The following is a 72,089-nucleotide window of genomic DNA, read 5'->3' as shown; positions in this document are numbered from 1 at the left end:
ATTTTGTCTATTGTGTGTAAATTGATTAGAGAAAGTCAAGAGTGGATACAGGGATATAGTTAGGAATCTATTTGCAGTGGCTTCAGGTGAGAGATGATATGGCTTCAACTGGTGCAGTGACTGGAAAAGGTGAGAAAAGAATAAATCTGAGATAAACTTGGAAGGTGGAATTGACAAGAGCTGATGCTTGGCAATTAAAAAAAAAACAGATTGAGTTAGAGTGACTTTTATCTTCTGGCATGATCAACAGGGTGCCGTTAATCAAGAAAGGGAACACTAGTGGAGGGCTGAACCTTGATTTTGGATTCCTGGGAGACATGAAATTGCAGATGTTACCGAATAAGTTGAATAAATGATCTGGAGCTCAGATGAGGTGCTTGAGTTAGAAAGAGGAATTTGGGATTCATCAGCACTGACACTGATATATATATTTTAATATATACATATCAATATATCAAGACACTGATATATCTTTTAATATACCATGGCAGTAGATGAAATGGGGCATAGCTGAAATACCAGGAGAGGTAAAATGACTCAGAAAGGACAGGTAGAAGCAAGAAGCAGCGAATATATTAAAACTCTATGCATAAGGTACTGTGTTTGATGCTGGGGACACAAGGATGAATAAGATATGGACCCTACTTTACTGCCAAGTAGAGGAGATGGACACTTTAGCATATTACATCTATCTTACTTGGTAAATGACAGAGTAAAGATAAGTACAAGATGCTGTGGGAACTCAGAGAAGGGCAGTGAAGCCTGGAAAGTCCAGTAAGAATTATCCAGAAGAAGAAAGGTGGGAAATGCAATCCAGGCAGACATAATAAGACACAGAAGCACTGAGGCTTGAAAGAATATCATGTATGTACACGATTGCAAGCAGACCAGTATTATTAATGTACAGAGTTTGAAGGCTAAGTGACGGGACATCAGAGCAAAGAGGCAGAAAGACCCCAGTCATGGGCACCTTGGATGCCTTGCCAAAGAACTTAGGATTGAATCAGTAGGAATGCAAGTGACATGGTCATATTTGCATATTAGAAAGATTACTTAAACTGTGAATGAGGGGTGAGGGTAAACTGAACACAGCTGAACTGATTAGGAAAACAATAAGTGGCCGAATAGTGGGTGCTGATAGGGACATAGGAGAAATACATTTGATAAATATTTAGGACTGTTCTTTAACTCCAAGAGCCTTTCTGGAAGGTCATAAATGTTCATTTCTAGTTTGTCCCAGTTTTAAAAGCAGTTGACTGGTATTTGGGGGAGATGGCGGTGGCCCAAGTTGTCAATCTCTGAATTCCTACACACCACCCACCCACACACACACACACACACACACACACACACAGAGCAACTAGATAGCAAAGCCAAAATGCCTAAGCAACATTTACAATAAAGCTAGGGGACCTCGAAATACAAGCAGGTGGTGGTAACCCCCCAACAGTCACAGACTATCAGGGTCTGTGCGGGAGGAAGAAGGTAGCCATGAAGCTGAGGACCGAGATCGCTGCCAGCAGGGGAGAGCAGGTGCGAGCAGAAGCCTCGGCAGCCATGGGCTTGAGGGCCACTGCTCAGAGCAGCCAGATAGGAGAGAGCACATTGTCCTCTTGGCCAGGGTGGTGCTCCTGCTGGCGGACTGCAGGCACCGGAGCAGTCCAGCCTGCCTGTAACTCCAAAACCTGTGACTCACCGCTGCTCCCTCCCGTCTGGGACACAGCCCCACACTGAGAAGAATCTGCTGCAAACAATCCAAAGCAGCACTGGGACAAATGGGATAAAGAAAAGTAAAGGTCCAGTGGAGAGGGCTTAGGGTCAGGGAATCCCAGAAAGCAAGCCACTGACACTTTGACCACTATGCAAAAACAACAGAAGTGGGAGCTTCTTAAAGTCAGAAAAGATTTCCTCCATTCCATCCCATTGTAAAATTTTGGGAAAAATAGAACTGAACACCAGGAGAGTATGGAGAGAAAATCCCATATACAATTATTATTTAAAAAAAAAAAAAAAGAAGCAAATAAACATCTACAGACAAGGAATGTAGGCCAGGAAGATGTGCCCACAAAACAGTTCAAAATAGTAACTTCACATTTTATAACAAGTCTAAGAACATTAAGAAAATTATTCAAGATTTTGAATAATGGTGTTTTGTGGAAGAATGTGTTCACTGGGTAACTCATAAGTTGCAATCAGAAAAGCTCAGCATTGAGGTGACAAAACAACAAAGAATTAGAGATAAAAGGAAAAATATTTCCAACACAAAGATGAAATGAAAAGGAATACCAGAGAAAAGAAACACAAGAGATAATATACCTTAAAAGAAATAGGAAGTGGCCAGGCACGGTGGCTCACGCCTGTAATCCCAGCACTTTGGGAGGCTGAGACGGGCAGATCACTTGAGGTCAGGAGTTCAAAATCAGCCTGGCCAACATGGAGAAACTTTGTCTCTTCCGGAAAAATGTAAATTAGCTGGGCTTCCTGGCACACATCTGTAGTCCCAGCTACTCGGGAGGCTAAGGCAGGAGAACTGCTTGAGTCCAGGAGGTGGAGGTTGCAGTGAGCTGAGATTCCCCCACTGCACTGGGTGACACGGCAAGACTCCATCTAAAAAAAAAAAAGAAAAGAAAAGAAAGAAAGGAAGTAAAAAAGGAAATTTAAAAGTCATATTTTTAAAAATAAAAAAGAAATGAAGAGATAGAGACTATTCTTGAAGCTAGTAGTCTAGATAAACCTTTTCCAGCAGCTACAGACAGAGCTCTGCTTTGTATCTGCCACTGCCTTAAAATCATCCTCTTAGGCATCTTTGTATCTCTGTGACTTCACTTAATTCTTGTCACATGACAAGAAGGTGATGAGAAACTAGGGGAGCCATTCTACATAGGAAAGTCAGGGAAGACTTCTCTAACCGTATTCATAGTCTTACATTATCAGGTTAGTTTGATAATAATGTTAAAATATTCAAGCACCCATGAATCCCAGTTGTTCCCCTGTGAACTAACTACAGGCCTCCTTTCCTTTTTCTTTATTTCGTCCAAAAGGTACATGGGGGTATAGTTACAAATACACCTAATTCCAGACCTCGTAGAACTCATAGTTTAGTGGAAGGGACAGATGGGTAAACAGGTAAGTAAACACAACATGACAAAGGGCATACCACAACTTTGAACAGTATTACTGTTCTCGTTGTTAACTCTTCTGCCTTGGGCCTCTGAAGTCCCTGGAAAACCCTGTTTTCCTGTTTGAATTCCAGGCTGAATATGTGCCTGGCTCCCTACATCATCTCAATATTTAGTTTCTATTTTTTGGCTAGATCAGTAACTTGACTTGCATGCAATACTAGCTTAATTCCCTCATAGTCAGTTGATTACAGCATTGGCTTGAGATACATGACTTAATGTAACAAGACAATTTTATTTTAAAATTACTTTCTTAAAGAGCCTGTATTTTTTGCATCAAATATTTTAAATAAATGCTAAATAAGATTTTGGCCAGATAATTTAAACTGGCTATTAGCCAAGAGAATGCATTCACTGGGTAACTGTCATTATTAGAAATCTATGCTGCATTTCAGTATCACTGTATTTCTATCATTAAACACAATCACGAACCACTTGGTCTGGTAATCAGGCAGGGAGTGTTTATCTGTACTGCAGGCATTTTTAAAGACAGATAACACAGACAGAATATTCTATAAGAGACACACAAAATTAGAAGTATTTAAACAAATACATACGTATTTAAATTACGTTCTGAACTGGCTAGTGGTTTATATTAGCTTGTCAACTCTTCTAGCTTTACCACAGTTCTTTTAGATTCCTCTGAGATACTCCCAATTACTGGAAATTGCTACCTTCCCACAAAGAATGGGGTAGCCACATTCCAGGGTCTAGTGTTAGGGACAGATGAGAAAGAACAGTGACGGTTCCCCTTTCCCAATATCCTTCACTTCACATATTACGAGGCCTCAGAACTAGAGTAAAATTGACTGTCAATCCTAGCTTTATATGAGGTGGTAAGTGAAGAAAGAAGGGGATTAAAGTTCTCCAAAGGCATCTTCTCTCCAAGTGATTCTTTAATAAGGATGACAGCAGGATTGAGGCTTCTGGAAATTCTCACACAAGCATTAGGTGTAATCATAGGAAGTTCCAGTAAGGTCCCTAAAGAGCAAGAGAATAAGGTCAGGAAAAAGTCATCTTCTGAAGATACATACTTTAAGAAACAATAATTATTTTACAAAAAGACACAGAAAACACTTAGATGTAAGATACGTATATATTTTAATCTAATTAAACTACTCCATTAATACTTCATAACGCATCTCTATGGTCACACTTACCACACTGCAGCAGAATTCTAAGTTTTTACCTATCTGTCCCTTCTACCTACCTGTGAGTTCCTTTACATAGGGACAGTATTTTAGTCATTTTTGTTTTGTTTTGTTTTACCCTCAGAATCTAGCACTCTGTCTGGCTCAGAAGAGGGATGAAGAAAATGTGTGTTGACTAAATGAGCTGGGAATATAATGAAAGAAAGCAGACATTGAATTGTAATAGGCATCTGCATGTAGTATACAGGAAAGGTTATTTGATTAAAATGTTAACGCTATTTAGAAATATCTGAGACATATGGAATCAGCAGATATGAACATTCTGATTGCTAAAATGTGTGCACCACAGTAGTGGTAGGTATTCACTAGACTATTCCAAAACATAAGCCAATTTCTTTCAAGAACACATAGTTCTAGATATCTAGGTTTTGTGCACATTCATTTCTAGAGCATTTACATTTGTTAAATACCTTTTCTTTTCTTTTCTTTTCTTTTTTTGTTTTGAGATGGAGTCTTGTTCTGTCACCAGGTTGGAGCGCAGTGGCATGATCTCGGGTCACTGCAACCTCCGCCTCCCGGGTTCAAGTGATTCTCCTGCCTCAGCCTCCTGAGTAGCTGGGACTACAGGCACACGCCAACACGCCCAGCTAATTTTTGTATTGTTAGTAGAGACGGAGTTTCAATATGTTGGCCAGGCCAGTCTCGAACTCCTGACCTAGTGATCTGCCTGCCTTGGCCTCTCAAAGTGCTGCGATTACAGGCGTGAGCCACCATACCTGGCCTACTGAATACCTTTTATGTGCCAGGTACTGAGATGGGAACTGGAACTATAATAACAGATATTCATAGTCTTTGTTATCAAGATGTTTAGTAGGAGGAAACAACAATAACAAAAAAGGTGAATGAAAGTGTCATAGGCTCTGAGGCCAGATACCATGGCTCGCGCCTGTAGTCCTAGCACTTTTAGACACCAAGGCAGGCAGATCACTTGAGCCCAGGAGTTTGAGACCAGCCTGGGCAATATGGCAAAACTCCTTCTCTGCAAAAAAAATATAAAAATTAGCTGGGTATGGTGGTGCGCGTCTATAGTCCCAGCTACTCGGGACGCTGGAGTGCGAGGGTCACCTGAGCCCAAGGGGGCCCAGGCTGCAATGAGCTGTGATTGTGCCACTGCACTCCAGCCTGGGCAACAGAGTGAAACTCCATCTCAAAAAAAAATAAATAATAATAATGTTATAGACTCTGAGATAAAAGTTCACTGCCAGCAGAGAGTGGTAGGGAAATAGAGAATAAAAAGATGCTTCATCCAAATCTTAAAATATGACAAGGTAATCAACAGGGTGAGGACAGAAGAGCATTTTAGACTGAAGAAGCTTTATTGAAGAAACAATAAACTTGGTGGCTTACTTGAGCAGAGCTTACTGTGGAAGGAGTGTAGGGTTCTGGAGAGATGAGGTTCCAAGGAACTTTATTTCATGGGCTAAGAAGTTTTGACTTCATATTACACAAAATCGGAAGTGACAGAGTATATTAAATTGCTAGGGCCACCATAACCAAGTACCACAGACTGGTTTGGTTTAATAACAGAAATTTATTTTATCACAATTCTGGAGGCTGGAAGTCCAAGATAAAGGTGTTGATAGGGTTGTTTCTTCCAAGGCCTCTCCTTGGCTTATAGATGTCCATCTTCTCCCTGTGTCTTCACATGGTCTTTACTCTGTACATATCTGTGTCTTAATCTCCTCTTCTTATTAGGACATTAGTTATATTGGATTAGGGCCCACCCCAATAATCTCATTTTAACTTAGTCACCTCTTTAAAGATTCTGCTTCCAAATACAGCTATATTCTGAGGTACTGGAAGTTGTGACTTCGACATATGAACTTGGAGAGAATATAATTCAGCCCATTAACAGGGTTAGATCTAATTTAGATCATCCAGACAGCAGTGTGGACAGATGCAACACCAGGGCAGGCAGACCCTTTGGAAGACTATTACAGTGTTTTAGTTTGTATGGGTGATGATCCCAAGGTTGGTTTGGTTGTTGTTTTCTCCCTATCATGGCTGATAATCTGAATTTGAACAAGAGACACAGAGGGAAGCATGGCAAAGGAAGATGTTAAAAGGGTCAACAGGAATACCATGTTAAGGATCAGTGGCCTGTAGGATAGAATTCAGACTCCTTGGCACAGTCCACAGGCTTCTGACAATTTCCCTCTGATCCCTCAGTGCAGCAAGCAGACTCTTGTCCTGCCACTCCACACAGTGCACGCCCTGCCCTCTAGCCATAAAATCTCACAGTCTCCAATCACACTAGGCTTTTCCTCAAGGCCAAGCCAGTGCCTGCTCTGCCCTCTGCCTGAAATATTCTTTCTCCTCTTCTTAGCCAGCCAAACATCTATCTACTCAAGTAGAGGTAGTCAAATGTTGCCTTCTTCATGAAACTCGAACGTTCTCTGGCAGCGAGGAACTTCCTCCCTTAGACTCCTGGGGGCATTCTGCCTAGACACTCTCATTTGGTGCTATGATTAGTATACATTTTACACACTTGCTACTCTAAATTGTAAACTCCTTGTGGGCTGGGACTGGCTTCCTTTGTTTCCCCAGAGCTCAACACTGTGATCACCAAATGGAAAACTCTTCAACAAATATTTGATAAATGTGTGAGAATCAAAGTCTATACCTGTTACCACCTAGACACTACCAGGTAAAGCCTTGCCCGTGCTCTCTCTGTGATATCTCTTTTTAACTAAAACACTAGGAAAACATTAAAGAAAGTCAGATTTTCCAAATTTGGAGCTAAATCTCTCTTATAAAAAGAAACAAGATATTTTACAAACCAGCAAGGAAAATTCCAGGGGAAAAGCCAGGGGAATCAGCAGAGTTTCCAATCTGTCACCACTTTAACCCATCTTGTAAATCACTTCCAGTTTAATTTTAAAGGACAAAACACCACTGCCTTCATGTCTTTTTCTATTTAAGAATTTAACAAGTGGGTCCCTTTGCCTTTCTGATCAAATCCAAGTTTCCCAATCTGGTTTTGAAGACCTTCCATGGCCTGGCTCCATTTTACCCATCCGATCCACTGTCTACACAACTGTCAGAATCACCTCTCTGAAACACAGATGATTCACTATCATACTCAAAAATACTTCAAGGCTCCTTATGACCTAAGATAATTCTCAAATTCCTCACTTTAGTTTTCTACTCTAGTAAGACCTCATTTAATGTTGTCAGTAGGTTCTTGGAAACCGTGACTTTAAGCAAAATTAAGTATAATGACACCAAGTTGTCGGTTTTATTTTTCTCATCAATGTTATAAGGAAGCAACCTTGAATGAAATGACATTACTCGAAGACCTGCTGTACTTTGTTTCACTTAAGGTTGCAGTTTCCAAGAACTATCGACAACATTAAGTGGGGACTTACTGTAGTTGGTCCTGGTCTTTCTTGTCCAGGACATTCTCCCCTATAGACTCCAATTGTCAGCTCACTTCCCAAGTTGTCCTTCACAGATATTTTTTATATTTTCCTGTTTCTGTGTCTCTACAGTGTTCAAGTTGTTCCTGAACCACCTGTACTGTTCTCTTCCATATCTGTAGTATAAATTAGCAGTCTTAATACAAAATACTTCCAATCCACTAACCTTTCCATCTGCTCTACCTCCATTGATAATCAATTCATGTTTGGGGTCAGTCTTGAACTAACAGCACCATCTGATATAGTTAATTGCTCTTTGCTGCTTGGGCCACTCTCCTCCTTTGACTTCTAGGACACCACTTTCTCTTCTTCCTCCTCTTCTGTCTTCCATGAACTGGCTGATCCTTCTTTAGCTTTTTTATTTGATCTCAGTTGTCCCGACCTCTACAAGTTGAAGTATCTAAGATTTAATCCTGCTCATCTCTTTTCTAAACACATTCATACTTAGATTTCATCCAGTTCCATGGTTTTCAATTTCATCAATAGGTTAAAAAGATCTAATTTTCTATCTCCAGCTCTATCTCCTTTCCCCTGATTCCAGATTCATATGTTCCACTGCCTAATCAATATCTCCACTGGGATGTCAAAAAGGTATCTCAAACATAATATGTCCAAAACGAAACACTTTATTTCCCTCTTTCCTAAAACTTGCATCTATCATACCCTTCCTCATCTTAGTAAATGGCCCTCAGTTCTTCTAGATCTTAGAATCAACTCTGACTCCTCTCTTTCTCATACAATCCATTAGCAAATTTTTCATTGAAAATATGTTCAGGGCCGGGCACGGTGGCTCAAGCCTGTAATCCCAGCACTTTGGGAGGCCGAGATGGGCGGATCGCAAGGTCAGGAGATCGAGACCTGGCTAACCTGGTGAAACCCCGTCTCTACTAAAAAAAAATACAAAACACTAGCCGGGCGAGGTGGCGGGCGCCTGTAGTCCCAGCTACTTGGGAGGCTGAGGCAGGAGAATGGCGTGAACCCGGGAGGCGGACCTTGCAGTGAGCTGAGATCCGGCCACTGCACTCCAGCCTGGGTGACAGAGCAAGACTCCGTCTCAAAAAAAAAAAAAAAAAAGAAAATATGTTCAGAATTGCACTATGTCTACAACTCTTTCACTGTTACCACTTTGGTCCAAGCCATAGCCATCTCTTTTTTGAATTATTTCAGTAGTATCTTTACTGATCTCTCTGTCCCTGCACCCCTAACCCTCAAGGTGGTCTTTCTAGAGCTGATTATGTAAACTCCTCTGCTCAAAACCCTGTTAGTAGCTTCCCATCTCATTTAGAAGATAACCAAAATCATTACCATGACCTATAAAGCATTATGACATCTGGCCCACCATAGATTCTGAGTCCATCTGCTACCACAGTTACTCTTAGTCAGCTCTAGCATTTCTAGCCTCCTTGCTAATTCTTGCAGGACTCCAAGCACACTTCTGCTTCAGTATCTTTATACTTGATATCCCTTCACCAGGAATGTTCTTCCCCTAGACAGTCACAGGCTCTCTCACTTCTATCAGGTTACCTTTCAAATTCTACCTTATATGTCTGGGTATAGTGGCTCACGCCTGTAACCCCAGCACTCTGGGGAGGCCAAGGCAGGAGGTTTATTTGAGGCCAGGAATTTGAGATCAGCCTGGGCAACACAATGAGACCCTGTCTCTACAAAATTGTTTTTTTAAAAATTAGCCAGGCATGGTGGCACACGCCTGTAGTCCCAGCTACTCAGAAGGCTGAGGTGGGAGGATCACTTGAGTCCTGGTGGTTGAGGCTGCAGGTCAAGCTGATACCATGCTGCTGCATTCCAGCCTGAGTGACAAAGAGAGACCCTGTCTCCCAAAACAAAACGAAACAAAAAACAAAACCAAACAAAAAATTCTACCTTATAATTGAGACTTTCTCTAACTACTTTATACAAATTAGCAACCTTTCTCCATCATTCTCTAGCCTTTACCGTGAGTTATTTTTCTTCATATCACTTATTACCACTTAACAAAGTATATATTTGTTAATATGTTTTTATCTACATCCTTCCACTTAAATGTTGTTAGTTTTCTTTAGAGAATGTTGTTTTCTTTCCTTCTGTATTCCCTGGACCTAGAATAGTGCCTAGCATGTTGTAAGCATTTAGTTTAAATTGAATAAATTAATAATTATCATCTATAAGACTGAAAGCTCCTGTGGCCACGGACTAACACTTATTGATTATATATTCCCAGTAACACCTAGCTTAGTACCTTGCCTATGGTAAAAGTTCAGAATGTTTGTCTAATAGAATTGCATCTTATTTCTCTCTGCTTCTCAAAGATGTTCTCTGTTCCTTTTGGGCAAGTTTTCATACTGCTACCTGTTTCCTTCCTTCCTTTGCTCTACCTCACTTTTGCCTGTTTTCCTGTTTATATTTTATTACAACTTCCTGGAATTTCGGGAAACTTCAAATTACAACTGTTATTTCTCAACTCTTAGAGGCCACACAGACTATGCCCCAAAATTTAGCAGCTTATACTAGCATGTATTCTCTGCTTCATGGGCATTCTGCCTTGCTTTCCCAACAATACTGTAAATGGCATAATGGTAGAGATCATATAATATTTCCACATCATTGAAAATATACAAGGTAACATTCATTGTAAGCAATCGATAACTATATCAACTCATCCAGAATAGTATCTCCATTTGCTTACTAGATATGACCACTTGGATATTTAATAGAGATCTCATTTTGCCTGAAACAGAACTCCTTGTTTAAGTACCCACGCATATTCCTTTGCCATTCTACCCCATATACTGGTCACCAGAGGGGACTCAGTTTCTTAAGCACAAAGTGCAGGAATAAACTTCTTAATTTTGAGATAGAAGATTCACATGCAGTTGTAAGATCAACTTGTAAGCACAGGGGAGATCCCATTTGCTCTCTATCCAGTTTACTCTAATGGTAACATCTTGCAAAACTATAATACAGTCTAGAACTTCCTCAAACTATGAAACAGAGATAACCATGTAACCCAGCAATTCCACTCCTATACATATACCTGAGCAAACTGAAAACACATGTCCACAAAAATACTTGTACATGAATGTTTATAGTAGCATTATTATTATTATTATTATTATTATTATTTTGAGACAGTCTTGCTGTGTCACCCAGGCTGGAGTGCAGTGGTGTGAGCTCAGCTCACTGCAACCTCTGCCTCCCGGGTTCAAGCGATTCTCCTGCCTCAGCCTCCAGAGTAGCTGGGATTACAGGCGTATGCCACCACGCCTGGCTAATTTTTGTATTTTTTGTAGAGATGGGGTTTTGCCATGTTGGCCAGGCTAGTCTCGAACTCCTGAATTCAAGTGATCCCCACACCTCAGCCTCCCAAAGTGCTGGAATTACTATAGTAACATTATCTTTAATAGTCAAAAGATGCAAACTATATAAATGTCCATTTGCAGATGAATGGGTAAACAATATGTAGTCTGTAAATACAATGGAGTATTATATAAATACAATGACCATAAAAAGGAATGAAGTACTAGTACCTGCTACAATTTGGATGAACCTTGAAATCATCATGTAAATTGAAAAAAGTGGGACACAAAAGGCCACATGTTATACGATTCCATACATATAAGCATCTTGAATAGGGAAACCTGTACCGAAAGAAAGTGGTTGTTTAGGGCTGGAGTGAGGGGAATGGAAGGATAGGGGAGTTACCCTTAACTAAAGGGTACAAGGCTTTTTTTTGAAGTGATGGAAATGTTCTAAAATTGACTGTGGTGATGACTGCACTTATCTGTGTATGTCTATGGAACTGTATACTTTAAATGGGTGGACTGTATGGTATATAAATTTTATCTCAATAAAGCTGTTGAAAACAAAACATAAACTGCAGTAAAATAGCACAACCAGGATAATGACATAGTTAAGATGCTGAGCATTCCATTACCACAAAGATCCCTGCTATTGCCTTTTATAGCCACCCTCACTTCCCTCCCACCCCCACATCCTCCTTAACCCTTGGCAATCACTAATCTAGTTTCCATTTCCATAATTTTGTCATGTAAAAATATTATGTAAATAAAATAATTTAATATGTAACATTTGGGAACTAACTTTTTCTTTTTGTTGAGATGGAGTCTTGCTGTGTTGCCCAAGCTGGAGTGCAGTGGTGCAATCTCGGCTCACTGCAACCTCCACCTCCCTGGCTCAAGCAATTTCCCTGCCTCAGCCTCCTGAGTAGCTGGGATTACAGATGCACGCCACCATGCCTGGCTAATTTTTTTGTATTTTTAGTAGAGACAGGGTTTCACCATGTTGGCCAGACTGGTCTTGAACTCCTGACCTCAGGCAATCCGCCCGTCTTGGCCTCCTAAAGTGCTGGGATTACAAGCGTGAGCCACCGCGCCTAGCTGGGAACTAACTTTTATTCACTCAGCATAATTCCCTGCAAATTCATTCAGGTTGTTGTGTGTATAGCTAGTCCCCTCCTTTTATTGCTGAGTAGTATTTCTAGAAATTATTTTGATTTTTACTCTTCCTTATCCATCATATCCAATCCAGGAGCAAGTCTTGTTGGTTCTACCACCAAAGTTCATCTTGGTTCTTATCTCTTCTCTCTACTTGTATGAATATACTTGTCTATACCACCATTAGCCCTCACCCAGTCTGAGAACATCAAACTGATCCTGCTGCCTTCACTTGAGCCCCTTCGCAATTCATTTACCACACAATAGTTAGAATACATTTCCACTAAAAATCTTTACATCAGGGCAGGCGCGGTGGCTCACGCCTGTAATCCTAGTACTTTGGGAGGCTGATGCCGGCAGATCATGAGGTCAGGAGATCAAGAGTATCCTGGCCAACATGGTGAAACCCTGTCTGTACTAAAAATACAAAAATTAGCTGGACACATGCCTGTAGTCCCAGCTTCTCAGGAGTCTGAGGCAGGAGAATCGCTGGAACCTGGCAGGCGGAAGTTGCGGTGACCCATGACCCAAGATTGCACCACTGCACTCCAGCCTGGCGACAGAGTGAGATTCTGTCTCAAAAAATGAATGAATGAGTAAATAAATAAATAAATAAACTTTACATCACTCTCCAAAGGCCTACCTCTTTCTTTCACTCATATACTCATTCAAATATTTATTGAGTGCCAACTATATACTGGGCATTGTTTACACTTTGGAGAAGCGGTTATTATATTTAAAATAATGACAAAATCCCTGATCTTGTGGAATTAATACAATAGTCAGGGAAGAGCAAAAGTAAACAAAATAAGTAAAATATTGTAAAACAAACAAAAAAATAAAGCAGGAAAGCAAAATGAGAGGTTCTTGTAGGCAAGTTAGTTACATTTTTAAATAGACTGGTCAAGGAAGGTCTCATTGAGCAGATGACATTTGAGCAAAATATGAAGGAGACAGGAAAAAAGCTATGCAGATAACTGGGTGAAGAACATTGCGGGTAGAGGGAATAGCAAATATAACAGGACAACATGAAAGCAGGGTGGGAGTATCTGAGGAACTGAAGGGAAATCTGTGTGGCTGGAGACAAGTGAGCAAGACGGGAACATTTAGGAGATGAGGTCAGAGAGGTAATGGGTCCAGATGATCTACTGGCTTTTTAGGTCATTTAAAATAGCTACTACATCTTTTACTCTAAATGAGACAGCAAGCCTTGGAGAGCTTTAAGCATAATTTGACTTTTAAAAATTCACTCTGGCTGCTGTATGAAGAATAAAGCACAGGAGGAAGAGGGGAAGCAAGGTGATTAGTGAAGAAGTGATTCCCAAAGTCAAAGCAGGAGATAGTGGTGGTTTGCACTAGAGTTGTAACTTTGGAGGTGGTGTGAACTGATTGGGTGTGAATGTGCGTTAAAGATTAGAGTTAAAGGGTTTGTCGGTAGATTTCATGCACAGTGTAAAAGAAAAAGTCAATGATGATTCTAAGGTTTTGAGTTTGGGGAACTGTACAGATGGAGTGGCCACTGAGGTGAAGAGTGCAGCTGGAGCAGGTTTGGTAAGCTACATGGGGAAACTTGGTTTGGGACAAGCTCATGTTGAAATGCCGGGTACATTTGAGTCTGGGACTAACAGTCAGTGTTGCGGCTGTATTTTGGGAGTTGTCAATGTGTGGACTGCATGTAAAGCCATTAGGCTTGATGTTATCAATATAGGGCATTAGTCTAGATGGAGAAGAGGTCCAAGATCCCTGGGGCTCTTCAAAATGAAAAGGCCTAAAAGACGAGAAGTAACTAGCAAAGGACACTGAAGAGTACTTAGAAAAAAATTCCACATTCCTTACCATAATCATGACCTGACCCTTGTCAAACTCTTTAACCTTACTCCCCAGTACACACAGGCCACTCAGTTTTTGAAACGCCACACACTGTCCCTTCCTGTCTCATGGTCATTGTCTTTGCTGTACTTTCCAACAAGCATGTTTTTACCCTGGCTCTAGTTTTAATCACTTCCTTCTCTTACTACAACTCTCAGCTAACTTGTTACTCTATCAGACTTTTCTCTAATTTTCTTAATTCCCATCTGAGTTTTCTCTAATCATCCTAATTAAATAGGTCCAACTCAACCATCTCCACCAAATTATGGCTCTTACTATATCTGAAATTTTTTTTCACTTATTTGTCTAAAAACCCACCCTCACTTTAACAATCGCTTACAAAACGATTAGCGTATGCCAAATGAAAAAGCCTAGATACTCCTCCCAGTATGCAACTTCCTGGAGATCAGGGCCCTTCTCATCTTTTCCTTTGCCGCATCCCAATGCAGTCACATTGCTTCAGCAATCAATTCTGAGGTTTCACTAGTTATTAACGGAATAGGCTGCAAGCCACTGACTGGTAATCGAAAGTCAGCATTAAAAAGAGAATACTGACAAACCTACAAATAGATACAGGGAACTGTTCCCGTCACTCGCGCCTTAACGCAAACAAGTTGGACAACCCGCGCGCATGCGTCGTTGTCCTCTGCTCGCCAGGCTAAACCCCGCCCCTTTCCTTAGCCCAGTTTTACCATGGCACATGCGCAGTACGGGATCTGTCTGTTCGTTTGTCGGCGCTACCAATAAAGTTTTAGTGAGCACAGACTCCCTTTTCTTTGGCAAGATGGCGGAGTACGACTTGACTACTCGCATCGCGCACTTTTTGGATCGGCATCTAGTCTTTCCGCTCCTTGAGTTTCTCTCTGTAAAGGAGGTGAGGGGGTCTTTGGGCGCGAGGAAGGCGTCGGGGCGGGTGAGTTGCTGAGCAAGGCCGAAAGGCGGTGTCTGTAGCCCTAGGCCTGACACGTGCGAGGCGGTCGCGGGTTTGGTTCCTGGACGGACAGTAAGGATCTTGCGGTAGTTTAGCGTCTTCTCAGTTAAGAAGCACCGCGGTATTCGGCAGTGAGAAGGAGGGAGGTTACGGAGAGAGAAAAGACGTCTCCTTCACTAACTGAGGTGTCAGTGCCAGAGGGAAGTTCGCATCAGTTCTCGGAAGTTGGTGATTCGCTGGTTTCTCTAGAGAACGTTAGAGCTTCACAGGCCGGCTTCTAAAAGCAACCTGGAGTGTTGTTAGAGCTTTTGATTTTTCTTTTGGAAACGGTGGGAAGCCTGGGCTTGGCTATGGGTTTTTGTATGTCGAGTCGTTTAGAGTGATTCTCTTACACTTAAAATAAGTATCTAGCGCTTTAATTTCCATCAAGTTGTGAGTTCTTTGCGTTTTCTTGTCTTTGATAAGTAGGACTTTCTAGAACAGCATATTTCGTCAGATGGGGACGGCGCTCCCCTGCCCCCCACCCAAAAAAAATCCCCACAATCTTTAAATGTGTTTTCCAGTGTGTACATTGTACTGACTTCAAGTGATTTGAATTGGTCGTTAATGTTCAATTATCTACTCAAGATATTGTGAATAAATGTGTAATTCTGGAACTTCATTTTAAAGCGTGTGTCATTCCTAAAAGTTTTATTGGACTTGAAAGTTTTGGCTAAAATTGACATTAGTTATACCGTGAGTTTATTGGGAAATTGATGCATTTTAATAATGCAAAGTAATTTGCAATGATGAAGGAATTTTGGCCAGAAAAATAAGTGAATTCTGTTTCTGGAAGCAGACTACAATATAAGTCTACTTAGGGAACTCTAGATTTGGGGAGTGGATTTTGTGTAGCAAAAGACAAAAAGTAATAAAACAAAAACGTCCCACAAAACCAGCTACCAGGTGGTTGTGGCTCATTAGACAGGTATAATCCTCATATTCCTATGCACCTTTTCTAAACATAGACAACTCTGAAGTTGTTGATGTTAGGTAACAGCTAAGATCATTTTCAGTAAATGTCCAAGAATGTCTTGTCATGTAAAACTTTCTCTTGAAAAGATATATTTTTGCTTTGATTCTTCTTTTTACACCTGTATTTTAGACCTTGAGTAAAACATTCCCATCTGCATTGTTTTCTTTTCTGGAAAAGTGAGGACAGAAGATCTAGTAAAAGTGCCATATTTTGAAAGCCTTTTTACCAGCTACTTGTAGAAGTACTTCTGAACCAGCTGAACTTTATATATTTTTGTGTTCTTTATAATTTCATTTTTTTAATGGCAGACAGAAGGAAAGGAGGAATATGTAAATGTAAATTAGATTTTCATAGGGCTAGACGAAAACTATGAACTGCAGGCAGTTGAGAATCAGTGGGAAAAACTGCCCAATACCCACCTCTTTGGAGAAAATGTTGGTAAGATGACTGTAATATACCAAGAGGAAGACAGATGCTGGAGTATTTAATTACCATTTACTAAGTACATTTTATTCTTGGACAATACAGGGGTTAGGAATGCTGAACTCCTGCAGTCAAAAATCCGTTAGAACTTTTGACTCCCCCAAAACTTAGTAATACCCCAATGTTGACAGGAAGGCTTACTGAGAACATGAACAGTCTTGTGTTGTATGTGTTATATACTGTATTCTTACAATAAAGTAAGCTAGAGAAAGTGGTCTTAAATTATAAGGAAATACAGTTTTTAGTAAGTGGAAGTACATCATAAAGGTCTTCATTGTCTTCATATTGAGTAGGCTGAGGAGGAGGAAAAGGAGGGGTTGGTCTTGCTGTTTCAGGGGTAGCAGAGGTGGAAGAAGTAGAGGAAGTGGAAGGGAAGTCAGGAAAGGCAAGCACACTTGGTGTAACTTTTATTGAAAAAAAGTGTATACGTGGACCTGTGTGGTTCAAACCCTTGTTGTTCAAGGGTTAATTGTATAGTGCCATGTAACTGAGAAATCCAAGATAAAACCCAGACATCTCACCACTAAAAACTTACCTATCCTTTAGAGTTGAATATTTTTTATATAAGGTAAAAAGTAATAAATGTCGAAGAGGTACTGGTAGGGTGCTATCAAAATTGAGATTCTGTTATCTTCAGTGAGCAAAGAATACTTTGAGGAGGTGAGGCTTTGAGTTTTGAAGGCTAGATGGTTAGGATAGAGTCAGTGATCCTGCTATGTGAGGATACAGCAGCCCCCCACACCCCTTTAGCAGTTTCAGTTTCTGCAGTTCCAGTTACGGTCCAAAAATACTAAATGGAAAATTCCAGAAATTAACAATTTGTAAGTTGTAAATTGTGCGCCCTTCTGAGTAGTAGGATGAAATCTGTCTCGCTCCCTTGCTTTAGACTGGGACATGAATCATCCTTTTGTCCAATGTATCCACACTGTATATGCTAACTTAATTGTTATATTTTGTTATTGTTAATCTCTTGTGCGCAGTTTATAAATTAGACTTTATCGTAGGTATGCGTGTATAGGAAAAAAACAGTAAATATAGGATTGGGGCTATCTGCGGTTTCAAGCATCCGCTGGGGGGGTCTTGGAACATTTAGCTCGTGGATAAGGGGAGACTATTGTATTGCACCAAGAGAAAAACAATTTCATATGTTTGTTACATTGGAGAATATAAGCCTTATGAGAGCAGAAGCTTCCTTGTGCTCTCAGCACATAATATGGAGTCTGGCATAAAGGCTTTTTATGATTGTTTAATAAATGATTGAATGAATACATATTTGTTTCTCACTCTTTATTTTCATGTGAAGCAGGCCAGGTAGTGAAATATTTAGGACCCTGGGCTCTGAATTGGAACCTTCATGACTTTGTCGTTTAATACCTCTGTATAGTCAACAGATTCTTTTACCCTCTTAACCTTTTTTCATGAAAAAATTGTGGAAATTTGATTCTCCTTTTTCATGTGAGTACTTATATAGTATTTTCAATTGTGGCTTCTTGATATGAAGTCTGAAGTATTTGCTTTCTGCCTATGAGGCAGAATTGAGAGGCAGATGTAGATTTCAGAACAGGTCAGTAACACCTGATGGTAGAGGAGCAGGGCTGTTGAATCTATCGTGGAGAGAGACATGGCAAATTAAAAGTTATTAATAGAGTGGTGAGGAGAGGTTGCATGCTTGGAAAAGAATGTTTTTACTTAAGATTACGGTTTCTATAGCGCAAAGTGATGAGAAGTTAAGGTTTTTCTGGTAAATTTTATCAGATACAACGTTCATTCATAGAAGTACACAAATATAAATGTACTGGTCAATGATACATTTTTTTTCAAAATGAATAGTGAATGCATTTATGTGACCACCACTCAGATTAATAAATAAAACACTACAGACATCTTTAAACCTTCCTCTTGACCCCTGTTAGTCACTACTCACACCCCCTAAAGGTAAGCTGTAGTCTGATGATTCATTTTGCCTGTTTTTGATTTTTACATAGGTGGAGTTAAGCATTTACCACCATGTACTGCTTTGTATGACTGCTTTCACTCAGCGTTGTTTGTGAGTCATCATGTTTTTAGGATAGCAGAAGTAGTTCATTGATTTTTCAGTGCCGAATGTTAGTCTCCTATGAGTATGCTGTGGTTTGTTTTCTCATTTTAACATTGATAGACTTGGCTATTACAAATAGTGCTCCTGTATACGTTTTTGGAAGTGCACTTTGACTATATGCACCTGTTTGTTTTGGATGCCTCGAAACAGAATTGCTGGATCAAAAAGTATGTTTGGCTTTGGGAGATAAAAATCTTACAAAATGATTTTATTCCTGCCGGAAGAGTATATGTTCCAGTTAGTCTACATCCACAGCAACACTGGTACTGTCAGGATTTTTAAAATTTTTATTGTAATTTTTAATATGCATTTACTTATGATTAATGAAGTTGAGAACCTTTTCATGTGTTTTTTGGCCATTTTGTTGTCTTCTTTTGCAAAGTGCCTATCTTTTAGCCATTTCAATTGCATGGGCTGTCTTGTCTTACTCATTTATAGGAGTTCTGCATGTAATTTGGAAGGTTCGGTTTCGCTCTTATGGCTAAATACCATTTGACCACCTTCATCTTCTTGCGGGCAGTGAAATATTGTGGCATTTGCCTGGATTTTTTTTCCTTGCAAAATTAAGTTCAGTACAGAAATCTCTTCTTTTGCTGAAGCATTTATGTCCCTGAATATTTTGTAGAATCTTTATATATTACTCAGCACACTTCATGTTGATGTGAGTTTGTATATGTATCTATTTGCTGCCTGTACTATAGGTTAAATTATATTTTTTGGACCCTTTGCAAAGCAAAAGCCTGGTCTGATATGGTTGACCTAAAAAATCGGTGCAGTTTTTGTTTCAGCAGTGTGGATGGAGAAGCATGTTAGAGTTTATTACTGATTACCTGGATATGGAGAGGTGACAGCTATTTCTGCTTTACAGAAAAGATGGTGTGGATTTTGTTTATCCACAGCCTTGCCTAGAAAAGATAAGAGATGGTTTGTAGGGACATATAAAAAATAAGATCATATAAATCAGAAGGAGGTTGGAATGTCTATAGTAATTCTCTTCATTTTAAAAATTTTAGGTAAGTAAAATACTTTTATGTCTGTAGGTTGTTTGCTTGCCATATTGCTTGCCATTATTACAAGAGGGGGAAGTTAATAGTTTATCATATTTTATAAAGTATTTCTTGAAATATATTTCCAGGTAAATTAGTCTTAGTATTAATCAGTTTATTTGGGGGACTTAAATATATTCATTAGAAAGTTATCTTCTTTTTCAGATATATAATGAAAAGGAATTATTACAAGGTAAATTGGACCTTCTTAGTGATACCAACATGGTAGACTTTGCTATGGATGTATACAAAAACCTTTATTCTGATGATATTCCTCATGGTAAGTTTTGTCATTAGAATTGAAGCTTGTCTTGTGACTTGAGGATATGTGTATTAAAGTTTTATGATTTATAAGAGAGCTTTAGCCAAAAGACTTAATTATTATTTGAATGTTAATGTTCTTTGGGTGAGAGGTTATATAAAGGTTTCATGTCTTCTGAAGTGTATTGTTTTTTCCCTGTGAAAGATGTGGAACTACTTTAAAATATGGTCATCAGATACCTTCAGTTCATAGTATGTATCATCAAAGTTGTGCTTATGATTCACATTCCTTAGAATTTTCTGAGAATGTTGCAGTTCTTGGGTTGCTACCTTTTTTAGTTACTGCATTGTGTGCCTTAGAGATTTTTATTTTATTTTAATTTTGAGGCATCTAGTGTAGACATTGTTCTCCAAATATGGTCCCCAGGACCACCGTCATCAGTTCACCTGGGAGAGCTTGTTAGAAATGCAGGTTTTTGACCACACACCAGACCTACTTAATCAAAACTGTTAAGTGAGGCCTAGCACTCAAGTTGGGGAACTACTGTGATACAGTGTTTTCCAAACCCTTGCTTTCTGTGGTAACGTTACTTAAAAAAAAAAAAAAAAAGTGGTTCTCTAGGTTTGGGAAATACTTCTGTGTCATTTCTTCAATGCACATTACATTTTTAAAGATTCCAAGAATTCTGGCAGTAGAGAAATACAGTATACTCTGTTTAAATTGGCATTTCTCAAAATTTGATCATAGATCTTCTCCTGTGTTTGAGAAAGACTGCTCTAGAATATACTTTCTAATATGTAATGCAGAAATTATTACATTAAACATAATCCACCTGTTTGACTTGTAGTTCCCTGCAACAACAGTAGCTCTTCTTTAGTTTGTCATATATAAACAAAAAGGAAACTGTTTCTTAGTTTCTTTTTTCTTTTTTTTTTTTTGAGACAGAGTCTCTCACTCTTAGGCAGGGTGGAGTGCAGTGGCGTGATCTTGGCTCACTGCAGCCTCCACTTCTCAGGTTCAAGTGATTCTTCTGCCTCAGCTTCCTGTGTAGCTGGGACTACAGGCACGCGCCACCATGCCTGGCTAATTTTTATATTTTTAGTAGAGATGGGGTTTCAGCATATTGGCCAGGCTGGTCTCGAACTCCTGACCTCGTGATCAGCCTGCCTTGGCCTCCCAAGTTCCTGGGATTACAGGCGTGGCGCCACTGCCCCCGGCCTATTTCTTAGTTTCTTAATGAAACATTAAGGTGTTACCAGAGTTGGTTATGTGCAAGTTTTCTCCACCTTTTCATCGTATAGTAAAAGGAACAATAGAATTTGGTTTGAGAGGTTATAGAGCTGGATTTATAGTTAAAAGAGATTATTTAATGGATTTAAATTCCATTCAACCTAGTGGATAGCCTGTAATAGTAATATGTAAGCCCCTCAGAGTTTTTGTTCAAAAACTCCTGGATAATATTCACCTAAGAAAATTAAATGGGAACAAATATAAAAACCCTTGGAATGAAGTTTCTGCAATGGAGAATTAAATGATAGATAATTGGGTCCTACCCTTTTTTTCTTTCACCTCTGTCACCCCAAGGCTGTATATTCTCCAGTTACCCTTAAGAGTAGAAAGAGGATTCCCTTTTCCTTTTTGTGGCTTTGTATTACTAGAAAAAAGAAATTAGGGATTGGGGGACACTTCTGAGTGAGTAGCCCCTGGCATATGAATATATTGGGGATGAGTAAATGTATGTATGGTTTAAATACTCTGAACAATTTCCAGACATTCTCATGATGAGTAGCACACTTTAACATGCCCATTGTAGTACTCTTTTGCATTTTTAATTAGCTTTGAGAGAGAAAAGAACCACAGTGGTTGCACAACTGAAACAGCTTCAGGCAGAAACAGAACCAATTGTGAAGATGTTTGAAGATCCAGAAACTACGAGGCAAATGCAGTCAACCAGGTAAACTCTTCTTAATTTTGAATTCGAAAAATTCTCGTTTCTGGATTAATACAAATGTTAATTCAAACTTTATCCAGTATCCCACAGTAAAAGTTCATAGGTTTAAATGAGTGCTTTATTCATTTTTAAATGTTCATTTATCCTTATTTTGTAGGGGCCAGTATAATTAATAAATATTAATATTAATACTGTTTTTTTTTTTTTAAAAAACTTCTTTAGTACTTATCTGTACTGATTATGCTACAGAATTTCCATCTCCTATTTCCCTCTTCCTGGGGACATTTGGCAATGTCTGGAGATACTTTCGGCTGTCATAACTGGGGGGTGCTATTGGCACCTAGTGAGTAGAGACCAGTTATGCTGTTAAGCATCCTACAGTGCACAGGACAGCACCCCTCCCGCTACTCCCCAACAAAGAATTACCTAACTCAAAATGTCCATTAAGAAACGCTGTGCCACTGTGTGGTGGCTCACGCCTGTAATCTCAGCACTTGGGGAGGCAGAGGCAAGCGAATCGCTTGAGCCTAGGAGTTCGAGACCAGCCTGGGCAACATGGTGAAACCCTCTATCTACCAAAAAAATAAAAGCAACAAAAAATTAGCCAGACGTGATGGCGTACGCTTGTAGTCTCAGCTACTTGCTACTTGGGAGGCTGAGGTCAGAGGATGGCTTGAGCCCAGGAGGTGGAGGTTGCAATGAGTCAGTGTCATATCACTGCATTCCAAAGTAGGTGATGTAGTGAGATACCATCTCAGGAAAAAATAAAAAAGAAACCCTGTGCCTGTGCAATACCTAGCGCTTTAGAGCACAACTCGTTATAAGAGAAACCTGAGTTCACTTTATTCCTGGCTACATTCTTTCATACCCTTCTAAGCTCCATGCCTCGCCCAAGGAGGGTAGTTTTGAGCTGATAAGATTATTTTATTCCTAACTTCCCTTTACCTGGAAGTAGATTTACTGTTTCGTAAGCATGTTGCCTTACTCTGACTTAGTACATGTCACGGGTAGAAGTCCTTTGGGTTATTAGAAACATTTAAAAATAAAATCTCTTACTAAAATTGAATATTATCATTTGAGATAAATCCTAGCTACCATTGAATTCACTTGAGGAATTGCTGGATATTTTGCCATGTTATACCTTTAATTTCTATGTGTTTAAACCAAATTTTTAGAGATTGGCTCTTAAGTTTTCCTTTGTGATTTGTGAAGATGTTACCAGATATTTTTAGAAAAGCAACAAATACACAATTACTGTGCCATACTATAGCATACTATACTATACTATGACATATACTACATATAAATACAGTCAACTCTCTGTTCTGCATCTGTGGATTCAACTAACTGCAGATTGAAAATATTCAGGAGAAGAACCTAAAAAATAACAATACTGCAATAAAAAATACAAATAAAACTACAGTATAACAACAACTATATGATATTTACGTTGCGTTAGGTATAAGTAATCTAGAAATGATTTAAAGTATATGGGAGGATGTGTATAGTTTACATGCAGGTACTGTGCTATTTTACATAAGGGACTTAAGCACCTGCAGATTTTGGTATTTGAGGGGGCTGGTGAGTAGAGGGTAGGCGAGGTCTTGGAACTAATGCTCTGGGGATACCAAGGGATGACTATATGCAGGAAAACACGCACACAGAGAGATATATATATACACACACATTACATGCATAGGCAGAACTATATATTATACTAAACTACTTGTATGCTTTTAGAATAAGTAGTTTTAGATCTTCAGGTCACATGTAGGTGATTACAAAGGGACACCTGAAATAATCCAGTTGTTAGACTACAACAGAAAATTTAGGATGTTGTAGTTCAGTCACTCAAAGACTGGGGAGTTATGGGATCAAAGTATGAATAAGATGAATGTAGATATGTTCACCAGTTAGAAAAAGAGGATCCTTGTAGCTTAATAGGTACTGAATTTGAGATAAATGAAAGGATCATGTGTTAAAAACTTGTAATCTTATTATACTTACAAACTACCTATTTTCAATGTGAAAACCTTTTTCTTGCAATTCCCCCTTTTTAAATTTCATTGAACATATAGTATCATACTTAACACTTTCCCGGAAATAATCAGCCAGAGGACAGTGATTATATACGTGAGTGGTGTAAGTAGTGCAATACAAAGTTATTCACTGTGATCCACTGCAAGTGTTCAGTTTTTGTGGAAGTTCTTCTGTGTTGGAATTTCATGTACATTTCATACTCAGTATTATAATACACCTATATTTTTATGGGGACATATCTCACCCCATTAAATCTTCAAGCAAAATTGTGCTCCCTAAGATACATTGTAGCATATTTCTTCTGTGAGAAGGATAAGAAAATGTTTTCATTTTGGAACATGCAGTCAGGTGCAGTGGCTCACACCTGTAATCCCAGCACTTTGGGAGGCCAAGGTGGGCAGATCCCTTGAGGTCAGGAGTTTGAGACCAGCCTGGCCAGCATGGTGAAACTTCATCTCGGTGGCTCACGCCTGTAATCCCAGCGCTTTGGGAGGCCGAGGCGGGCGGATCACAAGGTCAGGAGATCGAGACCACGGTGAAACCCCGTCTCTACTAAAAATACAAAAAATTAGCCGGGCGCGGTTGTGGGCGCCTGTAGTCCCAGCTACTCGGGAGGCTGAGGCAGGAGAATGGCGTGAACCCGGGAGGCGGAGCTTGCAGTGAGCCGAGATCGCGCCACTGCACTCCAGCCTGGGCAACAGAGCGAGACTCCATCTCAAAAAAAAAATACAAAAATTAGCTGGGCATGGTGGTGCATGCTTGTAATCTCAGCTACTTGGGAGGCTGAGGCAGGAGGATTGCATGAACCCGGGAGGCGGAGGTGGCAGTGAGCCGAGATCGTGCCAGTGAACTCCACCCTGGGCGACAGAGTGAGACTCCGTCTCAAAAAACAGTAACAACGAAAATGCTCATAAGGTGGGCAGCTACCCTTATATCCCCTGTCCCTTGATGTCTTTATTATCAGTTTGTCTTTTACCAGTCTGTCAGCATCTCAAGATAACACAAAGCTAATTTAAGAAAAATTAAATATGGCACTTGGTTATACCTAATGATTATGTAGGGTATGTAGCATAGCTGTCATGTACATGAGACATGATTTTTTTATTTTTATTAATTTTTTTGAGACAGTCTCACTCTGTCACCCAGGCTGGAGTGCGGTGGCGCCATCTGTGTTCACTGCAACCTCCAGCTCTCAGGTTCAAGCGATTCTCCTGCCTCAGCGTCCCAAGTAGCTGGGATTACAGGCACCCGCCACCATGCCTGGCTAATTTTTGTATTTTTAGTAGAGATTGGGTCTCACCATGTTGGCCAGGCTGGTCTTAAACTCCTGACCTTAGGTGATCCACCTGCCTCAGCCTCCCAAAGCCTTCCAAAGTGCTGGGACTACAGGTATCAGCCACTGTGGCCAGCCAGGCATGATTTATTAATCTTGTAAATTTGTCAGAATCATCCTTTTGAAAAATATTAACAGATTGGAAGAGGGGACAAAATTTGTATATAGGATTAGTTTCTTGTAGTTTGTACATGGTACATTTATATCAGTCTCTATAATTAGACTGCATTATCTATTAGAAATCTGACCACAGAGAGCAAAAACCATTCTTAATAGATTACCACTAAGTAGACTTCTGACCTTACTAGAAATAGTCAGAATCTTCTGGTTTTATTACCTGACAGACTTCTAAAGGCCTTACGTTAGTCGTGGTGAAACAACACTAATTTTCAATTAGAACTAAAGACATCTGAAAGTGAATTTTAAAGTTTGTAGCTCTCCTTGTATACTTACTAATTCTTTACATTCAAAACATGTAATGTCCTGCTTATTTTATTCTGGAAGTCTTATAACGTTTACGTACTTATTTAAGGTGACTTTGCATAGGTAATAATTTAGAAGTTGGATATGCTTATATTGTTTTCTGTGGCCTTTAAAATACTGTAATTTTTTTTAATTATCATTTAGGGATGGTAGGATGCTCTTTGACTACCTGGCGGACAAGCATGGTGTAAGTGTTTTAAAAATAATTTAAAGTTGTTATGTTTTAATAATGCTGACTAAAGACTGGTTTGTACAGATAGGCTCATGGCTTGGCCTAAGAATATAATTTCCAGATTAATTTATTAATGATAAAATCTGGTTCTATTTTTAAAACTTCAGTTTTTATAAATTGTTGCTGATAGGAAAATAGGTGCTTATAGCTCACCTTTAGGTAACAGAAATTCTCAAAGCTTTTATTTATTCCAGAGTTGTAATAGCTGGCAGTAGTTGTTGGCATTTTATATTAGTGCCAACAGCAAGCTAAGTATTATATATTATAGGGCATAGGATGCCTTTTCTTATGGATTAACAAGTAAGGCAAACAGAATGAAATTTGAATTAGAAATGTTTTGAGCAATAGAATTAGGTAATACTTTGGCCGCCTTGTGGAACACAATGGCCTTTGAAATTATCAAAGTCTTTATAAGTCCCCAGATTCACAAAGAAATGTTAGAAGCTTTCCTAACCATCACTCAATCTCATTTCCCTTGTGTTAACTCAAAGCATGAGGCTTTGCATATAATTCATTATTTAAGGGGTCCCCAACCCCCCCAGGTCATGGACCAGTACCAGGGGGCCACAGAGCAGGTGATTAGAAGGTGAGCAAGCATTACCATCTGAGCTCTGTGTCCTGTCAGATCAGTGGAGGCATTAGATTTTCATAGGAGCACGAACCCTATTGTGAACTGCGCAAGCAAGGGATCTAGGTTGCACGCTCCATATGAGAATTCAACTAATGCCCTGATAATCTGAGGTGGAACAGTTTCATCCTGAAACCACCTCCCCCAGCACAACCCCCGTTGATTTACTTCTTAAACTCCAGAGGTCAGTTCTTTAAGTCGCCCAAAAGCTGCCACCAAAAATAAATACCATAATCAGAGATAGATTTTAAAATATACATTAGAAGTTGGTGAATTAAACATTCATAGTTTTGACCTCAAAGACTTACGAATTACAATGGGGTTTTAAAACTCTGAATTAAAGAGAACCTAATCTTTTTTTTTTCTTTTTAGTTTAGGCAGGAATATTTAGATACACTCTACAGATATGCAAAATTCCAGTACGAATGTGGGAATTACTCAGGAGCTGCAGAGTATCTTTATTTTTTTAGAGTGTTGGTAAGTATAAGTACTTGATTTTTTTTTTTTTTTTGTCTTTTGTAAGATTCCCTTGGTTCTTCAAAATGTGTATATAGATTTGCGTTTGTTCATTAAGTTTTCAACAGTCATTAGCCAAAGAGAAAAAAGTAAAGAAAACCACTGAAAAACAGAAACCTTGTTTCAGGGCCTGAAAATTTGGAGGGTGATTTAACTTGTCCTTGAAATCCAAAAGTAGGAACAATTTTATGATTTTTAGCATTAACAGAATCATATCATGTAATGGATTTATTATTATAATATTATACAGCACAGTGAGTGGCACGTTGTAGGTGTTTAATATTGTTGAGTAAATCCATTATTCCTGATTTAATACTTTATGGCATGTATATTCCTTGAACTTGTTCTAAACAACTGTGGAATCATAAGGGTATATGAAATATTTTATGCCTTAGTAGTAACCTTTTTCCAGTTACCTCTGCCTTCAGCTATTATTAAAGATCAATGGTTTCTTCATTACGTGGGGTGTAGATGAGTTTAAATGGTACTATGAACCATGAAGTATCCTGTTACCTTGTATTTGACAGGCTTCTAGATTTAGTGCTTTTGTTAGAGAAGGAGAGTTGTGTGAAGCCAAATTAAAAATCAGACCTTGGCCAGGTGCGGTGGCTCACGCCTGTAATCCCAGCACTTTGGGAGGCTGAGGCGGGCTGATGACCTGAGGTCTGGAGTTCGAGACCAGCCTGGCCAACATGTTGAAACTCTGTCTGTATTAAAATACAAAAATTAGCTGGGCGTGATGGCACATGCCTGTAATCCCAGCTGCTTGGAAGACTGAGGCAGGAGAATCACTCGAACCGGGAGGTGGAGGTTGCAGTGAGCCGAGATGGTGCCACTGCACTTCAGCCTGGGTGACAACAGGACTCCATCTCAAAAAACATAAACGAAGTAAATAAAAATCAGGCCTTCAAATTGATGTACTTCATTCTCACTCTGTCTTCTGTTTAGGAAAGTGTATTAAGTGTCTTCTACAGTTATCAAAACATCCTTGTTTTAGTTAGCCTCTCATTTGAGAAATTATAATTTGTTACTCACCTTGGACTAGTAAGTAGGTACTTAAAGTCTAAGATTTCTTTTTTTCTTTTTTTTTTTGAGACAGGATCTTGCTCTCACCCAGGTTAGAGTGCAGTGGTGCCATCATAGCTCACTGCAACCTTAAACTCTTGTGCTCAAGAGATTCTCTTGCCTCCTGAGTAGCTAGGACTACAAGTGTGCATCACCACTCATGGCTAATTTTTAGTTTTTTTTTTTCCAAAATGGAGTTTTGCTATGTTGCCCAGGCTGATCTCAAACTCCTGGCCTGAAGTGATCCTCCCTCCTCAGCCTTTCAATGCTTTGGGATTTACAGGCATGAGTCACTGCACCCTGCCTGTCTAAGATTTTCTAGTTAATCCTAGAAGTTGGGAAAAGACCTTAAAACAGAGACTTTTTGTCTTCCAACCCTGGAAGAGTTTCTTTTTTGCCTTTATTTTCTGGTACTTTTTTCTTTACTTGTAGCTCCACATGTCGCAAAATAAAGTCTCTTGGCTGCTGTCTGTGGTTATTTTCTAGGAAATTAAATTTTCATTTTGTGGGGAGGGAGAGATTAGTGTTACTGATTCAGGTAATTTCGACACTTAAATTGCATAGACAGCTTCACTTTTTGAAACTCCACCATCCTTTAAATAAAAAGATTTTCTGTTTATTTCCAACTTTGCTTAAGAAAAACAACTTTTTTTTTGCTCCCATTTGTAGATGAATTCTTAATTTACAGATTAGCTGTGGTTCACTTGCAAGTGCATTGAAGGTAATCAGTGATGCTAAACTTGTAGTAACTTATCAAAAAATTCCATCAGTTTTACTTTGAATATTATGAGGGATTTAGGAGAGCAAAAGTTGATTACTTTGGAAATGTAAACAGCTTAAACCAGGATTGTAAAATCAGAAGCCTGGTATGATTACAGGTACATGAAAAGAGTTGGTTATTTATATCATTTGTTAATGCTGGGAGTGAATTTTGAGAATGAAGATTTAGTGTCATGTTAGAGTTCCAGCACAGTAAATTTATTGTTGCTGGTCAGTGAGTGAATGTGCCATTTTGCTAAGACATGGAAACTTAAGGTAACTGCTGGAAATCCAGATATTGAAACTCTTCTAGCATATCAACCCTTGAAAGCGGGTTGGTATGAAGAGCCAACTGTAATGACATGGAGTTTAGCCAGAGTAGTACACATGAACCTTTTGAGGATTAAAAAACTTGCTACACTGCTACAAAAAGCTTTTATTCTAACACATATAACACATTCTAGTGTTAATAGTATCATTATATTTATGTAGTATGGTTTCATATTAGTCTGAAAATTTCTACAAGTGACAGCTTTGTACTTGTAGATTTGGTGAATTTTTATGTTTACTTTTTAAAAATATGAAGATACAAGTTAATTCACTGTCTTTAAAAAATTGGGGGGTTAGTTTTAAACTTTTGCATTGCCCCTAACAAATCTTGTGCTGGAACTCAAATGATACTTTGATTAAGTGTTTGAATACTGTGATATAAACACTAAATTAATATGTTTTACATCAAAACAGTCAACATAGAGTTACTGGAAATTCTGAGAAGTTACGTTCAATTCATTTTTTAATTTTTGTCCTGTCTTGTGCCACAAAACATTTGTGTTAGGTGAGAGTTTGTTGCTTCCTATTGGCATATTGGCAGGCTAACAGTGCCAAGCTTAAAAGAATAGATATCTTTTTCTTTTGATTTAGATAGCCACTACCGTAAGATCTGTGTATTTGTTTGAGGTTTTGTTAATAGCAAATCTAAAAATCTTGTTTGGATTTGGGATGAAAAATGTCAGTGTTTTACTTTAGTTAATTAATTTTATTTTTTGCAGTGGCCTTTTTTATTTCTAAATACTTTTCTGGTGGTTATTTTAAATCTATGGTTAGGGAAACATAAGCTATGAAAGAGCCATTGTAACTATGATCTGAGATTAGAATTTGACTCTCCAAATGACCTATTGTAGGTCAGTGTTGTATAAATTAAAGCTGTGTGACCCTAGAATCTGCCCTTTAAAAAAAAAAAAGAAAAAGACTTGTGGATTTTATAATACATTGAGGATTGTTCAGGTACACTCTGTTTGGTTGTGAAACTTCTTTGGTTGTGAAAAAGACTTGTGGATTTTAGAATACATTGAGGATTGTTCAGGTACACTCTGTTCTTTGTGAAACTTCTGTTTGGTTGTGAAAATGACGAAACTGGTTTGGTGGGAATTTTTGAAAACTTTTGCTTTAAATTATTAGCACTATTGATTATTCTATTAAAATTTTCCTTCATTGTGGCCTTTGCTCTGGCTCCATAATATATCCCATTCCCTTATTCAGCAGCTCTTTGAAATAAAAGTGATTTTAGTTCCTAGGACTATTTGTTTTATTTTTGGAGCTATATCTTTCCCTCGCTCGGGATGTGAAATGTGTTTCCTGTTTGTATATACCACTTCATTTAAAAATACTTTTCCTTGAGGCTTAAGACAGTATGAGTAATGATAATTTTTGAAGGCATTAGGATCTTGACTGAAAATTTCCCTCTGATGTACTCTGTTGTGATGTCACTGTAAGAATTGTGCATTTAATACTGATTTTCAAGCATAGTTTTTCGTATTTTAGCATCTGAAATCAGAAAGTGTCTTTACTGGGTTTTTCGTTTTGGAAAGATAAAATAAAAATGTATGTTAAGATTGATGGCATCTTTGACTTGATGATATATTTTAATATTCAGATGTCCTTTATAAGAATTAAACATTTTATCCTTTGTAATTAGAACAATTATTTTATGGATTTTGATAAACCAGTTTTTAAATTTTCAATGAATTTTGAAACATTTGTGTACTTGTGTGGCTACCATTAAATCAAGATAAAGAATATTTCTGTCACCTCAGAAAGACCCTTTTTCGGTCATACTCCACCCATGGTCCTGGGCATCCATTGACCTGCTTTCTGTCCCTGTAGATTAGTTTTGCCTGTTCTAGAATTTTATGTATGTAAGTGGAATGATGTACTATGTATGTGTTAGGCTTATTTTTACCAGCAAGTTTTTGAGATTTATTCATGTTATCATGTGTATCAGAAGTTAGATTTTATTTATTGCTCAGTAGTATTTCATTCTGTGAATTTACCATGGTCTCTTTAATGTATTCATCTATTGATGAACATTTGGATTACTTTTAGTTTTTGCCTATTAAAAATAAAGGTGTTATGAATATACATGTACAAGTTGTATTGTGGATATACTTTGTGATAATAACTAGAACCAGGAGTGTCATGGATACATTTCAAAATGTAATTTATAAATCTAGTCCCTGTGTTATTTGCCTGCTCTTAGAGTGTGCCAAATGTTATTTAGTACATTTGAAAGGAAGAATTTCAGTATAAACTGAGTTTGTATTGTGGTCCCCAGTGTTTAGATTATATATCTGTAAATATGTATATAGATAAATGTAATTTTACATATGTAAATATATATGTAAATATATGTAAATCTGTATGCATATCTCTGCGATGATTTTCATCATCATTTTAATAACTCATATTTACCAAGTTCTTACGCTGTATCAGGTGATAATTGTAATCTCTGTATGTCTCATGTCACTTAAACTATGCAACTGAGGTGGGTTTTATCCCCATGTTGCAGTGAGGAAGCTAAAATACAAACTAGCTGTTAAGTGGTAGAGACAGAATTCTTGATCGGATTTCTGATCCTGCACATAGAATTTAACTTGTGATTATGATATCTACTTGATATTTATACTTTATGTAAACGTGCTTCTGTAAAAAATTAAAATTGAAATTTCATCTTGAGGTGTAGAGATGTTCCCCCTCTACTACCCTTACTGTTTCTACTGCTTTAGCACATCTGATTGGTTCAGAGTCAGTTTACCTACTTCTACTGCTTTGTTTTGAGGGAGTCCAGCTTTGCTCATTGTTATTAGCCTGGTCATCATGAATGTTTTGAGTTTGTGACTGTTTTACCAGTGGATAGAAGAGGTAGGGATGGCCCTTAGTCCCCTCTTTTTTTGGGTTAAGACTGTGGTATAAAATTTAGAGGTTTCATGATTAGAAGTGTAATTTGGGGCAAGTTACACTCTATGTATTAGTTCACCTCTTGAAAATGGGAATAAAAAATAGAGGGTTTTTGTTAGGATTACAGGAGAACACCAACTTGTATTGCTCAGTACATAATCCTTCAGTAACTATTAATTGTTATTCAGTGGGCCTGTATTTTTTTCCCCTGTCTCCCTCTCTCCATACTGACTTCGTTTGTGTCATAATTTGCAAATATTTTTTGGTTCTGTACATAATTTCTCTTTGTTTTTTGAAACAAACCAGTGTGATCCAATAAACACTTGGATAACTACAGTTTTGTGTAGAGAGCTATAGGTCTTTTAGTAGGCTAGAGGGATACATGGGTATAGAACATACATTAAGTTTATTCTTCAAGAATATTCACAATATAATTAATTATGGTTTCTTAAACAGGTTCCGGCAACAGATAGAAATGCTTTAAGTTCACTCTGGGGAAAGCTGGCCTCTGAAATCTTAATGCAGAATTGGGATGCAGCCATGGAAGACCTTACACGGTTAAAAGAGACCATAGATAATAATGTGAGTTTGACTTTTTCACAGTTATTGTCTGAAATATCTGTGTATCCTTCACCCTTTCTGATGAGGAAAAACACTATGCATTTTGGGAATAAAAAAAAATTTCAAATTAGCTTTTGTTGACCTTACAAAAATCATAGTGGCTTAACTAGTTTGACTCTCCTTGAACGAAATTGTCAAACTTCTTTTGGCTCTTAGAGAAAAAAACGTAGCCTTCATTTCTGTTACACAGTTACTGTGTCCTTTTTTTTTATGCCAGTCAAAATGACACTGCTGTTAGTGCCAGCTATTATTGAAAGTCCTATGCAGAAGACAGTTTTCATCTACAATTATCTGATTAAACCACTTACTATGAAATGTTCAGTTTAATTCTTGCTTTTAAAATGTTTTCTGAAATGATTATAATTTATAACTTCTGTTAGAGTTTATAAATTAGAACGTCTTCACTGGACGTTACTGAATCTGTCTCTACAAACAGGGTAATAATTTGGAATGTCGAGGATCATGCAGAGAGAAGGCATAGGGGATCAGACATTGATCATAATGACCCTTGTGCATGCCTTAGAAGGGCTCATTTTTAATTACAGTTTTGAAGTTAGTGATGTTTGTCCTGCCTCTTTCTTATATATTAATATTTTTTATGTGTACATTTTTAAATCCTTTAGTCTGTGAGTTCTCCACTTCAGTCTCTTCAACAGAGAACATGGCTCATTCACTGGTCTCTGTTTGTTTTCTTCAATCACCCCAAAGGTCGCGATAATATTATTGATCTCTTCCTTTATCAGCCACAGTAAGTTATTTCACTGTGTAATTTTGGCTCTGTTTAGATAAAATTATATGGAATTGTTTAAAATTAAAATATACGTTTCTCTGTCATTTGAATTTGTTGTCACCTGTTGTTTTGTTTTTTGTTTTTTTCCTTCATGTACTAGATGTGCTTGTTATTGAAAAGCATGCGACTCTTAAGTAAATTGTTTGACAAAGTGCACCCTAAGCCTTTTAAAGTGCTATTTAAAGTGTGGTCACTGGGCCAGCAGCATAGGCATCATGTAGAATCTCAAGACTCACCCTAGAACTAAATTAGAATTTGCATTTTAATAAGATCCCAGGTAACTCATGTAAACATCCAAGTTTTAGAAATAAGGCTCTAGGCCATACTACTTGAAAGGAATATGTGCATCCTGCAAATCTTTTTATATCATCTTTGCTCTGTCAACCAGCTTTTGTTTAATCTTTTGGTGATGAGAAATTCACTGCTTATGAACTAGACCATTCTTTTGTTAGCTAGAAATTATTTGTAAACTTAACTCTTCCAGTGGAACTCAAATACCTCTGAAACTTCTGCCCATTATTTCTTGTTTGTTTGGAATGACAGAAAACAAGACTGCTTCATGGAAACTCTTTAGATGTTTTAAGATAATTTTTTACTCCTCTCTGCTTCCTTCAGGCTAAATATCTCTAGTTTTATTAAGTAACATAGTTTTTCAGACCCTTTAGTATTTGATTGCCTTTTTAGATAATTTCTATTCATATTCTTACAATCTAGATCTTCATAATTGAAATTTTATTCCAGGATTGTCATCTAAACTTTATAGATTATAGTGGCAATATTAGCTCCTATTACTTGTACATACGCTTTTACTAATATAGCCTAAGATTATAATAGCAATTTTAGCAATCGCTTCATGGTATGAGTTATATTGTATTGACTGTATTGGACAAATTTTGCAATACTTTTTTTTTTTTTTCTCTGAGATAATGTCTGGCTCTGTTGCCCAGACTGGAGTGTAGTGGCGCTATCTCAGCTGCTGACTGCAACCTCTACCTCCTGGGCTCAAGCCATTCTCCTGCGTCAGCCTCCCAAATAGCTGGGACTACAGGCACATGCCACCATGCCTGGCTAATCTTTCTATATTTTGTAAAGACAGGGTTTCGCTGTGTTGCCCAGGCTGATCTCAAACTCCTGAGCTCAAGCAGTTCACCTGCCTCAGCCTCCCAAAGTGCTAAGATTATAGGCATAAGCCACTGGGCCCAGCCCTACATTAACACTCTTAGTTCATATTGTTGTTATTTGTTCATCTAAATGAAGATTTTATAGTTTCATTACGTTTTATCTTGTAGAAATGAAAATGGCTTCATATAACCAATGAAATAATAAAAATTCTAAATCATAACAAAATGCTATACACTTGGCTGATATGTTCCAAAATCTGAAATACCATATGTGGCATTATCAGATCGGTTAACTGAGGGAAGCATCCTAGGGGGTTTTGCTTTGTTTTTAAATGATTCCATTAAAAGGATTCTGGGTCCTGATGAATGTATTGGTCAGTATTTAAAAAGTGTGTGCATAGGGGAATATATCCTCACTCTGTGGGGCAAAAAAACCCCTATTTGAACATCCAGTAAAGCCCTTCTCCTTAAACATTCTAATTAGATATACACTGAAAGCCACTGGATATTTGGAAGGAAGAGAAAAATGACATTAAAATTATATTTGGAGTATTTTTACCAGCCAATGGTTCTTAGACATTTTGCTCTTGGAACTCATTTACACTATTAAGAATTATTGAATGTAGTCCAGGCGCAGTGGCTCATGCCTGTAATTTCAGCACTTTGGAAAGCTGAGGCGAGTGGATCACCTGAGGTCAGGAGTTCGAGACTAGTCATGGTCAACATGGTGAAATCCCATCTCTACTGAAAATACAAAAATTAGCCCCACGTGGTGGCGGGCACCTGTAATTCCAACTGCTCAGGAGGCCAAAGCAGAATTGCTTGAGCCTGGGAGGCAGATGTTGCAGTGAGCCTAGATCACACCATTGCACCCCAGCCTGGGCAACAAGAGCAAAGCTCTGTCTCAAAAAAAAAAGAATTATTGAATGTAATTTTCTTTGCATTGGTTTTATCTCTTGGTATATACAGTAAGTCCTCAATATTGTCTCTAAGTTCTTGGAAAATGCAACTGTAAGCAAAACAATGAATAATGAAACCATTTTTTTTTTCTCATCAGCTTCATAATCAAAGAGTGTTATTTGGTTTTAAAGTTGCAGCTTCCAAGAACATACCGATTATGTTAAGTAAGGACTTAACTGTATTAAAAATCAAAACAAATAAAACATTTTCTCATTAATGAATGGCAAATTGATTAGATTTAACACATAATAGAATTTTAACGAAAGTAACTTTAAAAACAGAATTATTGAGAAGAGTGACATTGCTTTACATTTTTGCAGACCTTCAGTTGCTGGGTTAATTGAAAACTGAGTTTTCATGCCTGCTTTCTTGCAGTCTGTTGTGATGTGTTTTAACTGTAAGATGAAAAACCTAGCTTCACACATGTAATTGGAAAAGAAAGGTGTGTTTTATTAATAATATCCTTTTCCGATAATTGTGAATATTCTTTTTTGAAGATACAGTAAAACTCAATAAGAAGTACAGATACAATACTCAACAAAAAGTAGTTTTTAAAAGGTTGTTTGTAATGTAGAATCTGAAACCATGTCATTAAACTTTTTGGGATCCTAAGCTATACTGGTATTCTAGACTGTATTGAGCTATCTTGCACTTGGAATGGATCTTTCACCCATGCATGATTTTATAGTATCATTCATTGGTGGTTTGGGAAATACTTACTGGTCCAGTGAGTTATGCAGGTATTCCAGTGTGTTGACATTATACAACACCAGAAAAACCACATTCATTAACATCACTATCAAACCCATAGAAATGGTTAAGTATTGGAAAACTTTCAAGCTCCCAGTGGCTGATACAAATTTTCCAAAATTCTAGTTTTTCTTGAAAGCTCTAATTTTTATCATTTGTTTTTCTTGAAGGACAGGCTCACTTCATTTTCTAGAAAATGTCTGCCAAATTCCCAAGTCTGAGTGTCTGAATAGCTTTGGTTTGTCTGCCATTCTTTCAAGTAAAAATAGCGTTCTATTAGAAAAGCAGCTGGTTTATCTTGTTTCTCAGTTGCACAAGTGCTTTTCCTTAAGGACAACCAAGACAGTGAAGTGCATACACAGCAGAAGCACTTTATGAATACTTGCCATTTAGTCATACAGAAGACTGGAAAGATTAGTACTTAAGGGTTGAAATTTTTAAAAATTAATTTGTGCTACCTGATTCAAGGACATAGTTGAAACTTTTTGTGTGTTTTTTAAAACTGCAAAAGTGTGGTGGTGAAAAATATAGGGATTATAGTATAGTTGGATGCCACTGCTTTGATTTACTCTAAAGTCCAAGAAGAGTTTGTTTATAGTTTAGTAATTTTTAGTAACTTAACTGAGTGATACAACCATCACAAGCCAGTTTTAGAATATTTTTATTGCCCCAGTAAGAACCATCATGCCTGTGGAACTATTTTCTTTGAACAGAAACAGCCTGTGGAAAAGAAAACTACTCAGTAGTATGATGACTTTTAGTTGTTTACAAAAGTACTGTGTTTACTGTTTCACTTGCTATAGGGTCAGATTGCTGTCTTATTTTCTGTCTTGTTAAGTCGTCTTGTCTGATTTTGATTTTTGCTTGATTCTGACTTTTTCCCTAATGGAAGTATACCCAGTTGACTTGACAAATCATTGTGTCATCCATTTCCTGGACTTCATATTCTTGAAATGGGAGAGCTACTTACTCTTGAGATTGTGTGTAATTTGCATTTGTATGTCTGTAATCGGTATGTGTTTTTCAGTTGTCTCTGTTAAAGATTTATGAAAAATGTAGTTTTAATTTTTTACAGCACAGTAGGTGGTTGGTTGATTGCATGTTCGATGGGTATTATACATAGATTGTAAATCGCATACCTTTTCTTTAAATTTAATTTTATTTTATTTTTGAGACAGAGACTCACTGTCGCCCAGGCTGAAGTGCAGTGGTACGATCTCTGCTCACTGTAAGCTCTTCCTCCCAGGTTCACGCCATTCTCCTGCCTCAGCCTCCCGAGTTGCTGGGACTACAGGCGCCCGCCACCACAGCCGGCTAATTTTTGTATTTTTAGTAGAGACAGAGTTTCACTATGTTAGCCAGGATGGTCTCAATCTCCTGACCTCATGATCCACTCGCCTCGGCCTCCCAAAGTGCTGGGATTACAGGTGTGAGCCACCGCACTCAGCCATACTTTTTATTTTTAATATAAAAGGACTTTAGAGATCATGTATATGTTTGTCCTTAAAATTAAAGTTTAGATACCAGTGCAGGTTAAAGTCTCTTACGTCACGTGTATTACCATTTCTGCCATAATTTATTCTGAATCTAAAATGGAGATGATTTACACATTTGAAAAGTGTTGAACTTTTAAATGTAACATAATATATAAGATAAAGTAGCAGGTGTAAGATAGAGCAGTGTTCACAGGCTATCGGAGATGAGGCTTTGCCACTAAATGTAGATGCTGTTAGGAAAAAGAATCCATTTGTAATACAATGCCCTGTTACTCTCCACTTGTAGAAAGAAAGATGCAGTATTTTGTTTTCTAAATAAAAATAATACAAATTTTCTAAGAAATTTCAAGTTTTACTATTAACCAATCCACTATATGATGTGTAGAATTTGTACTGTCAGACTTTTCCTGCTGTTATTTTCCTTATATTTTCTAATTAGTTCCTGGTAAAAAAAACTCTTTTTCATGCAGGTATTTTACCTGCTTTAGCTCACTCAAGATGACCTCCAAGGTCCTCATCTGGAAATCTTCTGAAGGTCTACTTAGTGTCCTACCTGTGTTTTTGTTTTTCTCTTTTTAAAGCCTCGCCTTCATGAAATGCACTTCCCTTTCTGTTCTTTCTTGTCCAAAGCCTATCTGTTTTTGAGGTCCAGCTCAGATTTACTTCCTTCGTGAAGTCATTTCAGTGTATTTTGTTTAGCTTGTACTTGATGTTTAATTACTTAAAGCTGTTAAAATAAACAAAACTTATAATAGCTTCATCTCCCCAACTTGTAAGCATACTTACAGACAGAGTTGTCATTTTTCATATTCTTGTAACATACAGTAGATACTTAAGTATTAAAATTTGGCGGTATATTTTATGTTTTGATTATTAAATTTTCTGACTTCCAATTATGAAACACTGTAGAAAAACTCCCATAAAGCTGTACAGTTGGGGAAGAATTGTGCTAGAATGAAAAAATAAACTAAAACATTTTACTTACCTAGCTTGAAATACCACTTCACAACACAAATACTGAGTCTGTTATTTAAAAGAAAAAAAAATCTAATAAAATTTGATTTCAAAACTATGAGAAGTATAGCCTGCTGTTACACAGCTTAGAATTCAAACTAGTAACATAATAAGTAGTACAAGAGTGTGTCTAATAAGTACATACAGTGGTATTGTACATGCCAAATACTGGAGAAGTTAGAAGCATCCAGTCCTTGAAGATAAAAATTGATCTGTCTTAAATTTGGTTGGACAGAGAGGAGAGATAAGCCAGGGATGTAAAACAAAAGAGCACATTGGTCACTGGTAGACTAACTGTTAACATATATACCTGTGGTTTTGCTCATGTTTGAAACAAATTTATAATTGCTGATCCTTCAAGAATGTGAATTGAGATAACAAAATGATCATTTCTAATCTCCACTCCTATTCCTTCCTCTCCTTATCTATATATAGATGCACACACCTAGATGTATATACACAGGATGGATCACTTTTGCCCTATAAGGTAGGGAGTCTGCCATGTTTCAAAGTCTGGCTGGTCATGGTAGCTCCTCCCTATAATCCCAGCTACTTGGAAGGCTGGGACAGGAAGGTCACTTGAAGCCAGGAGTTTGAAGCCTGCCTGGTAACATGGTGAGACCTATCTCTAGAACATTTTTTTAGAAATTAATTGGGCATTGTGGTTCACTCCTGTGGTCCCAGCTACTTGGGAGGTTGGGGCAGGAGGATGGTTTGAGTCCAGGAGTTAAAGGCTGTAGTGAACTATGACTGTCACACTGCACGATAGCCTAGGAGACAGAGTCAGATTCCATCTCTAAAAAGTAAAAACACCTGGAGCCTGATACTGTATACCAAGGATCTGCAAACTATAGACCATGGGCTAAAATCTGGCCCGTAACCTGTTTTTATATGTCTGGCAGTCTAGAATGGCTTTTATATTTTAATTGGCTAAAAAAATATGAAAAGAATAATAATATATTGTTATGTGAAAATGACATGAAATTTCAATTTTAGTGTTTATAACTTTTTATTGGAAAACAGCCACTTTCTCGCTCTTTCTGTGTGTGTGTGTGTGTGTGTGTGTGTGTGTGTGTGTGTGTGTGTGTGTGTAGTCTGGCTGCTTTTGAACTCTAATGGTAGACTTGGGTAGTTGAGACAGAGATGATATGTTGCACTTTTGCCACTTCATATTCTTCTCAGTTTACTACAAATCCAAGTGATGCCAGTTATACCTGGACAGTGTTTCTCATGCCCCATATTGTCACACTGCAACATTTTATTTATATGTTATCTTATTACCAGTGTATATTTACCCTGTCAAAACAGAGAAGTGAACTTCAAATGTGATTATAAAGCACAGTGGAGTGGAGATTTTTATTGTAGGAATTACAAAGCAAAGTACTAAACATTGTAGGTAAGCTAATAATATACATCCACCTCACTGGACTATAATCGCTTATCACAACTGTCACATGTTCTCAAACTGACAGGAAAGCAACTGTCAGAAAAATTGTAAGTTTTAAAAATGGAATATTAGATCCTAGCAGAATTTTTCCACAAAACTGAGTGAAAGTGAGGCTTCAAAGGTAAGTTTCTAGCCCAGAGCAGTGCCTCATGCCCATAGCCCCATCGCTTAGGCTAAGGCAGGAGGATCACTTGAGCCTGGGAGACTGAGTGATGATCATGTCAGTGCGCGTCAGGCTAGGTGACAGAATGAGACCCTGCGCTAAAAATTTTTTTTAAAGTTTCTGAGGGGTTCTTTTCTTTCTTTCCTTTCTTTTCCTTTCCCTTTTCTTTTCCTGTTCTTTTTCTTTTTCTTTTCATCCTGTCCTGTCCTGTCCTGTCCTGTCCTGTCTGTCCATGTCTTGCTCTGTCACCCAGTCTGGAGTGCAGTGGTGGAATCTTGGTTTACTGCAGCCTCAGCTCACTCACTCCCTGGGCTCAGATGATCCTTCCTCCCAACTCAGCCTCCTGAGTAGCTGGGACTATAGGCTCACACCACTATGCCCAGGCATGAGTAGTACTTTTATTAACCAAGTAAGGAAAGTCATTTACCAGTGGTGATCCAGTTAAAACATGTTTTGATTTTAGCAGCCAGAGAAATCTGTCCAGTGAAATAAACTTGTTTAAAACTATTAACCTTTCAGCGAGAACAGTTGCTCTGAGTTGAGGATATTGAGAGTATGTTGCTCCAGGGAGAGATTGAAACTGCCCCCAACCTGCTAACAAACACTGAATGGCTCTGGAGGTTAACTTTTGCAGCAGACTTGACGATGTTTCTTAGTCTGTTCCACCTAAAATTACAAAAATGTTTATATGTAGAATTTATATTGCAGTAGTCATTTCAGTGACAACATGGTATGAATTATAAGTAATAAAAAGCCAACTGCTTTACACATTTTGCGTTCTGTCAGAAATTAAAACACAAAGGGAGACCTTCATTCCTAAATAGGATTGTAGCAGATACATTTCCAAGCTCAAATTAGAGTTGCAGAAAGTTTTAGACCTCATTGCAAGCACAAAGGAAATTTCTGTATTTCAAAATTTGAACTGAAAGTGATTAATTTGCAATATGACACACTAAAAGATAACACCAATATAATGGAATTGCACATGTCTTTCTAAATGTGCTCAATTGAAATAATATACTTGTCAGTTAGTGTTTGATGTCAGCATTTACTAGTGCCTGTGCATGTTTTTACATTTTCTTTTTTTTTTTGGAGATGGAGTCTTGCTCTGTCGTCCAGGCTGGAGTGCAGTGGCGCCATCTCAGCTCATTGCAACCTCTGCTTCCCGGGTTCAAGTAATTATCTTGCCTCAGCCTCCCAAGTAGCAGGGATTACATACAGGTGCCTGCCTCCACACGTGGGTAATTTTTGTATTTTTAGTAGTGACGGGGTTTCACCATGTTGGCCAGGCTGAAGTCAAACTCCTGACCTCAAGTGGTCCACCCACCTTGGCCTCCCAAAGCACTGGGATTACAGGCATGAGCCACCATGCCCCGCCTACATTTTCTTTTTTCTTTTCTCTTTTTCTTTTCTTTCTTTCTTTCTTTCTTTTTTTTTTTTTTGAGGCGGGGACTTGCTGTGTCACCCAGGTTGGAAGTGCAGTGGTGCAGTTAATAGCTTATTGCAATCTCGACCTCCTGAGCTCAGGTGATCCTCCACCTCAGTTTTTTTTTTTTGTAGAGACAGGGTTTCACTATGTTGCCCAGGCTGGTCTTGAACTCCTGGGCTCAAGCAATCCTCTCACCTTGGCCTCCCAAAGTGTTGGGATTATAGGCATGAGTCATGGCACCTGGCTGTTTTTACATTTTCAAGGACTAAATATGGAAAATCTCATTACAGATTACATTATCAGAAAAACATTTGCAATACTTTTTAATGATATGAACCTCTAAATTTGAAATTAATTGAGCAAAATTATTCCCAGTGAAAGAATTCCATTGGTCTCATTAGTAGACCTATATTTTGGAAATTTGTTTCCTCTCTTTTTATAGAAGTATCTAGCATAGTATTCTGAATTTTGCCTCTTGCCCACAAAGCCAAAAGTGTTTACTATCTAGTTCTTTACAAAAATTTTGCTGGCTTCTGAAATACACTCACATAAACAAAGAATAGATTTCCCAAATAAGGAATCCTCCAGTAAAAATAATTAAGATGTATATGGTACAATAGTATAAACTTAGGATAAGTAAAAATAACACGCTATACAACAAACTTATAGAACGATTTGTGTATAAATTGATTTTAGATAAATTTATGATTAGTCTAAATGCGCACTAAAATGACCTACTTCGTCTTGGCGCAGTGGCTTACGCCTGTAATCCCAGCACTTATGACTCAGCAGTTCGAGACCAGCCTGGCCAACATGGCGAAAAGTTAGCCAGGTGTGGTGGTGTGCGCCTGTATTTCCAGCTATTCGGGAGGCTGAGGCAGGAGAATCTCTTGAATCTGGGAAGCGGAGGTTTCAGTGAACTGAGATGGTGCCACTGCACTCCAGCCTGGGAGACAGAGTGAGACTTCGTCTCAAAAAAATAAATAAATAAAAAATAAAATTACTTACTTTAAAACTGATAGTAAGAAAAAACAATCATGCTTTCCTGTGTTTGTACATGAGCTCTCTGGCAAGGGAAGTAATTGTTATAAATGAGCATTGCAATTAAAAAATTTTCATTTGAAACTGGAGCTTAATTTTTCAGATGATGTCATTCAACCAGTTTGTTTTTGGTGTCTTTTCCTAGAACTTATTTATTCTTGAGTGGATATTCTTTTTATACTTTGCCTCATTTAGAGGGCATTCAGGGTGGCTGAGTGGGACTAGATAGTATTAAGTGTTCGATTCTAGGGTCCTCTAAAGAGTTTAAACAACATTTTGTGGGAATTTGTAATAAAATAAAATGCAGATGTATTCATCATTGCCTGATGGAACTTAGAAGATAAGGTATTGAAGCTGGACCTTGAAGGATGGCTAAGATTTAGGCTTTCAGGGTATGCGTTTGGGAGACCAATCTGTGTGGAGTGAACTTGAAGAAAGAGGAAGCTGTCAATGGTAGTGTGATGGGAGATGGAGCTGGATGGGTGATTTGGGGCTTGAATATTCACCTGAGAGAAATGGACTTTATTGACAGATAATTCTGAGACAGGTATAGTGTCTGACACTCAGAGGTGCTAAACTAATATTTATTGGGTAAATAAACAGGGAGCTTTTTGAGGAAATTAAGCAGGAGAAACAAGGGTAAACACCTAATTACAGGGCATTGTCCCATGTTGATCATCACAACAGCAAGATTTGCTAAATATTAGCCAAGACCCTGTTAATGTTTACCTGACGTCTATTCCTTCCTAATTCCTACTGCTACCACTTCAACCAGTGCCTTGTAATATTGTAATATTCCTTCTCCCTATTACTTCCAGTCTTTCATCCTCTGAATTATTGAAATGCCTGATTTTCTGATTAGTATGAGTGCTTTGCACATAGGTTTTCACACATTTTTTTCTAAGAGGTGAATGAAAGTCGTCATTTAGTGCCTTTTGCAACAGACTGATAGCATGTCAGTGAGCCTCCCAAAATCCTGTTACTCAAAAATAGTAATAGGATAATTAGCCTCTTGATTGAGTCTTCCATCTCACCCCATATTAAAGAAATAGTAGCTGGCGTTCTCCTCATTTGGATTCCTGAAACTGGATTCTGTTTTTAAATTTCCTTGGAGGAGATTTTCTTATAATACTCACTATGTATTTGCAGTCTTAGGCTAGTGTAATAGTACAATCTAATGACCTGCTTTGAGAGTTTTCTTTAACTCATCCTGGGTAGGTTATTAAATAACTTTTATGTTTTTTTCTTAGATATCTTAATGCAATTCAGACAATGTGTCCACACATTCTTCGCTATTTGACTACAGCAGTCATAACAAACAAGGATGTTCGGAAACGTCGGCAGGTTCTAAAAGACCTAGTTAAAGTTATTCAGCAGGTAAAACTGAAATATATGTTGTTTTTTTTAAAAGTACCTAAGCTTTAGGTCTAACCTCTTTTTCTAAAGTAAGACTTAGTTCTTAGGGTAAAAATGTTTTTAAAAATAGGTGAGGAATACATGAAGTTTAGAAAAGAGAAGAGCCTCAAATGCACTTTTGTTTTCCTTAAGTCCAAGATACACAAGTTGGATATGGTAGGAATGATTATTACTGTCTGCTAGATGAACACTTAATATACATTATGTATATGTGTTTCTCATTGCAAAGAGTGAAGAAAATCTGGAACCTGGAATTGGGGGGTCATTACCTGTATAATTCTAGATGGGTGAACTTTATATACAATACAGTTTCAGTAGACCTCAAATTGGGGAAAAGGTTCAGGCAGCCATGCTGATTGATATTTAGTGAGCTTGTCAGCAAAACCCATAGATTAGAAAAATAACTTAAATATTTATTTAAGAGTTAATTAAATACAAAGAAGTTATTGTCATTCAGTAGGGAGTGAATATCCTTATGCTTGGGAAGTTTATTACTGTTTATTGACTAAGGGAGACTTGGTAGCAGGGGAGTTCGAAAGCTTTCAGAATGCTTCTAGGATGAGACTTTAGAGAACTTGGTTTGAAAGACATTATAAGCTTAAGGTGTGGTCTGGAATCAGGATAGGAACAATTGCTTCGAGAAGATGCTAGGTAATTTGGCTAGAAATTAATGGTAAGGAAGGAGAAAACAAGAAGATTGGGATATTCTGGGGCAATCTGCTAAACGGTGTTGAATCAGACTTACCTTGACCATTGACTTATTTTTACAGGAGTCTTACACATATAAAGACCCAATTACAGAATTTGTTGAATGTTTATATGTTAACTTTGACTTCGATGGGGCTCAGAAAAAGCTGAGGGAATGTGAATCAGTAAGTATGAATTTTTACTTATAAACTAACACTGTTTTTAAATTTTTGGATATTGTAATCTTGCACTGTCTTCCTTAAAATAATGAAGTAATTATAACAAATATGTTTATTAATCTTAAAAAGGCCTAAATGGCTCATGTTTATTAACCTTAAAATGACTTAAATGGCTTATGTTTATTAATCTTAAAATGGGAATGTGCTAAAGTGATGACTTTTTAAATGTTGTTGCCATGTGTTTATCTCTTTTGTGAGGGGTGTTTGTTAAAACATTGGGGATAAATTCACAGATATATCCATAATTTCATGTCTTATCTCGAATGAATAAATATTTTTAATATTTCATATGTACGGGCAAGGTCACTTTGAATTGCAGGTAACAACTGTGTTTTTAATTTTGATTCATAGGTGGGCTTATCTTTAGAATATTTCCCATGGTTGTATTTAACATTTGTGATAAACCAGGCAATTCATTGTACTTATGAATTTTATAACGGCAGTGTCTCTTGTTGTTTAGTAGAAATTAAAGTACCTTTAGAACAACTGTGGAAGAGTTAGGTTATAGTTGTTTTGATAATTAGTTACAAGTTTTAAGAAACCAAACTAAGAATTCTAACTGCTAAATGTAGTCGCATTTACCAGATTCACAAGTTACTAGTCATCAGTTTCATCCTTGGAACTAGAATTTTGGCACAAAATGGGCAATTTGTTGACAAAGATCTTACTTCTCTAAGGAAAAAAATGATCATGCAAATATCCATTCACTGATGATTTTCTTTCTTTTTTATTTTTTTTGAGATGGAGTCTCGCTCTGTCACCCAGGCTGGAGTGTAGTGGCGTGATCTCGGCTCACTGCAAGCTCCGCCTCCCAGGTTCACGACATTCTCCTGCCTCAGCCTCCCAAGTAGCTGGGACTATAGGCGCCCGCCACCTCGCCTGGCTAATTTTTTGCATTTTTAATAGAGACGGGGTTTCACCACATTAGCCAGGATGGTCTCGATCTCCTGATCTCGTGATTCTCCCGCCTGGGCCTCCCAAAGTGCTGGGATTACAGGCGTCAGCCACCATGCCCGGCCTCCCTGATGATTTTCAAACATTAGATGGAATAGAAAATTAGAATCCAATATGTTAATATGTTATTATCCATATATGTTAATTGGTGTTTTTTTGTAGTCATATGTTGCATTATTAAGGTAAATATTGGTGTATATTTATTATGCTAAGTGTTTAGGTTTTGCTGTTAAGAGACCTAGAGGGCACTTGGTTGCTGTTTTTGAAATTAAAATATTTTTAATTACACTGTCTGTGGAATAGTAGCCACCTTTTGCATTCTTTTCCTTTCTAATTTCTAAGTCTACTTAATATTACAGAAATACTCAGGGCTTTAGTCCATTTATTAACTATTTTAAATAGTTGGAAGAGATATATTATCTGCAGAGCATTTATGTAGAATAATGGATAGTACCAAACTTTGTTGTCTGAAGACTACTTTATTACTTAAAGTTATCAGAAACATTGCAGTTTTTAGGTCTTTATCTTGTAGTAGTCTTTTACTACTTATTTAAATCATTAAAGATTTGAACACAGTATTCTAGAAAGTGCTGTGATACAAAACTCATGATATTAGAATGGAAAAATAAAGCAGACGAAGTATTTGATTCACATTTCATCATTAATTTTTGTTATATTTGTACATATAGGTGCTTGTGAATGACTTCTTCTTGGTGGCTTGTCTTGAGGATTTCATTGAAAATGCCCGTCTCTTCATATTTGAGACTTTCTGTCGCATCCACCAGTGTATCAGCATTAAGTAAGAACACTGATTTGATTTGGATTTTCTACTTTAAAATTCCTGAAAATTTCCATTTATTGTGAATTTACACTTAATAGAATTCCAGTTAATTGGATTTTTATTTCCCTTTCCTTTCGGAAGAACAATGAAACAATTTAATGAAATTACTTAAAAGCCTAACTTTTGCTACAGGCTCAAATAGTTTTAGCTTGAGTGGCGTAATTTTTCAAAATACTAAGTTGAAGACAGTATATGATTGTCATTTACCTTATTGAAGAGTAAATACTGTTGTACCTTTACATAACGAGAAAAGTGAAGTAAACATTTCTAAAATGGTTTTCAGCAGCAGTACAAAGAAGGAGATACCCACTGAATTGGAAATTCTGTTGAAAGACCACTACATTTGGTAATCTTTTCTGTTTAGTTTGTATGATTTAATTACATATTTGACTTCTCCTATAGTAAACTCCTATGACATCTTAAAATGTTGAAAGATGGAAAAATTATGGTGAATTTTAGTTGTAATTTCCTCTGTTTCGTGAGAAAATTTTTGGGTAAAAATTGTGAAATGTACATAACCTATTAGAAATAAATTGTACACATGAGAGTTTGAAAAATGACTAGTACCCTTTGGGCACAGAGGAAGTCAAACATAAATGTCTAAAAACCTACTACTTTAGTGTTTGCTTCTGAGGAATTGTGCATAAAACAAATTCTTTTTCTTTAATGCCATTTGTTTTTGCTTAGCCGTACTTGTTTTGCTTAATTTTAGTGGGCTGTCCATTGAAGTGGTTGTCCAGAGTTAGACGTATAGTAGAGTCATGGGATTTTTTCCTATGGGAATTGAATCCTTGCCTTCACAGTTTTATTAGCACTTTACTATAGCTTGCAGACAGAATTTTTTAAACCTGATTCTCTTACAAATTACATGAAAATTCCTAATAATGTAATTGGTTGTGAAATAAAGAGGTAGGTATATCATATGTGGGGCTCGGTGGACAGTAGTAACCGAATTCTTGCATTGTTCTTTGTTTTTAAGGTTTGTAAGTAGGGCTTGTGAAAGAGGGATGTTAGTATTTTGGTTTCCTTTATAGAATTTTCTCCATTTCTCATTAGAATATGGTCATTTGGGTGTATTTTGGTCCAGGACTGATGTAACTACTACCCCTGTTGTGGGCCTTTTGAAAGCTGACCCTTTTTTTTGCATCTTTAGCACCTAGCATACTAACTTTGTAGCACCTAATATGCTTTGTACAGTATAGTGTGAGTATACAATATAAATATTTGTTAAGTAAATTTCTTCTGTTCTTTGTATTAGTGAACTTGGCATTTTTGTCAGTAATAATGCTTGTCTGCTTTGATGTTTGCTTCCAAGGTACTATCAATAAGATTTGTTCTAGCTCTTTTCCTTTAACTCTGCAACCATAGATTCATTATTTTCTTTCTTGGGATTTGGTTTGTTATATTTTAACAGGAACATAGATTAAGTATGTGTCCTCCTTACTGAAGAGAGATGTGCAGCTCAAAGAAGTTAATAGAGTGGGCATGTTTCTATATACCTTTGTGTGACATTACCTAAGAATTTTTCAAACTTTTCTTCATGTAGATTTTTATTACTTTCTTAATCTCTGTAGTTTTATGCTAGACAAAAATCTACAAAGCATTTTCAAACTAAAATCCTAGTGGCTTTCCAGAGTCCAAAAATATTTTTTTTTCTAGTAGTAGCATTTTCTTTCACTTTAGTTCTTCAGTTTTTTTTTTTTTTCAATGTTTTACTAAGATGATTAAGAGCACATGGATCAATAATGTGTGTTTTTCTTTTCTTTTTTTTTTGGAGACACAGTCCTGCACTGTTGAGTACAGTGGTACGATTTCTGCTCACTGCAACATCTGCCTCCTGGGTTCAAGAGATTCTCATGCCTCAGCCTCCCAAGTAGCTGAGATTACAGGCATGTGCCACCATGCCCAGCTAATTTTTGTACTTTTAGTAGAGATGGGGTTTCACCATGTTGGCCAGGCTTGTGTTGAACTCCTGGCCTCAAGTGATCTGCCTGCCTTGGCCTCCCAGAGTGCTGGGATTACAGGCGTGAGCCACTTGCACCCAGTGTTTTTTCAAATACTATGGTAGAATTTTCAATCTGAAAGCAATCTTAGGGATCTTATAATCCACAACAGTTACTTTTCAGGTGAAGGACTTTTCAGTAGAATTTTCTGTGGTGATGGAAATGTTTTATATCTGAAAATGTGTTTGTATGTGTTCAGTATGGTATACTTCAAAGATGGCTCACATTTCAAGATCTTGAAGCATGGCTTTCAAATCTCTGTGTGTGTGACAGTGGGACTTATTTTCAAATGCAGTATCATATATATGAATATATGTATTTATTTATTTTATTATTTTTTTGAGATGGAGTGTCGCTCTGGAATATATATATTTATATATGTATATAAGCAGATTAAAGCAGAACCCATTCACCTTGCCTATCTTACAGCTCTGTTCAGCTTCTCTCCTGACTACTAAGACACCTCTTTGGAACACAATTTTACAAAACACTGACTCAGAACAACTGCATTGTTTTGTAGCCAGGAAATTTAAGGCTCAAGGACATTAAACTAGGTCTTGATAGAGCCTACACTAAAGGTGTCTGACATTCATTGTACTGTACCTCACTGTAAATTATTTTATATTGTGAACAACTTATATTTTTAGAAATGTCAGGTTTAGATTAATTTGTCATTTAGTGTATCAGTTGAGCCAGAGGATAAAGTTGAAAACCCTAAGTCAGTTTAACTCTGTGTTTCCGAATCTTTGTAGAGTTTGTTTTATAAACTCCTTGTAGCCACCCTAAACCTTTGAATCAGATTTATTGAGTAGGCTGTGCTATGATTTGCAGCAGGGCTGCTGTGCTGTATCTTGAGGGTGGTTATTCCGAAGCACAGCCAGAATCCAAAACCACTGCATTAGGTCACCAATTTTTTAGGCATGTGATTACAGCCTACTAAAGTAATGGAGTGAAAAAATCAATAATTCAATACCTTTATTGTATAATGAATTAAGAAGATAAGCTTCTTCGTGTTTTTAAAGATGCTTTAATGGGTTAGAAAGACAGTGGCTGGACAAAAGAAAATACCATCAGAGTGAACAGGCAGCCTACAGAATGGGAGAAAATTTGTACAATCTACCCATCTGATGAAGGGCTAATATCCAGAATCTGCAAAGAACTTAAACAGATTTACAAGAAAAAAATCAAACAACCCCATCAAAAAGTGGGAAAAGGATATGAACAGACACTTCTCAAAAGAAGACATTTATGCAGCCAACAGACACATGAAAAAATGCTCATCATCACTGGCCATCAGAGAAATGCAAATCAGAACCACAATGAGATATCATGTCACACCAGTTAGAATGGTGATCATTAAAAAGTCAGGAAACAAATAGATGTGGAGAAATAGGAACACTTTTCCACTGTTGGTGGAACTGTAAACTAGTTCAACAATTATGGAAGACAGTGTGGTGATACCAGAAATACCATTTGACCCAGCCATCCCATTACTGGGCATATCCCCAAGGATTATAAATCATGCTGCTATAAAGACACATGCACACGTATGCTTATTGTGGCACTGTTTACAATAGCAAAGACTTGGAATCAACCCAGATGTCCATCAGTGATAGACTGGATTAAGAAAATGTGGCACATATACACCGTGGAATACTATGCAGCCATAAAAAAAGGATGATTTCATGTCCTTTGTAGGGACGTGGATTAATCTAGAAACCATTGTTCTGAGCAAACTGTCACAAGGACAGAAAACCAAACACCACATGTTCTCACTTATAGGTGGGAATTGAACAATGAGAACACTTGGACACAGGGTGGGGAACATCACACACCGGGGCCTGTCGTGAGGTTGGGGGAGGAGGGAGGGATAGCATTAGGAGATACACCTAATGTAAACGACAAGTTAACAGGTGCAGCACACCAACATGGCACATGTATACATATGTAACAGACCTGCATGTTGTACACATGTACCTTAGAACTTAAAATATGATTTAAAAAAAAAAAGAGAAGAAAGACAGTGGTTGGAAATAATAAGTATTTATGTTGGGATTTTATAAATACAGCAAACATTTTAATTTGGACTTCAAGGATTTGTAATCCGTGATAATGACCAACAGAGCTAAAAACTACCTTTAAACAATATACAGGAAAAAAAATACTTTTAATCTAGAGGTTTTAAACCTAGTTGTACATTGAAATCATCTGGAGAAGTAAAACAACAAGAATTTAAGCTTAAAAATAATAGATTTCCTGCTTTTATCCCAGACCTTCTGAATCGAAATCTCTATGATGTAGGCATTGAGAATCTGGGATTAAAGCTTCTCAGGTGATTCTTTTGCAGTCAGCCTTGGGGAATCATTGCTGTAAATGAGTGATTTGATAGTACTGACAGCATATTAGAATCAAATGGGAAACTGTAAAAAGTAATAAACAGAAATACTAGATGACTGAGCCTAACCATTAAAATCATTTTCTGGAGGCAGACCCCAGAGACTGTGTTTTGAAAAAGGTCCTCTAAGTGACTTTGATGCAAGATCTGGCTTAAAAAAAAAAAAAGGTTAAACTGTTTATTTCGAGATGATTATGTATCAGTTGTACGAAATGATAAAAAGACCCCCTGTGTCCTTTACTCAGTTTCTCCCATTAGTAACATCTTGCAAAACCACAGTAAAATATAGCAGCCAAGATGTTGATGTTGATACATGCAAAATATAGAATATTTCTATCACAAGGATCCTTCAAGGTGCTCTTTTATAGTGGTACCCCCTTCCCTGCCACCCTCTCCTTAATTTCTGGCAACTACTCATTTGTTCTCCATTCCTGTATTTTTATTACTTCGAGAATAAGCAAAACTTTCCTAAACGTTAGTGTTCAGCTTCCTAAACAGCAAATATGCTATGTATCATGATTAAGGTATAATTAATTAATAGCGACCTACCTAGTAATACAACTCTCCAAAGAAAACATTACAGATGTTAATGAGTGCCTCTTTTGGCCAAACACAGGGTAGAAAGTAGTGAGTACTCTTTCAAAGAGCTTAAAACCAGAGGAAGAAGCAGATATTAAATAAGTGGACAAATATAAAATTACAAATTATTGGAAATATTTGTAATTTTGGGAAATTTCAAAATTTCATACGTGAAATTACACATTATTAAAAATATGTCCATATCAGTCTCTCTAGTCACTCTGCATTGGAGAACAATGGGAAGAAAATTAGATAGGGTCAGTGAATCCTGATAACTCTCTACATGGAATATCTTTAAGGCCCAAACTAGACTTTTTTCCACTGAATACTAACTATGGCAAATTATTCCATTCACTAGTTTATGCTGGCTTGTTTTTGCCTCTAATTAGTTTAAAGTTATTTGATGTTCTGTCTTTTGAGGGAGGGGAAAGGATATCTTCTTTTTTTTCCACCAAAGGACACATTTCAAATGCTGAAAATAGTATTATAAAACCTGTAATTGTTTATTAAATAACTCTTTCCATTTGTAATTTGGAACATTCTCTGTTAATAGATTTCCTGACTAAATGCCTGTAAGCACATGTGATAGCTTTATAAAAATGTATATTAAAAATGTTTTATATGTTTCTATACAACCTTGTTGATCTGTGTAGGATAAGCTACAAATCTGTTTACCATAAAGTATGCAACATCTGTCAAAAAAGATTACTGTGTTGGGGTTTAATTTAGTATAGCTGAATTGTTTTATCAGCTACGGTATGTGTCTGAATTTTAAAAGCTGTTGTAAAATAATTCTTGGACCAGTTTTCAATTGTAGATTAAAACAAAGTATGGAAGTAATATTTTGAATGTGTATGATAAACATGTTGGAGCATACATTAATATAATTTCCCATTGGGGGTTACTTTAAGTTTTGAAGTTATTCTACTTTGCTTATTTTATTAAGTTATATTTTAGGTCTTAATATTTTTCTTAAAGTTCTTATAACCACATAATAATTTACATTTAGAATGTAAATGTATGGAGATAGTTTCAAAGGCCATTATCATTGCATTTCTGCATTATCAATAAGGTTCAGTTATTTATAAGATTATAAAGAGATACTGGAAAGTTCAGTGAGAATTTTCAGTTTTCACATAAGGATTTAGCATTTCTCAGTTTTCTCCTGTTTTCTTTGTCCTGTTTCCTCCCAGTCATACAGTTAAACATAGTTTACACTTAACACTGATTCTTTAATTAGTTGTCTTAAACTAATTAGAGAAGACTTGGAGTACTTTTCTTTGGATATGCTGACTAGTTGGCCAGCAGACTTCAGTGAAAACTAGACCAGAGGTTTCTGTATTCGAATGGTTAAATCAACAGTATTTTGAAATAAATTGTGCCTATCAGATAAAATTTGGAAAGCCAGGTTATTCAAAGAGGTAATTAATAAGACAGGTGAAATATAGGACCTCCAGGTCCTTACTTTTCCAAGTCTTTGTTAAGATGAGAGGGTGGCGGAAAATGGTGACTGTGAGAGGGTTCAGAAAAGGAAGACCATTTAAATGATTAGGCACTGAAAACCTGACAGAAAATCTAGAGTTGATACAACCCTAATCGGTTCCCTAAATTAAGACTTATATATCTTGTGTCCTTAAGTGGGATCTCTGGTATATTTTTACTTCCTGGAAACAAGATATTTCATTTTGTGCTAGAAGCATGAACATGTTTAATTAAATTGAACTGAGAATGAAAGATTTTTTTTTGCTTTGTCTTTTGAAATAGCACTTAAGAATTCTGTGCATATCTTATTTAACATATTCGATATTGTGTTTTGTGTGTGTGTCAGTGGAGCAGCAGAGCTAGTTAGGTTAAAGATATTTATAAGGGATTTACAGAACATATTTAAATATCTACCTTAAGCTGCCTACAGACAAGATTGAGATTTTTAGTGTAATCTAAATAATCTAGAAATATGAGTGTTTAAAATCTGGATTGGACTAGATATTTTTCTCAGAAATTCTGCATTTTGATGGATTTTGTCTTTTAGTTTATTGACAAATTGAATTATTTTCAATAACATGAGGTAGCATATTCTGGGATAGGTTAAGCCAACTTTTTGTCTTTTTAAAAATGGTTTTATTTCTCCGTAGCCACTAGACCACCAGGGACAGCTTTTTATCTTCTGAGCTTTGATAGGATATTACACTTTTATTTTAAAATCTGTACTATTCTGCATAAAATTGCTAGATTGGAAAAGAATTGTAGACCTTGATGATTTCTATTAGTCCTTTTTTTCCTTTTTTTTTTTTCTTTGCTTTTTGTAGAGACAGGGTCTTGCTATGTTGCCCAAGCTGGTCTCAAATTCCTGGGCTCAAGCAGTCCTCCTTCCTCGGCCTCCCAAAGTGCTGGGATTACAGTCTTATTAATCATTTGGTTTCTTTTACTGTGTGCATTTTCATGTTACTTAAAACAAACTAGATTATTTCCACATTCTTTAATTCAGTCACAGTGGTCATCGGTAGCTTAGATAAACTGAGATACCATCAATAATTTACTAGTATTCCTTGGGCCTTATTTTAGGTTTTTCTTTGACTTGATTCACTTCGAAAAGTAAAGATCAACAAATAAAAGATCAACAAGCACAGTGTAAACAAAGATCCACAAAGTAAGATATGGCTTAGAGCATGCAGGCATTTATGGATCTTGATGCCTGATGCAAAATTAACACCAGCTATATTGGAATGAGACTTAGAATATGGATGTAAAGAAAGAGAGAGGGATAGAGAATTCTAGTTAGTTATTACATAAGATGGAATTTTATTTTATAGAAGCACAGAATCTTGTTCTGTCACCAAAGCTGAAGTACAGTGGTGTAATCGTAGCTTACTGCAGTCTCAAACTACTGGGCTCAAATGTTACTCAGACCTTAGCCTCTCAAGTATCTGGGACTATAGGTGCAGGCTACCGTGCCTATGTGTGTGTGTGTGTGTCCCACTATGCACGTGTGTGTGTGTCCCACTATGTGTGTGCACACGTGTGCACAGAATCTCGCTTCGTTTTTCAGACTGATCTCAAACTTCTGGCCTCAGCCTCCCAAAGTGTTGGGACTATAAGTATGAGCCACCACATCCAGCCTACAGTGAAATTTTCGTTCTATGGTCTTAAAAATCTAAGATTAAATAGCATTTCCTTAGGTAAGCTGTTCCCCAAATCTCCAGATTAGAACTGGTAGACCTTTTTGGATTTCACATACATAGCTCCTTCCACTTTTTCTTTTTTCTTTCTTTTTCTTTTTTTTTTTTTTTTTCACACGGAGGTCTCACTTTGTTGCCCATGCTGGAGTGCAATGATGCCATCTCAGCTCACTGTAACCTCTGCCTCCCAAGATCAAGCGATGTTCAAGTCAAGACCCCCTTGACTTAAACTCTGTAAAGGCTGGCAACAGAGGATGTTTTGCCAACAGCATCTAACACGGTTTATATTTTGTTGAGTGAATGTCAATGAAGGAAAAGGATTGGTTTGGTTTGGCTGGAATGTTATATTTATGAAGGAGAATAATGGGAACTTGGAAAGTTAAAAGTGTTGAAAGGAATATGGAAATAAACTGGGTAGTCTCCCTTTATCCAAGGGGATATGTTCCAAGAGCCCCAGAGGATGCTTGAAACTGCAGGTAGTACCAAACCCAATACATACTAGGTTTTTCCCTGTGCACATGTAACTATGATAAAGTTTAATTTATAAGTTGAGCACAGTAAAAGATTAACAACAATAATAATGAATTTGTAACAATATGCTAGCATCACTACTCTTGTACTTTGGGGCCATTACTAGGTAAAATAATGGTTCCTTGAACATAAGCACTGTGATATCAGGGCGCTTGATCTGATAGCTGGGATAGCTACTATGTAACTGATGGGCGGGTAGCGTATACAGTGTTGATATGCCGGACAAAGGGATGATTCAAGTCCTGGGTGAGGCATTAGGACAATACAGGATATCATCATGCTAGCCCAAACAGTGTACAATTTAAAGCTTATCAATTGCTTATTTCTGGAGTTTTCTATTTAATATTTTCAGACTGGAATTGACTGCTGATAACAGAAAACACGGAAAGTGGAACTACAGATAAGTGGGAACTACTGTAGTTGGGTTGTAGAACTAACCTGCCAGCTATGTAAGATAGATGGAAGAGACTCAAGAGGTAAAGTAGTTAGAAAACTAAGAAATAGTAATGGAGCCTGAACTAGGGTAGAGACTAGAATGGGAATCAATCAGACAGTAGATATTTATTGTGTCCTGTGTACGAGGCATTGTGCTGCTAATTGGTAGACATAACGGCAAGGAATGAGGAGGATACGGTGCTTGCACTTTGGTTACATGTATACAGTCTACCTTGGAGACAGATATTCGGTAAAACAACTATAGCAAAAATAGGTGCTATGAAAGCACCCAACTGATGTATCACAGTTGGGAGAGGTGTCTTAGAAGGCTTATGAGGGTCTTATTTTAGCTGAGACCTGATGGCTTCCATGAGGATAAAAGACAGTGTATAAACACACATATATACATGCATGTATACTACATACTCTTAAGTATTTTACATGCATATGTAGGTACTCTTCCATCAGCTGAACTGACTTAACCTACTTACTAAGACTGGTGTGTTTTTAATTCTGATAAATTAAGCACTGCAATGGCCCTCTTCAACCTGATCATAAAATTGGAAAAATACAAAATGCAGATTGATATCAAATAGTATTTTAGATCAAGATCTTCATGTTCTGGTGCACTCCCTCCATCTCTTTTATCTGAAATTCAGTGTCTATATATATAGACATATACACACACACACTATATATAGTATATAGCTCCAGAGAGTGCCCCCACAGTTTATAGCACAAACATACACAATGCCCCTCAGTTTTATTTATGTTTTTCCTGAGATTATACTTATTACTGATGCTCCTTATAGTAGGTTTACTTTTTTAAAAATTTTATTTCAATAGCTTTTGGGGTACATGTGGGGTTTTTTTTGTTGCATGGATGAATAATATAGTGGTGAATTCTGAGATTTTAGCTCATAGCTTAGCTCCCACTTATAAATGAGAACATAAGATTTTTGGTTTTCCACTCCTGCATTATTTCACTTAGAATAATGGCCTCCAGTTTCATCCAAGTTGCTGCAAAAGACATTATTTTCTTCCTTTTAGTGGCTGAGTAGTATTCCATGGTTTATATATACCAGATTTACTTTATCCACTCATTAGTTGACGGGCACTTAGGTTGGTTCCTAAGTGAACTGTGAATTGTGCTGCTATAAATATATCTGTGCAAGTGTCTTTTTCATATGTCTTCTTTATACAAAGAAAGCTTTATACAAAGGTTTCCTTTGTATAACCATTATATAGTTGTCCCTTGGTATCCTTGGGAGACTGGTTTTAGGACCCTCCTGGCTGCCAAAATTCAGATTCTCAAGTGTCTTAAATGAAATGGGGTGATATTTTCATATAACCTACGCTTATTATCCCATATACTTTCAGTCATCTCTGGGTTACTGTTAAAAATGTAAATGCTATGTAAATAGGTGTTATACTGTGTTGGTTTTTTCATTTGTATTATTTTTGTATTCTTTTTTATTGTTTGTTTTTTCCCAAATATTTTCTATCCATGGTTTGCTGAATCTGAGGATGTGGGACCTGTGGATATGGAGGGCTGACTTTTAATATACCCTGATATAGAGGGAACATCATAAAACCTTTTTCTCGCTTAGATCGTTACTTGTTGAGCAGCTGGTAAATATAAAGTACTGTTCTAGAAGCTGAAGGATTTCCATAAATGCAGAATGTTACCCTACCCTCAAGGATTTTACAGTCCAGTCGGTGAATGGAATAGGTCGTGCGTAGTACAAGTCAATAGGCACAAACACATGAACAAATCAGACAGTAGGGGTCATAGTATATAAGAGAAAGGTGATCCAGAAATACCAAAAAGTCTCTGTGCAGAGTATGAGTCAACACTGTGTACATAAAACTAAGTTTTTAGGCCCAGTTAATTAACATTGCTGTTTTTACTTTTTCATTAGCATGTTGGCAGATAAATTGAACATGACTCCAGAAGAAGCTGAAAGGTGGATTGTAAATTTGATTAGAAATGCAAGACTGGATGCCAAGATTGATTCTAAATTAGTGAGTATTATGTTAGCTATGCTACATACTATCAGTTCTTGATTATACTTTTGGGAATTCTTAACTAGGACATTTTATTACCTCCTTTAATAATTTATTTTGTTTTAATGTAAAACATTTCTTTGAAGGCAACAAAAGCCTCCTATTTTTTTTCTTACTTGGTAAATATTGTCATCTCTATATAGTGCATTAAAATATGTGCAAAGGTTATGTCATGCTTATTACTCACCTGAGAAACTCTGTCATCCATTATAGGATCAATTTCCCTGTGTTTCCTTTTAGGGTCATGTGGTTATGGGTAACAATGCAGTCTCACCCTATCAGCAAGTGATTGAAAAGACCAAAAGCCTTTCTTTTAGAAGCCAGATGTTGGCCATGAATATTGAGAAGAAACTTAATCAGAATAGCAGGTCAGAGGTAAGAACCACACATTTTCTATTCTGTCTGGGATTTAGCAACCGTGTAATTGTTACATGAAGTTTGGAAGTGTATTGATATGAGTTGTAGCTGATTTTGTTTTTCTCTTTAAAGATATGAACATTTTAAGAAATTACTAAACAAATGAATTTTTTCTTAGATGCATTATTATGTTCCTAGTTTATTATAAGTATTTTTCTTTTGCTTTGACTCTTCAAAAAGAAATTGTGTTCCTAGTTTATTATAACTATTTTCTTTTGCTTTGACTCTTCCTGTGTGACTTCATTAACTCATTTCCTCAGGGTTTTCAACACATCATTTTGATACTGGCAGATGATAACTTACATGTGTAGCCCTCTTTCAAGTGTTCGAAATGTGTATTCTTTCTAAATCTAAAGAAATAGTTCTGTAAAAATGTTGATCTTATTATATGTATTAGTGCTGATCTTATACAAATGTCATTATCTTTCATCTGATATTCACATCAAAAATTAATCTCCCATTTTGGGAGATTAATTCTGCATGTTAGCAATTGAAGAAACTTGAATGGCCTTATAATTTTGGAATCCTAAACTATGTTGTTTACACATTATGATTATGTGTAACTGGAGGGTAGGAAGTCATTAGGAAACAGTTGTGGGATATGCAGAAACCCTATTTGATTGAAGTTTTAGGAACAAATTTGTGTCCGTGGAATAGTCCTTTAGTTCAAAAGGGAAGGATGCATTAGAATTTGAATTGCATATTTTAACCAAGTTTAGAATAACTGAGCCTAGAAAATAACTTTCATATGATGTTTTTTTCTGTATGCTTCAGGATTAATTTGTGTTGTTTATTGTTCCAGTATTAATGATACCGTTATTGCTATACATTTTAATTGACCATATACTATACCAGATAATAATTTTGATGTTTGTTTTGTCCTAAGTGGGACATCTGACATCTAGTAATTGCAGGAGTTAAGATCTTAGAATGGTTTGGCAAGAGTAGTGCTAAAGTAAATGCTGTGTCACTTTCTTGTATGTTAGTTTTTTTCCGAAAGTATTTTCTTTTCACTCTGTTCATTTCTTTTTGCATATTTTAGGCTCCTAATTGGGCAACTCAAGATTCTGGCTTCTACTGAAGAACCATAAAGAAAAGATGAAAAAAGAAAAGAAAAGAAAAGAAAGATGAAATAATAAAACTATTATATAAAGGGTGACTTACATTTTGGAAACAACATATTGAGTATACATTTTGAAGAATTGGAATAAAATTGACTGATTCATTTTATCTTGCTGTCAATTTTCTTGCATGTGCAAGTTTGTGTTTTTTTAACTTTCTTTTTTGGAATAATTACATTCGGAGGAAGTTGCAAAATTAGTACAGAGAAGTCCATGTAGGCTGAACCCTATTTCCGTCAATTTTTTCACTTTATGTTACTGTGGTACAGTATCAAAACCAGGATGTTGACATTGGTACAGTATGTGCGTGAATGGCTCCCTATCATTTTATCATGTGTAGATTTGTGTAACCATCACTGCAACCAAGATAGAGAACTATCATCATCATCTCCCTCATGCTACGTTTTTGTAAGCCATACCTACTCCCAACCAGCTCTAACCCTAGGAACCACTAATCTGTTCCTCACCACTGTATTTTGTCATTATGAGAATGTTATATAAATGGAATTACATAATACACAGCCTTTGAGATAAGCTTTTTTCATTCATCACAATGCTCTTGAGAGCCATTCAAAGAGCATGGAGACCTCCCAATACTAAACTTAGCATGGGGGTCTACAAACTTTTTTTGTGAAAGGCCAGATATTAAATCTTAGGCTTTGCAGACCATATGTTCTCTGTTTTAGCTATTTAACTCTGTCATGTAGCACAAAAGCAGCCTTTGTATGTAAATGAATGCTTATGGCTATGTTCCAGTAAAACTATTTACAAAAACAGGCCAAGGGCCAGATTTGTTTCACCTGCTGTGGTTTCCAACCCTTGGCTTGGGGTATTGGTACTTCTAAGCTTTAGTCTAAGGGTGCTGAAACTAGGAAGATTATTGGTTAGGATAAGCCAAGTGCTATTTTTTTTATTCATCTGTAACCAGTAGTGTGAAGATGCCAAGTATAGGGCAGGAAAAAATACATATAGAAATATAAAGAATTCTTGGTAGTACAAAATGGTCAAGGATCATGGAGAAAATACCAAAGTGTTGCATCAGTAACAAGGTAGAAGAGTAACAAGATAGACCCTTTATATATGTAGCAGCTAATTCCATGAATTAAAAGTTCTTTATCAAATAGATCCATAGTTATTATACAGAACTATATAAAATGGCATATATTACTCAGGCTATGTAGAATTGAGAAAAATGTTCTCAGTTGAGAAGGAAGGTAACAAGACTTCCATGTTTCCTTCTTCACCAATAACCAAAGGGCCAAAAGTTCCTACATGGAGACATCATTAATCACTGTTTAAGACTGTAGCTCAACCAAGCCACATTAATAGCTAACAAAGATTTCTGGATGCTTACATAGCTCAGCAGCTAAAAACAATTATTAAATATGCCCGTGGACTAGTAAAAGCCCCAGGTAGGAAAAATAGGAAGCCAATAATAAGTATTTACCGTGTGTCATAGGAAGCCAGTAGTAAGTATTTACCATGTGTCAGGCATTTTCATGTCCTCTGGTTCTCTAAATAAACTAACCTAAGGAGAAGGAAGGGAATCTTAACATCTGAATGCCTTGCTTATGCCTGGAAATACTAAAATTTAGGTGGTATTATTTATATGTTATTGATGAGGAACCATACTCAGATGGCTGCCTAAAGCTGGAGTCCCCAGCCCCTGGGCTGTGGACTGCTACCAGTCTGTGGCAGCATTCGATTCTCAGGAGCATGAACCCTAGTGTGAACTGAGAGCATGAGAGGGATCTAGGTTGCGCATTCCTTATGAGAATCTAATGTGGCCTACCCCCGATTTGTGGAAAAATTGTCTTCCACGAAACCGTTGCCTGGTGCCAAAATGGTTGGGGACTCTTGGCTTAAGGTAATACCTAGTGCCAGTTAAAGTAAGGAAAAGACTCTCCAGTTATGTCACACTAACCTTCCTTACATCATTCATTGTTGCTTTATAATTAGAAATTGCAAAGAGTTAAGGGATACATATTTAGTAGGTTGTGTGAACAGGTCTTGATCCACCAAACTCTAGCTGTCTCAGCACCATTATCTTCCAATAAGAGCAAAGGGTACTCTTTTTCTATGGGTATAATCATTGGATACTAGTGGCCCCTTACACGCAAAACCTATTGGAACATAACTCTGAAGAACATCTCTTTGATTTTTCTTTTTTCTATTTATACTCTGCTCCCTCAAGATTAGTATATGAATAATTAATGCTCACTTCTACCACTTGTTTTCTTTTCACATGTTGCCATCAACTTGAAAGATGATGCCACTATGGATTACTATTATCAATTATAAAAAAACTATATACAACTAATGGCCATTTTTGCACATTACCAATACTTGCTCATCTTGAAAACCCATTTTTGAAGTTTGCATAATAAAAGTTGCTTGATTTGGGGCTTAACCTTAAGTTTTGATAACAGGCTATTCCAGTAAAGTATTGAGCACCAAATAAGTACTCATTTTATTGTGCTCTTTTTTTTTCCTTTTCTTGCCATTCAGTAGATAGTACATCCTCCTATGTGTTAGCAGCTTTTATAAACACATCAAAGAACACCATTCATGAAACTTAGGTTAAAATGTTGCTTTGAGTCCTTTAAAATTTTTTCTATGCATTCATAAACATACGTGTTTGTGCTTTAATATGAACTATACAAGAGTATTTGTAAATGTCCAGTTTATAGGAAAAAACAAAAACCATGCATTTATCCAGTACCAATGCTTCGTACCTGCTACTGAGCTTAAGAAATAGAATGGTCCTAGTAATTGGTCCTGTGGGCCCCTCAGTAATTGTATTTTCTTCTTTGTCCCTAAAAAGTGAACACTACCATAACTTTTGTGTTAATTTCCTTGTTTTTATTGTTTTATTACACAGCATACACACATATAGACCATATATACACACAGTTGACCCTTGAACAACATGGGTTAAGGACACCTATTCACCAATAACCCAAAAGTCAAAAATTATTACATGGAGACACATAGAGTCAAAAGTCCATGTATAACTTACAACTTCCCCATAACTAATAGCTTAGTGATAAACAGTTGATTGATTAACAAATATTTAGTATATTATATACTGTATTTTTACAATAAAGTAATCTATAGAAAAGAGTGTTATGAGGATATAAGGAAGAGAAAATATACTCAACATTGATTAGGTAAAAATGGGTCATCGTTATAAAGGTCTTCATCCTTGTCTTCACATTGAGTAGGCTGAGGAGGGGGTTGGTCTTGCAGTCTCATGGGTAGCAGGGCAGGAAGTGGAGGAGGTGGAAGTGGAGGCATGAGGCAGGCACACCTGCACATTTAAGGAAACACTAATTCGACGTTTTTGCTTTTTCATTTTTCTCAAAATATTTGTATATGATACTTATCCTTTTTTCACCATTTGTGTAGTTTGTAGTGCCTGTATCAGAAGGGTCATGCCATGAAAGAAATCGAAAGCAATCTTGAATAATCAGAACCCTTCTGTCAGATATCTAACGTCGATTTGTGTTCTGGCACTGTTGCTTCTGCATTGTCTTATCATCTGGCACTGGTTCAGAAACACATCTCCATCGAGTCGTGTTTTGTTAATTCCTGTAGTATGGTGTCTGTTAGCTCTTGAATTTCTCCAAGATCTGTATCTTGAAACCCTCCATCCCCCACTTTTTTTGCCATATGCATAACCTCTTTCCTGATTTCCTTTATTGGTTCTGTTGTAAATCCTGTGAAGTTTTGCCCTACATCTGGACACAGTTTTCTGCAGCAGGAATTCATTGATTTATTGTTTTGGGCATGATGGCTTTCACGGCTTTTGTTGTTGTTGTTGTTGTTGTTGTTAGAACAATGTATCTTCAGTGGTGTAATCCTTCCAGACTTTCGTCATGTTCTCTCCATCTGGGTTGGCTTCCACAGCATTGACAATTCTTTCCATAGAGTACCATGTGCATTGAGGCTTAAAGGTCCTTATTACCCCCTGTTTGAGAGGCTCAAATAGATATAATGTGTTTGGGGGTAAGTAGACCACTTGAACACCTTTAGTGTTGAACTTACAGACTTCTGGTTGGCCAGGGGATTGTCCAATATCAAAAAAACCTAAAAGTCAGTCTCTTACTGGCAAGGTACTTCCTGAATTCAGCGAAAAAGCACTAATGGAACCAATCCAGAAAAAGGGTTGAAGTTGTCCAGTCTTTCTTGTACAACCAAAAGACTGGCAACTGTTGTTTATCTTTTCCCTTCAAGCTCAGGGGTTAGCAGGTATATTGAAAAGGGCAGTCCTGATCATGACTGCTTGTGCATAAGGCAGTAGAGTTAGCCTATTTCTTACTGCCTTAAATCCTAGTGCTCACTTGTCTTTCTTATAAATAAGTGTACTTTTTCCCAGAATAGGGCAGTTTTGTCTGCAATTAAAAACTTGTTCATGCAGATATCCGTTCTCTTCAGTGATTTTCTTAGTGTCTGGGAACTCATCTGCTACCTCTTGCAGCAGAAGCTGCTTCTCCTATCTTGACACTTTTTAAGCCCATCCTCTTTAAAATTATCAAACCGTCCTTTGCTGGCATTAAATTCTCCAGCTTTAGACCTTCACCTTCCTTTGGCTTTTAGTTGTCATACAATGACCACTATGTCTTGAACCATATTAGAGTCTGTAGCTTTGCCTTATAACAATCCTGCACCCACATAAAAACTGCATTTTCAATATGAGATAAAAACATTTCACAAAAAGTACAAGGTTTCTGTACCTGCTGACATAGCTGCAGCAACAGCTTTACGCATTTCCTTTTCTTTTTTTTACAATAGTTCCTAGGCTGGATTCATTTATCTTGAAATGGCAGGCAATCCAGATAAACATCTCAATTTACAGCACCTATCAAGCAATTCAGCTTTTTCTTGTAATGTCATGACTTCTTCTGCTTCTTGGGACCACTTCCAGGACCACTAGTGGCATTTTGTATGGGCTCCATGATGTTACAGTATTGTACTAAATGAAAAATACATGAGAACCATGAAAGATCACTTTTTACTGCAATATGCAATTTACTGGAGAGATGAACTGCTCACACAGAGATGGTTAGCATCACATGGCATTTTAAGTGGATACTCACCAGAACTCATTGCAATAGCACTAAGAGATGGCTATGAAATTATTACAGTGATATGGTATGAACTACAGTTAATTTTATGCCTGAGTGGTTTAATACTGCATCTTTACATTTGTTTACATTTCTCTTGACTGGGAATGGGACCGTGTCTGTAAGTGTTTGTGTACGTTTTGAAAATTTTTAACTTTTTATAATAGATTTGTGTGTATTTTATGGTAGTAAATGATAAAATAGACTAGTAGCTACATATTTTTATACATTCATGACAACTTTTTCTTAATTTTGTCAGTATTTGTCAACTATATTGTTGTCTGTGAGTTTTTTCAAATTGTGATGTGTTCATGGGTCAATTGTAGTTGGTCAATGCCTGTCCTAGACTGTCATGTTCATTTATTTATGTATGATATCTATCTGGTTCACTACTGAATCCCTAATGTCTGGCTCTTATTAGGCCCTCAATAAATTATTGAATGAATGCATCAATGAATGTTCAGAATGGCATAATGGAAAAAAAATTGAACTTGAAGGTAAAAGGTTAAAAAATGTATCTTTCAGAAAACTTTAATTTTCCTTTATTATCAGGTGATCATGACCAAAATCATGTATTTCTTATTCTCCAATTTCATAATCTGTCAAATGGCAATATTGACTGCTTTATGTGCCTGGCTATTTGGGATTAAGTACCAATAAATAAATTTTAAAAACCACAAAACCCAAAAACGTCAGAGCCCTTCTCTCTATGAGTTCACAGTTTACGTCTGGGACAGACACATGAACATAAGATAAAATGAGAAGTACTACTGTGTGTGAAAACACTTAGACTTATGAAGTGCTTCTGTAAGATACATTTTATAAAAGGATTAAAGTCAGTTGAAGACCTGTTAAAATCATCAAGATATTGGCAATGTATGAAAAGTTTTATAAAAGTTATCTTTTTCTTGGTCTTGACTCCGTCTTGGTAATGGTGGAAGTAAAAATGGAGAGAGGCAGATACACTATCTCAGATGTTTTTCTTCCTCTCAACTTCCCCAGTTGTCAAACAAAAAGCTGGACAGCATACAAAACTATTGGACTTATAAACTCACAATACTCTGACCTCGTGTTGTTTGCCAGTCTATGATTGATCACCACATATGACCACTGTTTTGCTTTCTAGCTGGTGGCTTTGTGAACAAAGCATAGCCGTACAGATATCCTCAAATACCCTCACGTACCTTGAAGAGGTCACTTGGGTAGTAAACCTTTTTGGTTCCCGTGCCACTAACACAGGAGTCAATTGAGAGCCTAAACTGGGTTTGCCTCAGCAATAGAGGCCAGTAGTAAAAACTCAGCCATAAAAACCCGCAGTAAGAAAAGCAGTCAAGGTCAGGGGCAAACTATCTGCTGGAGTGAAATGTTTAAAGCTTCCAACGAGGCTTTAATTAGACTCAAAAAAACATCCCACTGTTAAACTGTTTTGTGTTTCCCGTGCATAATTTACTTCCATGCATTTTAATTCTCGGTGATCAAACATCCTCTGGAAAAGCGCTAACTTCCTGGAGAGGTAGCACAAACACTGTTATGTTTTGTTAATTTTTCATCTCATGTATTTAATAAACAGTTTGACTGTTAGAATCTGCAAGAAATAACATTAATCTAAGGCATCTCCTATTTTGGTTCTAAAACTGTGACTCTTGTGCTGACTTCCATTTAGTCTGATGAGATTGGGAGAACAATGCCAGATTGATTCATTTTGTTTTTAATTGTTGTAAAGACCATTGAGAGGGGAGGAGAATGTTGTTTGAATTTGACATTTTGAACTGGGAAACAGCTTGGAAATGTAGGCACAATTCCAGGTAAATAAGCTACGAATACTTATGTGTGTATGTATATGTAAGTCTAATTGCTTAAAGGTATACCTCTAAGATTCCAAATTGATTGATGCTAGAAGGCAGCTGTTTGAGGACCAGAGGCATGGCTTATATGCAAAATGATATGGAAAAAAATAATTGGATCACAGAAAGACAGTGTTATTTAATCAGAATTTGAAATCTGGCAGCTCTCCTAGGAGAATAAAATACTACTGGATTGCATTTATTTGTGGACATTTTTTTATCTTGCCTCCACATTGCCCCTTAGGCACTGTAACTCCCTAAACAGAAGGCATAATCATAGATACTTGGTAGACACCCACTTGTTCACTGTCCATTCATGCATGCAGGTAGACAGATAATGTTTGTGAGGTATTACAGCTGCAGTCTTGCAGAAAGAACATGACTGATTCCCTCTGCTTTCCTCTACTGAGGGAGTATGCAGCTTTTCATTTCATTTTAGAGACAAATGGTCTGCACAGGAAGGAAGCACATGGGTAGCTATGTCTTTGTTCATTTGGCTAACGAGGCCAGAGCTGTGGGTCCATCTCTGCATAAGCCGGTTAGTGTTTCTCTACTCCTAACCACAGATTTGCACTTGAACCTTTGCCAGCTGTTTCCCAAGTGCATGCCATTGGATGTGAGGGGGACCTGAAATGAGTGCAGATAGATCAGCTTAAAATCATCACAACATTTTCAAACAAAACAAAGCATAAAGCTTGAAGCCCTTAATGGCAGATCAGAAGTTTTATCTTTGTGTATTCAAAGGTCAAAACATTTGTACCACATGTGCTGCTGTCAGAGTAAATGCTATATGATAGGAACAAAAGAAGCTGTGACCAACTTGAATATTGAAACTTTTGTTATTTTTATCTAAAAAAATTAAATTTTTGGTGGCAAGTTAGTGTAGCCAGTCCTAGAAAACAGTGGTTGGAATGAGGATGATCTCATTGATTCAGAAATTGTCAAGAGGTCTACAAAACCAGTATGCCTCCTATTTTAATAGAAGACATAATTAGAGAATGTTCTTAGTTGTCTAGCTCCCTTGCCCTGGGATTTGTGCCTAGTTCTTTGAGCATTTGTAGGACTCAGATTTCTCTAACAATCAATAATCCTTTTTTATTTTCTTTATATTTTCACTTTTAGTAAACATCCATCTATAATCATTTTAAGTGAGTTTAAGTGATTTTAAGTGAGTTTGAGAACAACCTTGTAATGTAAATCAGGTATTAGTCTTGAAGTTTACCTGGTTGGTCATTTGGCAGCCTTTTTTTATCTGACCATTAGTGACTTAAACAACTCTGAGAAGAATAATTGACAATAAAGTGGAAAAAAAAAAAAGCATAGACCTATACGAACAAAATTAATTCTAAGACATTACATTCTCTTACTAGAAAACAATGTGAAAGTTTAGACATTGTTCATCAAAGTTTTTTTTGTTTGTTTGTTTGTTTTTAAGTTATAAACTTTTTTTCCCCTTTTAGAGTATCTGAGGAAAAAAAGTAAAAGAACTCTCTTTGGGATCTCTAGACAGTTGAATAGACAAGGAAGAACTGTAGTCTTTTTTTTTTTTTTTTCAGCTAAATTATCCTAAGAACACTCTGCTCCAACATAGGAATGCCATGGAACAAGAGATGGTAACACAAGATACACCAGGAGACTCGAGGTTTTGTGTGTTTGAAACTTATATTCTACTATAATTAGACTAAATTGTAGAGAAGCAAAACTAATGTGTGTGTTGTTGTTTTAAAATTTACCCAATGTTTTTTTGGTTCTGTCTTATAGGAGTGAACAAACTCCTTTTGTTTTTTTTTTTTGTTTGCTTGTTGTTAAATGTTCACTCTTAAATTTTATAAAACAAGAAAATTTTAAAGTTATACTTTATTAAAACTTACAATTTTTTTATTATATGTATTTGTTCAAAATAGAAATACCAAAGACATATAAAGGTACAAAGTGGTATGCAGTGCTTTTGTGTCCTACATAACTGATTTAAATTGGTAAGACTATTTTTATCTTTCAACTTTTAATTTTCTTATAAAAGTCAAGTAAATACAATGATTGTTATTAGCTGAATAGCAGATAAGATCTCAGTATTTAAAAGAACAGATTTCTTCTTATAAACTTGCTTTTGATTTTAATTCAAGAATAATTATGCTGGGTTCTTACATATGACTGGACAAAAAAACATGTGGTTGTGTGTTTTGGCATATGTTCTTCCAGATTTTTCAGTGATGCTTATGATAACCAACAAGGGAAATTTAGATTATAAGGCCTTTTTCTATACCAGATTCTAATCATTGCTCTAAGAAAAATCTCAGCACCTGTTGGTTACTTTTGCTTGAAGACTTTATGTGTAAAATGTTGATGACTTTTAGTGGTGGAGAATAGGGATGTGAAATTCAGAAGAATAAACTTTTGGAACACAATCAAATAATACCTGCACGATACTGTGCTTCTTTCTAGCCCTGCTGCTGTTGCTTGAAAAAGATTTGGGTAAGTAATTATAAACTGATTAAAAGTATAACTTTTTTATAGCAGACTTTTTTCCCCATCATTCATGTTTATAGCTCTCTCCTGAGAGCAGAATTAAAATGATAAAATATGGTTTTCAAATATATCACTACTATAAAGGATAGGAATGGGTGTTCATGAGTACATACCCCCCCCAACATTTGTTAAAAAGTCTAGATTTTAGTATCAAACAGAGATGTGGGTGTTGTGCAATCAACAAAGCACTGTTGTGCAATAATTAAGGAATTTTTAAACTGAAGATTAAATTGGAATGTTGTTATAAACATAAAGGAAATGGCCAACATTTTTCTTTGTATCAAAAGAAAACTCATTTCTAAAAATAAGCACCCTCTTAGTGATGACCCTTTAAAATAGTTTTAAGTGATTCCATCCACAGATGAGCTTTGGACTCTGCAGCACTTTGCCATAAGTGGTTTGCTCTTTGATCCTGTAGCCTTTCATCAGGTGTGTATCTGAAAAAGCATTGGCATGGCGGTATCGCCAGCCAGACTTGGAGTCCCTCTGAAAGTGAACATGGCATGACTGAAACATGCTGCTGGGTCCTGAAAGGTCTCCTCTGGTGGATGAATTTAAGGAAATGATGCTTAATTTCCCACTTCTAAATTTTATTTTATCAAATTGAGACAAACGTGGACCTTTCTAAAGTTACTAAATATAAAATATCTCCATGGTGAAAAAAAGAAGAAAAAAAAAAAAGGCATGTATTTTTGTTATCTTTTGTTTTTCACTTCACTTTCCCAGAAATCAGAATTAGGTGAAAACAAGGATTGAGAATGTTACCTAGTCTGTTAAATGGTTGTTATTGACCTGTGGCATTCAATTCCTTTGTAATGAGAAATTGGTTTAGTGTAACCTAAATGTTCCAATTTTATTTTACATTGAATGTTATGAATATTGTCTTTTTTTTTTAACCCCAGATATCGTCTTAAGAAGTACAAACATCAAAGAATTATTCCTTTACTCTTTTTACTCCACCTCCCACCCCAGTTCGATCCCTATTTCTTATCACTGCTGATTCTGTCCTCTATAAAGATGCCCGGCCTTGATCTTTTCTTCCCTGTTCTTTTGCTCCCCCTATCTAAACAGTCATAAGCACTGTCTTGGGATTTTTTTCTACCCAGCAGTAACTTGGTGATTAAGGACTAGGCTCGAATCCTTCTTTGCCCCTTAGAAATTGGCTTTGGAGAAGTTACTTAACCTTCTTAAAGAATGTTTCCAGTACCTACTTTGCAGGGCTGTGGGATTAAACGAAAAAATTCACGTAAAGCATTAACACAGTGCCTGCCTTCCTCCTCCTTTTAGAGTGAATGCTTGACACAGGGTAAGCACTCAATAAAGTGGTAATTTTTATTGTTGTTATAAAACTACCACCTTCTCTCCACTAATCAAGTCCTTGTAATTTCTCCCCTAGAATATTCAAGTTAGCTAATTGTATCACATGCCCTATGTCCTTCACAGTAAAGATCTGTATCCACTGACTTGAATTAGTAAAAGTATAGTTTGTATATCAACTCATGCATTTAGGATTGGGAAACGAAATATTGCAAAAAACTACTGTTGGTAACTATTATCCTTTTACTTGCAGATGTAGTTGCTATCATCTACTATATCTAGGTGCAGTCATAAACAGATTTATTTTGAAAGAGATTTGTAAATAACTTTGAGAATGTATATAAATGTTTTCACTTAAGAGTATCAAGACTTTACTATGTGTCAGGCACTGTGACTTAAATGCTTTCCATACATTATCCTATTTAATTCTCAATAATGTCTGAGATTGTTACTGTTATCACTACCCAGTTTATTGAGAAGGAAGCAGGCACAGTGAATCAGCTCAACGTCATAAAGCTAGTGAACAGTAGAAAAGGATTTGAATCCAAATAGTCTCATTCCAGAGCCCATGCCCTTTAATACTAATCTATATTGTCCCCACACTTCCAGGAATAAAATAATTTAGTAAAGTTTATCCCTAAACTAGAATTTTCTGGATATTGGAAGAACAGTTCTTAGAGATTCACTTTTCAGAATGAGTAAGACCCACTATTTGATAGCACAACAGGATGACTATAGTCAATAATAACTTAACTGTACAATTTAAAATAACTGAAAGAGTGTAATTGGATTGTTTATAACAGAAAGAATAAATGCTTGAGAGGATGCATACCCCATTCTCCATGATGTGATTATTACTCATTGTATGCCTGTAACAAAACATCTCATGTATCCCATAAATATATACACGTACTAGGTACCCACAAAAACTAAAAATTATTTTTTTAATTCACCTTTCAATATGAAAAAAAACCACACCCAACTCTTTTCTAACAAATAGTACTGAGTCTGAGAATAAATGTTATCATTGGCTTTTCTTCTTTTTTTTTGGATAATCAATAAGGTTTTCTCATTCACTGATTCTCTGAAAACAGAGTGTATCTGAAAGATGGCATCTGAGTTGAGACTCAAAATCATGACCTATGAGAAATAGTTGAAAAATCTGGAGATATGTAGCCTTGAGACACCTTCGGGGAAATAAAAACTTTCCAAATAGTTAAAGCATTTAGATGTGAAAGAAGGATTAAGTATGCTCTATGTGGCCCAAAAGGACAGCATTAGAACCATTTGTTAGAAGCAATTAGATGAGAACTTTCTAACAATTGGGACTATAACACCATGGAAGATTCTGTTCTGATAAATAATGGCAAGACCTTAC

At 36.9% G+C, this 72,089-nt stretch overlaps 1 protein-coding gene across 2 annotated transcripts; it reads left to right on the top strand.

Moving 5' to 3' along the window:
- Positions 1–14,897: 14,897 nt before the first annotated feature.
- Positions 14,898–60,007, top strand: EIF3E (eukaryotic translation initiation factor 3 subunit E). 2 transcript variants are annotated; one of them, NM_001258088.2, is given in 13 exon segments: positions 14,898–15,003; positions 19,868–19,982; positions 21,801–21,918; positions 25,916–25,958; positions 27,004–27,108; positions 32,662–32,787; positions 33,450–33,574; positions 44,288–44,414; positions 45,224–45,325; positions 47,023–47,132; positions 58,216–58,318; positions 58,601–58,735; positions 59,820–60,006. In NM_001258088.2, coding segments are annotated over 13 exon segments (1,338 nt in total). In that variant the 5' UTR covers positions 14,898–14,913; the 3' UTR covers positions 59,859–60,006.
- The last annotated feature ends 12,082 nt before the right edge of the window (positions 60,008–72,089 follow it).

Source organism: Macaca mulatta, chromosome 8, assembly GCF_049350105.2.
Source record: "Macaca mulatta isolate MMU2019108-1 chromosome 8, T2T-MMU8v2.0, whole genome shotgun sequence".
In the NCBI taxonomy this organism is placed as follows: Eukaryota; Metazoa; Chordata; class Mammalia; order Primates; family Cercopithecidae; genus Macaca; species Macaca mulatta.
This window is presented reverse-complemented; position numbering and strand designations above follow the sequence as displayed.

Bases quoted from the DNA above. Each gene is read 5' to 3' on its own strand.
- EIF3E (XM_015145867.3), top strand. From the start codon at position 14,914: ATGGCGGAGTACGACTTGACTACTCGCATCGCGCACTTTTTGGATCGG. The intron at 15,043-19,867 runs GTGAGTTGCTGA...CTTCTTTTTCAG, and splicing joins CGAGGAAGGCGTCGGGGCGG to ATATATAATGAAAAGGAATT. The intron at 19,983-21,800 runs GTAAGTTTTGTC...ATTTTTAATTAG, and splicing joins TTCTGATGATATTCCTCATG to CTTTGAGAGAGAAAAGAACC.